The sequence below is a fragment of the Leptodactylus fuscus genome, chromosome 2, assembly GCF_031893055.1.
Source record: "Leptodactylus fuscus isolate aLepFus1 chromosome 2, aLepFus1.hap2, whole genome shotgun sequence".
Classification (NCBI taxonomy): Eukaryota; Metazoa; Chordata; class Amphibia; order Anura; family Leptodactylidae; genus Leptodactylus; species Leptodactylus fuscus.
The window spans coordinates 284,631,714-284,703,802 of NC_134266.1; the positions used below are offsets into that span (position 1 = coordinate 284,631,714).

Genomic DNA, 72,089 nt, shown 5'->3' on the forward strand with positions numbered 1-72,089 from the left:
GCGCCGGTCAGGGGGTCTCCTGAAGATCTGCCTCCGGCGCCAAGGTCACGAGGCCACACGCCGGCCATCCATCTTCCTTGAAAATAAGCACAGAAACCACAACCGCCAGACGCATCCGTGGATAAAGAAAGATCAGGGCTATCTCTCCAAGCCTCCTGCCAAACAGACTTACCGTTATACCGGGAGAGGAAGGAGGCTCAAACCTGCAAGTCCGATTTATGATCCACTGAAAGGCGAATGAAATGGGCAGGGTCGCTGTTCCCCACAGTGGCCCGAGCCAAACGGCGGCATAAAATTCTCCCCATAGGGATGATCCTACAGGCAACATTTATTTTGCCCAGGACAGACTGCAGTCACCTTCCGGTAAAGCAGAAGCTGACCAATTTCCTTCTCCAAATCACGCATTTTGTGAACAGGCAACCTGCATTCCATAGCCACAGAATCAATTTCAATGCCTTCAAATTTTAAGGTCGTGGTCGGACCCTCCGTCTTATCTGCAGCAAGCGGGATACCGAAACGTTCAGCGACCTGCTGCAAAGTAGCCAAAAAGACCGAACACACCTGTGACCCCGCCGGGCCAATACACAAGAAGTCGTCAATGAGTGCAATATCGTCCTCAAACCAGAATCGTCCTTGACAACCCATTCCACAAAAGTCGCAAAACAATCAAAAAACGCACAAGAGACGGCACAGCCCATGGGAAGGCATCTGTCAATGTAATAGCTATCATTCCAACAAAACCCAACAGGTGCAAACTATCAGGGTGGATAGGAAGCTAACGAAAGGCCGCCTCCACGTCCGCTATGGCCATAAGGGCACCAGAACCGCAGAGGCGAATCATATCCACAGCACGATCAAAGCACACATAGGAAACAGAACATAACTCGGTATCAGTGCCATCATTGACAGACAGCCCCTTAGGGTACGAGAGGTGGTGTATAAGGCAAAATGTATTGGGCACTACCCCCAACAGAGAAATGTGCAAATTGGGCAACGGAGGGTGCCGAAAAAGGACCAGCGATACGGCTCAAGGCCAATTCTTCCGAGAGTTTATCAGACACCTCCTCTGGACGCAAGCGGGCTGACTTCAAATTTTGACGACACAAAGAAAACCCCCTAAGCACAGAAGGGATTATGAAACCATCTCTAAAGCCGGACAACAAAAATTGAGCAGCCCGCTGATCCGTATACCTACTTAGATACAGCAGCATTGGCTCTAACAGAACTGGAGTCCTCCCTTGTTGCAGCGGACTCACCCTGCTTAGCTGGCTGTTTCTTAAAGCAGTGAGATGCAGCATGTGCGCCCCCACAGCAGGAACACTCATGCTTGAAGCAACAGGTGCCAGCAAATCGGCACTGTCCTTCATTGTACTGCCAGCAACAACCGGGACGGACCACAGAGGAGGATGCTTGTCCCGAAGAGGCAGCCCCAGCACCGCCACGAAAAGGAGGCAGATGAGCCGCCACCATAAGGCGCATCCAAAGACTGATGTCCTTATGATCCCACCGGATTGATGGCCGGACCGCCCTCCTCTGATGAAACTGCTCGTCATAACGAAGCCAAGCGATCCCGCCATAAACCCAGTGAGCCTTGCTGATACAATCCTGATAACCAAATAAACCCGTGGGGGTCATCTCGTAGGTGCCCCACCAGATACCGGACCCAATCCTTCTCTGGGACTTCCATCAGGTGGCACTGGTGTTCGAAGTCCTGAAAATATCCATCAACATCCCCAGCCGCTTCATCAAAGGTCTTGAAGTGTTTATGGGAGACATATGGTGGTTCTCTCACTGTTGGGCTGGGGGCCGACGTTTGATTATAATTCCGCGTAGTTATCTCAGCCATTCGCATTTCATGCGCCATTCTTTCCTTTTCATGCGCCATTCTCTGTTCCTCCTTCTCCGTTTCCTGAGCCCTCTGTAATGCTCTACTCCTTTGCTCTGCAGTTGCTCCTAGCCCCAGCACTGCCAACTCCTCCTCATACAAAACAACCCATCTGCTCTTTTGGGTCTGTACCTGCCACTCCCATATCTCTACTGTCTCCTGGGGGCAGCCCTCCTCATGGTCGCTTTGCAGGGTCATCTCCTCCAGTGCCTCGATCAGTTGCTCTTTCGTTCTTCCCTGGTAACTCAGGTTTAGTTCCCGGGCCCTTACTTGTAGACTTGCCATAGTCCAGTTCCTGTATTCTGAGGTTGTGGCTCCATTAATCGCTGAGCTGCTGTAGTCCATCTCGCTGTCCGCTGTTGATCCCACCGCTGCCAACCAGTTGTCACGGTGCAAAGGTATACGTCTTCCTCCGGATGGTCTTTTGAATCAACACGGACGCAAGAGGTCGGGAGACAACAGAATTTATTGTAATCCACAAAGTTAGTAGCCGGCGGCGGTCACATCAACCGTAATAACAATAAGTCCACAGAAGTCACAATCCAATGATAACTTTGGTTCCTTGGTCCTGTAACTAAATCCTGGCTCTCTGCAGAGCTGTGCACAGGCCGGCTAACACATACTAACTCCAGCTACAACTATATACTAAGACTGTTACACCAATATCTGTGGGTGGGAAGGGCTGAGTCACAGATCCTTCCCCCCTCACCTATACCAAGGAGAGCAGACTCCCTGTCTACTATGGACAATGCACCATCCAACATCTTCTTGGAGACACTGATCAGATTATCTTCACCCATTGTCCTCACTGGTCCTCACTAGTTAGAGGTATTTGCATACAATGTGCTAACACACTAGACCCTAATCAGCCAACTACACATTGATGTATATAACAGGTTAGAGAATACATTCCACATGAAATATATATTACACATTGCCTATAGTATAGACTCTAACCATCCCGTGACAGCCCACAACAGCCAATTTATTTTGATAATTAATAAAAGGGTAAATAAACAATTATACAAAATGGGAGGTCTGGCGGGGCCCTCCGAAGGAAAGCAGTAGGATAAACACCTCTCAGCCGCAGCGCGCCGACTCGGGAGCGGACAATAAGTCAATGATACCGCTTGTGAACAACAACCCATTATTAATAATTTAATATAAATTTTCCATAAAACATAACCGAAAAAGGGGGGTACCCTACACCTTGGGTCCCCAAGATTTTCACCAAATGACCATTAAGCGTGCCCTGGCAGACCTTCCAACCGCCGACACTCTATTGTATGACCCCTTGTGCAATATAGTCCTCCCACACCCACAGGGCTCTCTCTATGCCACCTTGCAACGCTAAGGACCACAAGTCATAACGCACATCATTGAGGTGCACCCCATCCCTGCTCATGTGGCCATCCTGAGGAACCTCCAGGTCATGGTGGCGGACCACCACACTGCCATTACGTGCTACGAAAGCGGAGACAGCTCTGTTAATCTTCCTCCTAGCTTTGTTCAGCTTAACAACAGAACGAGCACCACGCCAGGTCAACCTGACCACAATATCAGACCAGACAATAACCAAGCCTGGATACAAGGAACAGAAGCGAAGCATATTATACTTAATATCGAAGATGAGTTCTCAAGAAGTACGCATGGTTAGATCATTACCTCCGGCATGAATCATCAGCACATCAAGGGGTCGGTCCAGCTGCGAATGAAAATGCAGCGCCGGTAACAGACCACTCCAAACCATACCCCGGACCCCAATCCATCTAAGCGCAACCTCCTCTCGAGGGAAACTCAATTGCCTACCATTGGGCCATTGACTGAACGTCTGCCATCAGGGGGAGGAGCAGTGCGAGTAAACCCCCGGAGAGCCCTACGAACTAAAAAATTCTGAATAACATAAGGTAAATCAAACAACTTAAACCAAAAGGACAATGCGGCCAAACTCCGGGCAGCGACTGATTTAGAGACACCAGCAGAGAACAGAGACCCCAACCAAGAAAGTATTAAAGACGCCGAGGCACCTGCATAAGCATCTTGTCCTTCCTGACGACAGTACACGGACCACTCTCGACAAGACCGGATACACGCCTTCCACGTAGAATCACCCAGTGATCGTCCCACCAACATCAATGCTGTCCCAACACCAGGTCCCAGAAGTGCGCCGGTCAGGGGGTCTCCTGAAGATCTGCCTCCGGCGCCAAGGTCACGAGGCCACACGCCGGCCATCCATCTTCCTTGAAAATAAGCACAGAAACCACAACCGCCAGACGCATCCGTGGATAAAGAAAGATCAGGGCTATCTCTCCAAGCCTCCTGCCAAACAGACTTACCGTTATACCGGGAGAGGAAGGAGGCTCAAACCTGCAAGTCCGATTTATGATCCACTGAAAGGCGAATGAAATGGGCAGGGTCGCTGTTCCCCACAGTGGCCCGAGCCAAACGGCGGCATAAAATTCTCCCCATAGGGATGATCCTACAGGCAACATTTATTTTGCCCAGGACAGACTGCAGTCACCTTCCGGTAAAGCAGAAGCTGACCAATTTCCTTCTCCAAATCACGCATTTTGTGAACAGGCAACCTGCATTCCATAGCCACAGAATCAATTTCAATGCCTTCAAATTTTAAGGTCGTGGTCGGACCCTCCGTCTTATCTGCAGCAAGCGGGATACCGAAACGTTCAGCGACCTGCTGCAAAGTAGCCAAAAAGACCGAACACACCTGTGACCCCGCCGGGCCAATACACAAGAAGTCGTCAATGAGTGCAATATCGTCCTCAAACCAGAATCGTCCTTGACAACCCATTCCACAAAAGTCGCAAAACAATCAAAAAACGCACAAGAGACGGCACAGCCCATGGGAAGGCATCTGTCAATGTAATAGCTATCATTCCAACAAAACCCAACAGGTGCAAACTATCAGGGTGGATAGGAAGCTAACGAAAGGCCGCCTCCACGTCCGCTATGGCCATAAGGGCACCAGAACCGCAGAGGCGAATCATATCCACAGCACGATCAAAGCACACATAGGAAACAGAACATAACTCGGTATCAGTGCCATCATTGACAGACAGCCCCTTAGGGTACGAGAGGTGGTGTATAAGGCAAAATGTATTGGGCACTACCCCCAACAGAGAAATGTGCAAATTGGGCAACGGAGGTGCCGAAAAAGGACCAGCGATACGGCTCAAGGCCAATTCTTCCGAGAGTTTATCAGACACCTCCTCTGGACGCAAGCGGGCTGACTTCAAATTTTGACGACACAAAGAAAACCCCCTAAGCACAGAAGGGATTATGAAACCATCTCTAAAGCCGGACAACAAAAATTGAGCAGCCCGCTGATCCGTATACCTACTTAGATACAGCAGCATTGGCTCTAACAGAACTGGAGTCCTCCCTTGTTGCAGCGGACTCACCCTGCTTAGCTGGCTGTTTCTTAAAGCAGTGAGATGCAGCATGTGCGCCCCCACAGCAGGAACACTCATGCTTGAAGCAACAGGTGCCAGCAAATCGGCACTGTCCTTCATTGTACTGCCAGCAACAACCGGGACGGACCACAGAGGAGGATGCTTGTCCCGAAGAGGCAGCCCCAGCACCGCCACGAAAAGGAGGCAGATGAGCCGCCACCATAAGGCGCATCCAAAGACTGATGTCCTTATGATCCCACCGGATTGATGGCCGGACCGCCCTCCTCTGATGAAACTGCTCGTCATAACGAAGCCAAGCGATCCCGCCATAAACCCAGTGAGCCTTGCTGATACAATCCTGATAACCAAATAAACCCGTGGGGGTCATCTCGTAGGTGCCCCACCAGATACCGGACCCAATCCTTCTCTGGGACTTCCATCAGGTGGCACTGGTGTTCGAAGTCCTGAAAATATCCATCAACATCCCCAGCCGCTTCATCAAAGGTCTTGAAGTGTTTATGGGAGACATATGGTGGTTCTCTCACTGTTGGGCTGGGGGCCGACGTTTGATTATAATTCCGCGTAGTTATCTCAGCCATTCGCATTTCATGCGCCATTCTTTCCTTTTCATGCGCCATTCTCTGTTCCTCCTTCTCCGTTTCCTGAGCCCTCTGTAATGCTCTACTCCTTTGCTCTGCAGTTGCTCCTAGCCCCAGCACTGCCAACTCCTCCTCATACAAAACAACCCATCTGCTCTTTTGGGTCTGTACCTGCCACTCCCATATCTCTACTGTCTCCTGGGGGCAGCCCTCCTCATGGTCGCTTTGCAGGGTCATCTCCTCCAGTGCCTCGATCAGTTGCTCTTTCGTTCTTCCCTGGTAACTCAGGTTTAGTTCCCGGGCCCTTACTTGTAGACTTGCCATAGTCCAGTTCCTGTATTCTGAGGTTGTGGCTCCATTAATCGCTGAGCTGCTGTAGTCCATCTCGCTGTCCGCTGTTGATCCCACCGCTGCCAACCAGTTGTCACGGTGCAAAGGTATACGTCTTCCTCCGGATGGTCTTTTGAATCAACACGGACGCAAGAGGTCGGGAGACAACAGAATTTATTGTAATCCACAAAGTTAGTAGCCGGCGGCGGTCACATCAACCGTAATAACAATAAGTCCACAGAAGTCACAATCCAATGATAACTTTGGTTCCTTGGTCCTGTAACTAAATCCTGGCTCTCTGCAGAGCTGTGCACAGGCCGGCTAACACATACTAACTCCAGCTACAACTATATACTAAGACTGTTACACCAATATCTGTGGGTGGGAAGGGCTGAGTCACAGATCCTTCCCCCCTCACCTATACCAAGGAGAGCAGACTCCCTGTCTACTATGGACAATGCACCATCCAACATCTTCTTGGAGACACTGATCAGATTATCTTCACCCATTGTCCTCACTGGTCCTCACTAGTTAGAGGTATTTGCATACAATGTGCTAACACACTAGACCCTAATCAGCCAACTACACATTGATGTATATAACAGGTTAGAGAATACATTCCACATGAAATATATATTACACATTGCCTATAGTATAGACTCTAACCATCCCGTGACAGCCCACAACAGCCAATTTATTTTGATAATTAATAAAAGGGTAAATAAACAATTATACAAAATGGGAGGTCTGGCGGGGCCCTCCGAAGGAAAGCAGTAGGATAAACACCTCTCAGCCGCAGCGCGCCGACTCGGGAGCGGACAATAAGTCAATGATACCGCTTGTGAACAACAACCCATTATTAATAATTTAATATAAATTTTCCATAAAACATAACCGAAAAAGGGGGGTACCCTACACCTTGGGTCCCCAAGATTTTCACCAAATGACCATTAAGCGTGCCCTGGCAGACCTTCCAACCGCCGACACTCTATTGTATGACCCCTTGTGCAATATAGTCCTCCCACACCCACAGGGCTCTCTCTATGCCACCTTGCAACGCTAAGGACCACAAGTCATAACGCACATCATTGAGGTGCACCCCATCCCTGCTCATGTGGCCATCCTGAGGAACCTCCAGGTCATGGTGGCGGACCACCACACTGCCATTACGTGCTACGAAAGCGGAGACAGCTCTGTTAATCTTCCTCCTAGCTTTGTTCAGCTTAACAACAGAACGAGCACCACGCCAGGTCAACCTGACCACAATATCAGACCAGACAATAACCAAGCCTGGATACAAGGAACAGAAGCGAAGCATATTATACTTAATATCGAAGATGAGTTCTCAAGAAGTACGCATGGTTAGATCATTACCTCCGGCATGAATCATCAGCACATCAAGGGGTCGGTCCAGCTGCGAATGAAAATGCAGCGCCGGTAACAGACCACTCCAAACCATACCCCGGACCCCAATCCATCTAAGCGCAACCTCCTCTCGAGGGAAACTCAATTGCCTACCATTGGGCCATTGACTGAACGTCTGCCATCAGGGGGAGGAGCAGTGCGAGTAAACCCCCGGAGAGCCCTACGAACTAAAAAATTCTGAATAACATAAGGTAAATCAAACAACTTAAACCAAAAGGACAATGCGGCCAAACTCCGGGCAGCGACTGATTTAGAGACACCAGCAGAGAACAGAGACCCCAACCAAGAAAGTATTAAAGACGCCGAGGCACCTGCATAAGCATCTTGTCCTTCCTGACGACAGTACACGGACCACTCTCGACAAGACCGGATACACGCCTTCCACGTAGAATCACCCAGTGATCGTCCCACCAACATCAATGCTGTCCCAACACCAGGTCCCAGAAGTGCGCCGGTCAGGGGGTCTCCTGAAGATCTGCCTCCGGCGCCAAGGTCACGAGGCCACACGCCGGCCATCCATCTTCCTTGAAAATAAGCACAGAAACCACAACCGCCAGACGCATCCGTGGATAAAGAAAGATCAGGGCTATCTCTCCAAGCCTCCTGCCAAACAGACTTACCGTTATACCGGGAGAGGAAGGAGGCTCAAACCTGCAAGTCCGATTTATGATCCACTGAAAGGCGAATGAAATGGGCAGGGTCGCTGTTCCCCACAGTGGCCCGAGCCAAACGGCGGCATAAAATTCTCCCCATAGGGATGATCCTACAGGCAACATTTATTTTGCCCAGGACAGACTGCAGTCACCTTCCGGTAAAGCAGAAGCTGACCAATTTCCTTCTCCAAATCACGCATTTTGTGAACAGGCAACCTGCATTCCATAGCCACAGAATCAATTTCAATGCCTTCAAATTTTAAGGTCGTGGTCGGACCCTCCGTCTTATCTGCAGCAAGCGGGATACCGAAACGTTCAGCGACCTGCTGCAAAGTAGCCAAAAAGACCGAACACACCTGTGACCCCGCCGGGCCAATACACAAGAAGTCGTCAATGAGTGCAATATCGTTCTCAAACCAGAATCGTCCTTGACAACCCATTCCACAAAAGTCGCAAAACAATCAAAAAACGCACAAGAGACGGCACAGCCCATGGGAAGGCATCTGTCAATGTAATAGCTATCATTCCAACAAAACCCAACAGGTGCAAACTATCAGGGTGGATAGGAAGCTAACGAAAGGCCGCCTCCACGTCCGCTATGGCCATAAGGGCACCAGAACCGCAGAGGCGAATCATATCCACAGCACGATCAAAGCACACATAGGAAACAGAACATAACTCGGTATCAGTGCCATCATTGACAGACAGCCCCTTAGGGTACGAGAGGTGGTGTATAAGGCAAAATGTATTGGGCACTACCCCCAACAGAGAAATGTGCAAATTGGGCAACGGAGGTGCCGAAAAAGGACCAGCGATACGGCTCAAGGCCAATTCTTCCGAGAGTTTATCAGACACCTCCTCTGGACGCAAGCGGGCTGACTTCAAATTTTGACGACACAAAGAAAACCCCCTAAGCACAGAAGGGATTATGAAACCATCTCTAAAGCCGGACAACAAAAATTGAGCAGCCCGCTGATCCGTATACCTACTTAGATACAGCAGCATTGGCTCTAACAGAACTGGAGTCCTCCCTTGTTGCAGCGGACTCACCCTGCTTAGCTGGCTGTTTCTTAAAGCAGTGAGATGCAGCATGTGCGCCCCCACAGCAGGAACACTCATGCTTGAAGCAACAGGTGCCAGCAAATCGGCACTGTCCTTCATTGTACTGCCAGCAACAACCGGGACGGACCACAGAGGAGGATGCTTGTCCCGAAGAGGCAGCCCCAGCACCGCCACGAAAAGGAGGCAGATGAGCCGCCACCATAAGGCGCATCCAAAGACTGATGTCCTTATGATCCCACCGGATTGATGGCCGGACCGCCCTCCTCTGATGAAACTGCTCGTCATAACGAAGCCAAGCGATCCCGCCATAAACCCAGTGAGCCTTGCTGATACAATCCTGATAACCAAATAAACCCGTGGGGGTCTTCTCACAAATGGTACAAGCCAAAATGTTAAAAGCCTGATGCCAATTTGCAAAGGTGCGAGGTATCAAACGATACCTGCGCCCCTCCTCCTCTTCCATCTTAGGGAGAGTTCACACGGAGTAACGTGATGTGACACATAGACGCCGCGTGAGCTTTTGCGGGATCGTATGCGCCGCGCTATTTTGCGGCCGTGATTTTGAGGCCGCAAAATCACGGCCGCAAAATAGCGCCGCGTATATGATCCTGGCTCCCATTGAAATCAATGGGAGCGTATACGGCCCGCAAAAGCATCACGCGGCATGTTACTCCGTGTGAACTCTCCCTTAGATTCTGTGAGTTTAACCCCTTCCCGACATGCGCCGTAATAGTACGCATGTCGGGTCTGTAACTATGGCGACCGCCCGGGAGCCGAGCGGCCGCCATAGCCGCCGGGTGTCTACTGCTTTAAGCAGTAGACAACGACTCTAATGCCTCCGATCGGTCCCTGGACCGATTGGAGGTATTAACCCCTCCGGCGCCGCGGTCAAAGGCGCCGGAGGCGCCATTTTCCCGGCGGCTCATGGGCGCCGCCATTTTGCCCGGGATCGTCGGCTCCTGGAGCATGCTCCAGGGCCGACGTCACGTTGCCATGACAGCCAGGAGCCTTTACAAGGCTCCCAGGCTTGTCTGCAAATTCTCTCTTTTGCAGGCTGGTCTATGCAGCCTGCAAAAGAAAGGATGATTTTTTGCAATGCAATGCAATGCATTAACATTGTGATGCATTGCATTAGTGATCAGACCCCCTGGGGTTCAACACCCCTAGGGGGTCTTATAAATGCAAAAAAAAATATATATATATATATATATATATATACTCACCGGCCACTTTATTAGGTACACCATGCTAGTAACGGGTTGGACCCCCTTTTGCCTTCAGAACTGCCTCAATTCTTCGTGGCATAGATACAACAAGGTGCTGGAAGCATTCCTCAGAGATTTTGGTCCATATTGACATGATGGCATCACACAGTTGCAGTCGCAGATTTGTCGGCTGCACATCCATGATGCGAATCTCCCGTTCCACCACATCCCAAAGATGCTCCTCTATTGGATTGAGATCTGGTGACTGTGGAGGCCATTGGAGTACAGTGAACTCATTGTCATGTTCAAGAAACCAGTCTGAGATGATTCCAGCTTTATGACATGGCATTGCATTATCCTGCTGAAAGTAGCCATCAGATGTTGGGTACATTGTGGTCATAAAGGGATGGACATGGTCAGCAACAATACTCAGGTAGGCTTTGGCGTTGCAACGATGCTCAATTGGTACCAAGGGGCCCAAAGAGTGCCAAGAAAATATTCCCCACACCATGACACCACCACCACCAGCCTGAACCGTTACCGATACAAGGCAGGATGGATCCATGCTTTCATGTTGTTGACGCCAAATTCTGACCCTACCATCCGAATGTCGCAGCAGAAATCGAGACTCATCAGACCAGGCAACGTTTTTCCAATCTTCAATTGTCCAATTTCGATGAGCTTGTGCAAATTGTAGCCTCAGTTTCCGGTTCTTAGCTGAAAGGAGTGGCACCCGGTGTGGTCTTCTGCTGCTGTAGCCCATCTGTAGCCTCAAAGTTGGACGTACTGTGCGTTCAGAGATGCTCTTCTGGCTACCTTGGTTGTAACGGGTGGCTATTTGAGTCACTGTTACCTTTCTATCAGCTCGAACCAGTCTGGCCATTCTCCTCTGACCTCTGGCATCAACAACGCATTTCCGCCCACAGAACTGCCGCTCACTGGATGTTTTTTCTTTTTCGGACCATTCTCTGTAAACCCTAGAGATGGTTGTGCGTGAAAATCCCAGTAGATCAGCAGTTTCTGAAATACTCAGACCAGCCCTTCTGGCACCAACAACCATGCCACGTTCAAAGGCACTCAAATCACCTTTCTTCCCCATACTGATGCTCGGTTTGAACTGCAGGAGATTGTCTTGACCATGTCTACATGCCGAAATGCACTGAGTTTCTACCATGTGATTGGCTGATTAGAAATTAAGTGTTAACGAGCAGTTGGACAGGTGTACCTAATAAAGTGGCCGGTGAGTGTATATAACTATAAAAAGTATTAAAAATTCAAATCACCCCCCTTTCCCTAGAACACATATAAAAGTAGTTAAATACAGTGAAACACATACATGTTAGGTATCACCGCGTCCGAAATCGCCCGCTCTACAAATCTATAAAAATATTTTTCCTGTTCGGTAAACGCCGCAGCGGGAAAAATAGTCAAAAGTGCCAAACCGCCGTTTTTTCACTGTTTTGATTCTGATAAAAATTTGAACAAAAAGTGATCACAGCAATAACATTTCCCGAAAATGGAAGAACTAAAAAGTACACCAGGCCCCGCAAAAAAAGACGCCCTTTACATCCCCGTACACTTACGTATAAAAAAAACGGCTGTCAGAAGATGGCGACTTTTAGAAAAAAAAAAAATTTAACACAGTTTTGGATTTTTTTTAAGGGATCAAAATGTAAATAAAACCATATAAATTTGGTATCCCTGGAACCGTACCGAAACACAGAATACAGGGGACATGTCATTTTGGTTGCACAGTGAACGCCGTAAAACCAAAGCCCCTAAGAAAGTCGCAGAAATGCATTTTTTCTTCAAATCCACCCCATTCTGATTTTTATTCCAGCTTCCCAGTACATTATATAGAATAATGAATGGCGGCATCAGGAAGAAAAATTTGTCCCGCAAAAATTAAGACCTCATATGGCTCTGGGAGCAGAGAAATAAAAAAGTTATGGGGTTTAGAAGGAGGGGAGTCAAAAACGAAAAATGAAAATCAAAAAATGCCATCGGCGGGAAGGGGTTAACCCTATCTAAGTTACATTTTTCTAAAGGCAACAATGAAAACCTTCCCACATGCTCATCCTTCCATATTTTTTCACGAACCTCCTTCTCTTTTTGTCATTAAGTGTCATACTTAGCTTTTGTGTGTGTGCTGTACTACAAGGCAGTATAGTATACTATAGGGGAAGTGGTGTAACTACCGGGGTAGCAGCAGAGGCAGCTGCCACAGGGCCCGGGACATCAGGGGCCCGGCGACAGCCGTTACCGCTGTGTTTTTTTTGTTTTTTTTAATAGGCCGTTACCAGCTGGAGTTACTCCATCCGGTAATGGGCCCTATATACTTACTGATGGCCCTATATACTTACTGATGGCCCTATATACTTACTGATGGCCCTATATACTTACTGATCCTGGCAGGGGCCGGGATCGGTAAGTGACGGCGCGGGCCCCACAAGTACTATTATACTCGGGGGTCTTTTCGGACCCCCAAGTATAATGATTGGAGGCCAAGCAGAGGTAAGATGACATAAAAAACTGTGTTACTTACCTCTCCAGGCTTCGGCCTACTTGCGTGACGTCATATGATCTGCGACACAGGGCCCCGGTCACATGATGTCCTGGAAGATGGCCGACAGCTACAGAGAATGTAAAGCCCCATGGAGTTTAATACGAATAGGGGGCTCATGGTGTCACTGTCCCTGGGAAGTTATTTTCTGGTTTATATTCATTTGATTAAACTGAGTATTGATACGGTCTTTTCTTATACTCCTATATCTTTGAGGTAATTTCTATGAATGGTACTTGCCGGTGGAGGTCAAATCCAGGTCAGCTATGCCGGTGCAGGAGTAGGTTCTAGAAAGTTTTCTGCTTCAAGTTCTGCCCAGTTCTGCCCGGCAAGTTCTGCCGTCGGACGCCGATGAGCTGAATACACAGGCGATTAAAGCAGGAGCTCAGCTCAGCTCCTGCTTTAATGCTGCGCCCGGCTTCGGCATGTGTATGTGATGACGTGACATCGCGCTTACACCTGTCAGTGGAGTGAGAGGAGCATCAGAGAGGGGAGCAGCGATGGAAGGAAGGGTGAGTGTAAATAAGTGTTTGTTTTGTGTTTAACATAATGAAGGGGGGCCCATGAAACTGAGGGCAAATGAAGGGGAGGGGGGGAACGGCATGACACAGTGGAAGATGAAGGGGGTGGGGAGAGAATGGCATGACACTGGGGCAGATGAAGGGGGGGAGAATGACATTACACTGGGGCAGATGAGGGGGGGAGAATGGCATTACACTGGGGCAGATGAAGGGGGGAGAATGACATTACACTGGGGCAGATGAGGGGGGAGAATGGCATGACACTGGGGCAGATGAAGGGGGGAGAATGGCATTACACTGGGGCAGATGAAGTGGGAGAATGGCATGACACTGGGGCAGATGAAGGGGGGAATGACATGACACTGGGGCAGATGAAGGGGGGAATGACATGACACTGGGGCAGAGATGGGGGGACATGAAACTGTGGGCAGTTGAAAGGGGGAGAACAGCATGAAACTGGGGACAGAGATGGAGGGGGGACATGAAACTGGGGGCAGAGGAAGGGTGTATATGAAACTGGGGGAGAGATGGAGGGGAGGCATATAATTTACAGGTGACTGTAGGAGGATTATACTGTGTGGGAGCACATGAAAATGAATGAGAATGGGTGGAGTCAACAGAAAAGTGGGCGGAGCTAAATTTGTTACTCTTCAAAAGTTGGGAGGTAATACATAATTGGTATGTCACAAAATAAAGTAGTGTTAAAATGGCGGGGCAGGGGGGGGGGAAGAAACTTAGGGTGTATGGGGCCCCAAAATTCCTGGTGGCGGCCCTGGCTGTAGGGGATCACACTCACCTTACAGGATAAGATGGAAGAACTTCTGAAGAAACTTATTGAAAGAGCTGAATCAGCTGGAGGTGAAGAATGGCTGCAGAGATGCCTCTCTCAGCCATTAGTGACAGGAGCTGTGGCCAGTCAGAGTGCCTTAACTTACCTGAGTCCAGGAGCATAGGAGGGAGCCAGCCGGCGCGTTCGGAGGGTGACGCCGTTATGCCAGCAAAGAGGATCCGCCGCAGCCGCTCTGTGTACACCCCGCCCCAGGACATCGGAAGAAGGCGGGGCTCTGCGAGTGTAGCCGTGCGCAAGCGCGGCGAAGATGACATGGAGCCGGGAGTACGGGAGTGCAGCGTTCAGGCAGCAGCAGCCAGAAGGATGAAGATTTGGGGACCCGTGCAGCAGGCAGTGGAGGAGGTCAGAGGAGCCATGCGGGGGGAAAGGGGGCGGGGGGGGGGAAGGGGGGGTCGCGGAGCACACGCCGACAGCATCGCAGCCCATGCCCCTCTGGGGGCCATTATCATGGTTCTGCAGCAGGTTGTCATGGGCTGAGCTTTAATCAAGGGGCACAACAGTATATTGTCCCACCTCAGGTTAATAATTTTACTAGTGCTTCAGAAGCGCCTTCTGTGTCAGAGGATTGGTGAAAGCCTCCTAGTATGTTTAACACTGCATTGAGTGATGTTAGGGTTACAGTTTATAGATTTACTGTCATTGCTTCCTTCTACAAAGGAATTTTTAGTAAAATCAGAGAAAAAAGATGATAAAGATGAAGAGAGGAAGAGGGCTGCAGCGCGGTCATTTAATAATTGGCTGCAAGCCTTCTGCATATATGCTGCGGTTTTAGGAGAAAAACATCCTAATTTATGCTCTGGGTTATTCCAGCATTTAGACATAATTTTGCAAGCTTATAAAAATTTCGGTGGTATCAGTGGTGAGCCTAGCCTCTCTGCTGCCTGAGGCGGACGATCAAAAGACGCCCCCCCCACACACACACACACACACCCCGTATTGAGTTCGGGGGGGAGGGGGGCTTGTTCATCTTTTGATCGTCCGCCTCAGACAGCAGGAGGATTGGGGGTGCTAGCAGTACCATTATAATGAATTACAACATTACAATAAATACAATGCAATATGATATTTTGTGCAGTAATACTCGCAGGAGACGTCTTCCCACATTTCCCGTCTCTTCCCCTTGGACCGCCATCACCACTTCTTCCAGCTGTGACTTGACTCTGTAAAGTTTGAAACACAGACATGTCTGACTCCTCACTTCTCCACACATCCAACCCCCTATATACGCTGATACGTAGATGTCTGAACCAGCGCAAGGAGAGAGGCAGCTCTCCTTGCACTGGTTGTGAGGGGGAAAAAAAAAAACGCCCGGGTTGTGGCGGCAAACAGCAATTCTGAATCAGGTTTGGATTTTAAGGACGTCCCGTTAGGTAATAATATTGTGACAATCTGCCTGCGCAGGGTCAAAAACTGATCAGATGGCTAGAGGGTGTTTTATACATTTATACGCTTTAAGAGATATGAATATTTGTCCGCTTACTAATGTTGCAGATTGGCTAGCTATTAGACCTCTGGTCCCAGGCAATTTTTTGGTGCATGTTAATACTAAACCTCTGACCAAGTATCAGTTTAATTCTGTGCTAAAAAAAAATGTCTATGTCACTTGGGTTTACAGCATTACAAAATATCATCCCATTCTTTCCGAATCGGTGCTGCAACTGAGGCAGCCAGGTTAGGATTGGATGATGCTATAATACAGAGAATAGGCAGATGGGAATCACATTGTTTCAAATTATATGTCAGACCTGAATTACTGCCATCTTAATATATTATTTTTGTATTTTAGGTAACCCTTTGGTTGTACGGGTAATTGGTCATGTCTTGTTTACACTGGGCCCAGAGGAGAGCACAAAACCGCAGTGATGGTGACAACTTATCCTTTGAAGAGAATTACGGTGAACATTTTTTTGGAGGGGAATTAGAGGCATGGGTTGGAAATCTTTAATTTATGGAGTTAGATCACTAAGTTTTGTTTGGCCTAGCCCTCAAGTTATAGTCATACATTTGGGTGAAAGTGATATTGGAAGAATTAAGACACTTGACTTCATTGCTGAAGTTAGAAAGGACTTGTCTTTTATTAAGTGTCTTTTCCCGGACACAGTAATTACTTTTTTGGAAGTGATTCCTAGATTAGTCTGGAACACGAGTAGAACAGCTTTCTTAAACAGAATTAGAAAACGCTTTAACAGAGCAGTTGCAAATTTTTACCTTGTTTGGGCGGTTTTGCCTATCGACCTATTGATCTTGAAGGTTTTCTTCCAGGTTTTTACAGGAGCGATGGTGACCACCTTTCAGAGGTGGGTAATGATATTTTTAACCTGGGCCTTCAAAATATCATTGAAAAGGCTGTTGGTGTTGGTGTGGGGGGGCCTTGCCTTAATAAGTCAAGGCCGTATGGGGGTTTTAGTCGCCCAGCTAGCGCTGGGAGGACTGTAATGTTCCAGTTATGGTTATTTGTGGTTATAAAGTTATTTATTGAATTATTTATTATTTTATTTATGGAAAGTAATTTTGAATGAATTATTTATTTGATTTTGGTAACCCCATAATAAAACACCACGGCCAATTTATTCCCACTAAGAAGTTGTTGTGTCTTTATTTTTATTATTGATGATTTAAGTGAGTGTTATATAATGTTGTTTATGTTGTTCTTTATGATATTCCCTATGGGGCATGTGACACCATGCAGGGGAGGTGGGAGGTAGGTGAGTAACAGTAGTTTGTTGTTTGCATCTCTCTGGGTCTCCGATTATTATACTGTGGGGGCCAATATAGGGATATTACAGTGTGTGCAGAAATGTGTGCAGGGGGGAGGGGTGTTAGGGGTCAGATGGTCAAGGTCTTCAGCGTCGGTCGGGGGGGGGGGAGGGGGTCATGTCAAAAGTTCGCCATGGGGCCCCGCCATTCCTAGTTACGCCACTGACTATAGTATAGTATAGTGCAGGTGTATAGGGTTGTATAGAGTTATATAGAACTATATAGTGTTGTATAGGGTTATATAGAGTTATATAGGGTTGTATAGAATTATATAGTGTTGTATAGGATTACATAGGGTTGTATAGAATTATATAGGGTTGTATAGGATTATATAGGGTTGTATTGGGTTATATAGGGTTGTGTAGAATTATATAGTGTTGTATAGATTTATATAGGGTTGTATAGAGTTATATAGGGTTGTATAGGATTATATAGGGTTGTATGGGGTTGTATAGAGATATATAGGGATGTATAGAATTATATAGGGTTGTATAGAATTATATAGTGTTGTATAGAGTTATATAGGGTTGTATAGGGTTGTATAGGATTATATAGGGTTGTATTGGGTTATATAGGGTTGTATAGAATTATATAGTGTTGTATAGATTTATATAGGGTTGTATAGAGTTATATAGGATTATATAGGGTTGTATGGGGTTGTATAGAGATATATAGGGTTGTATAGAATTATATAGTGTTCTATAGAGTTATATAGGGTTGTATAGGGTTATATAGGGTTGTATAGGGTTATATAGGGTTGTATAGAGTTATATAGGGTTGTATAGGATTATATAGAGATATATGGTTTTGTATAGGGTTGTATAGAATTATATAATGTTGTATAGAGTTATATAGGGTTGTATAGGGTTGTATAGGGTTGTATAGGGATATATGGTGTTGTATAGGGTTGTATAGAGATATATAGGGTTGTATAGAATTATATAGGGTTGTATAGAATTATATAGTGTTGTATAGATTTATATAGGGTTGTATAGAGTTATATAGGGTTGTATAGGATTATATAGGGTTGTATGGGGTTGTATAGAGATATATAGGGATGTATAGAATTATATAGGGTTGTATAGAATTATATAGTGTTGTATAGAGTTATATAGGGTTGTATAGGGTTATATAGGATTATATAGGGTTGTATTGGGTTATATAGGGTTGTATAGAATTATATAGTGTTGTATAGATTTATATAGGGTTGTATAGAGTTATATAGGATTATATAGGGTTGTATGGGGTTGTATAGAGATATATAGGGTTGTATAGAATTATATAGTGTTGTATAGAGTTATATAGGGTTGTATAGGGTTATATAGGATTATATAGGGTTGTATTGGGTTATATAGGGTTGTATAGAATTATATAGTGTTGTATAGATTTATATAGGGTTGTATAGAGTTATATAGGATTATATAGGGTTGTATGGGGTTGTATAGAGATATATAGGGTTGTATAGAATTATATAGTGTTCTATAGAGTTATATAGGGTTGTATAGGGTTATATAGGGTTGTATAGGGTTATATAGGATTATATAGGGTTGTATAGAGTTATATAGGGTTGTATAGGATTATATAGAGATATATGGTGTTGTATAGGGTTGTATAGAATTATATAATGTTGTATAGAGCTATATAGGGTTGTATAGGGTTGTATAGGGTTGTATAGGGATATATGGTGTTGTATAGGGTTGCATAGAGATATATAGGGTTGTATAGAATTATATAGGGTTGTATAGAATTATATAGTGTTGTATACAGTTATATAGGGTTGTATAGGGTTATATAGGATTATATAGGGTTGTATTGGGTTATATAGAGTTGTATAGAATTATATAGTATTGTATAGATTTATATACGGTTGTATAGAGTTATATAGGGTTGTATAGGATTATATAGGGTTGTATATGATTATATAGGGTTGTATGGGGTTGTATAGGGATATATGGTGTTTTATAGGGTTGTATAGAATTATATAGTGTTCTATAGAGTTATATAGGGTTGTGTAGGGTTATATAGGATTATATAGGGTTGTATAGAGTTATATAGGGTTGTATAGGATTATATAGAGATATATGGTGTTGTATAGGGGTTGTATAGAATTATATAATGTTGTATAGAGTTATATAGGGTTGTATAGGGTTGTATAGGGTTGTATAGGGATATATGGTGTTGTATAGGGTTGTATAGAGATATATAGGGTTGTATAGAATTATATAGTGTTGTATAGAGTTATATAGGGTTGTATAGGTTTATATAGGATTATATAGGGTTGTATAGGATTATATAGAGATATATGGTGTTGTATAGGGTTGTATAGAATTATATAATGTTGTATAGAGTTATATAGGGTTGTATAGGGTTGTATAGGATTATATAGGGTTGTATAGGATCATATAGGGTTGTATATGATTATATAGGGTTGTATATGATTATATAGGGTTGTATAGGGTTGTATAGGGATATATGGTGTTGTATAGGGTTGTATAGAGATATATAGGGTTGGATAGAATTATATAGGGTTGTATAGAATTATATAGTGTTGTATAGATTTATATAGGTTGTATAGGGTTATATAGGATTATATAGGATTGTATTGGGTTATATAGGGTTGTATAGAATTATATAGTGTTGTATAGAGTTATATAGGGTTGTATAGAATTATATAGGGTTGTATGGGGTTGTATAGAGATATTTAGGGTTGTATAGAATTATATAGTGTTGTATAGAGTTATATAGGGTTGTACAGGGTTGTATAGGGTTATATAGGATTATATAGGGTTGTATAGAGTTATATAGGGTTGTATAGGATTATATAGAGATATATGGTGTTGCATAGGGTTGTATAGAATTATATAATGTTGTATAGAGTTATATAGGGTTGTATAGAGTTATATAGGGTTGTATAGGGTTGTATAGGATCATATAGGGTTGTATATGATTATATAGGGTTGTATAGGGATATATGGTGTTGTATAGGGTTGTATAGAAATATATAGTGTTGTATAGCATTATATAGGGTTGTACAGGGTTATATAGAGTTATATAGGGGTGTATAGCATTATATAGCATTATATAGAGCTCCGTGGAGACAAATTAGATGGTCCCTGCTACTACTAGCTGTCCCTATGTACGTTTCTCTGGGTATCCATACGTTGTACTGTCTATAGCGCCACCCAAAGGAGACCATCAATGTCTCAATCCAAGGAAGTCACTGGTGTATTAGCCAACCGGAACTCATGTATGGAGAGATCTGCTGGATCTGATCGGGTGACCCTTTATGTCCTCACTTCCAGACTGCAGGTACGTTGTCACAATTTAGTATTCTTTGCTGTGTCTCCTTGAGCTGGACGGAGATCCCGGAGAGTGAGATACAGCGACATCTTATAGGTCTCCATACACATGAGGGAACTTACTGAGCCTGAACTTACTCCAATCTCTATACTGAAAACAGTATACGGCTGACAGCTGCTGGGTGTATACAGGGGCCTGAGGATATATAACTGCCCTGTACACAGCTCCACATGCCCCATGGCGGTATCAGTGACAGGCGGTGACTGCAGGTCTATGAGATCACTACAGAGAATAGCAGGCAGGAGGTGAAAGGGTTAAGAGGAACCAGAGGAACTCTCGCCAAAACTCCTCCGAGCTGTAAAACCGGAAGAGACAGAAACTTCTCTACAAGGAAACAACTGCAGAGCGAACCCCAAACCAACCGCACCCAGGAGGGCAGAGAGAGGGGAGTGCTCAGTGTACCCGAATATAAACCCCCCCATCACATGACACCGAGGAGCCCCCGCACAGCGAAACATACATGTACAAAACCCAGAGGAGGAATACACCATGAGAATAACTAATAATACCGGAGACCAGGGGAGGAACATAACCAGGCGGTGACACATCATACCGTATGTACTAAAGAACTACAGACACACCCTGTAATGTATGTACATGTATATAGGGGGCAGTATTATAGTAGTTATATTCTTGTATATAGGAGTAGTATTATAGTAGTTATATTCTTGTATATAGGAGTAGTATTATAGTAGTTATATTCTTGTACATAGGAGGTAGTATTATAGTAGTTATATTCTTATACATAGGAGGTAGTATTATAGTAGTTATATTCTTGTACATAGGAGGTAGTATTATAGTGGTAATATTCTTGTACATAGGAGTAGTATTATAGTAGTTATATTCTTGTACATAGGAGGTAGTATTATAGTAGTTATATTCTTATACATAGGAGGTAGTATTATAGTAGTTATATTCTTGTACATAGGAGGTAGTATTATAGTAGTTATATTCTTGTACATAGGAGTAGTATTATAGTAGTTATATTCTTGTACATAGGAGGTAGTATTATAGTAGTTATATTCTTATACATAGGAGGTAGTATTATAGTAGTTATATTCTTGTACATAGGAGGTAGTATTATAGTAGTTATATTCTTGTACATAGGAGTAGTATTATAGTAGTTATATTCTTGTACATAGGAGTAGTATTATAGTAGTTATATTCTTGTACATAGGAGCAGTATTATAGTAGTTATATTCTTGTATATAGGAGTAGTATTATAGTATTTATATTCTTGTACATAGGAGTAGTATTATAGTAGTTATATTCTTGTATATAGGAGGTAGTAGTATAGTAGTTATATTCTTGTATATAGGAGGTAGTATTATAGTAGTTATATTCTTGTACATAGGAGTAGTATTATAGTAGTTATATTCTTGTACATAGGAGGTAGTATTATAGTAGTTATATTCTTGTACATAGGAGTAGTATTATAGTAGTTATATTCTTGTACATAGTAGGTAGTATTATAGTAGTTATATTCTTGTACATAGGAGTAGTATTATAGTAGTTATATTCTTGTACATAGTAGGTAGTATTATAGTAGTTATATTCTTGTATATAGGAGCAGTATTATAGTAGTTATATTCTTGTACATAGGGGCAGTATTATAGTAGTTATATTCTTGTACATAGGGGCAGTATTATAGTAGTTATATTCTTGTACATAGGAGTAGTATTATAGTAGTTATATTCTTGTACATAGGGGCAGTATTATAGTAGTTATATTCTTGTACATAGGAGTAGTATTATAGTAGTTATATTCTTGTACATAGGAGTAGTATTATAGTAGTTATATTCTTGTATATAGGAGTAGTATTATAGTAGTTATATTCTTGTATATAGGAGTAGTATTATAGTAGTTATATTCTTGTACATAGGAGGTAGTATTATAGTAGTTATATTCTTGTACATAGGAATACTATTATAGTAGTTATATTCTTGTACATAGGAGCAGTATTATAGTAGTTATATTCTTGTACATAGCATGTAGTATTATAGTAGTTATATTCTTGTACATAGGAGCAGTATTATAGTAGTTATATTCTTGTACATAGGAGGTAGTATTATAGTAGTTATATTCTTGTACATAGGAGCTGTATTATAGTAGTTATATTCTTGTACATAGGAGTAGTATTATAGTAGTTATATTCTTGTACATAGGAGGTAGTATTATAGTAGTTATATTCTTATACATAGGAGGTAGTATTATAGTAGTTATATTCTTGTACATAGGAGTAGTATTATAGTAGTTATATTCTTATACATAGGAGGTAGTATAATAGTAGTTATATTCTTGTACATAGGAGCAGTATTATAGTAGTTATATTCTTGTACATAGGAGTAGTATTATAGTAGTTATATTCTTGTACATAGGAGCAGTATTATAGTAGTTATATTCTTGTACATAGGAGGTAGTATTATAGTAGTTATATTCTTGTACATAGGAGCAGTATTATAGTAGTTATATTCTTGTACATAGGAGCAGTATTATAGTAGTTATATTCTTGTACATAGGAGCAGTATTATAGTAGTTATATTCTTGTACATAGGAGTAGTATTATAGTAGTTATATTCTTGTACATAGGAGGTAGTATTATAGTAGTTATATTCTTGTACATAGGAGTAGTATTATAGTAGTTATATTCTTGTACATAGGAGTAGTATTATAGTAGTTATATTCTTGTACATAGGAGCAGTATTATAGTAGTTATATTCTTGTACATAGGAGTAGTATTATAGTAGTTATATTCTTGTACATAGGAGTAGTATTATAGTAGTTATATTCTTGTACATAGGAGGTAGTATTATAGTAGTTATATTCTTGTACATAGGAGCAGTATTATAGTAGTTATATTCTTGTACATAGGAGCAGTATTATAGTAGTTATATTCTTGTACATAGGAGGTAGTATTATAGTAGTTATATTCTTGTACATAGGAGGAGTATTATAGTAGTTATATTCTTGTACATAGGAGCAGTATTATAGTAGTTATATTCTTGTACATAGGAGCAGTATTATAGTAGTTATATTCTTGTACATAGGAGCAGTATTATAGTAGTTATATTCTTGTACATAGGAGCAGTATTATAGTAGTTATATTCTTGTACATAGGAGTAGTATTATAGTAGTTATATTCTTGTAAATAGGAGGTAGTATTATAGTAGTTATATTCTTTTACATAGGAGCAGTATTATAGTAGTTATATTCTTGTACATAGGAATACTATTATAGTAGTTATATTCTTGTACATAGGAATACTATTATAGTAGTTATATTCTTGTACATAGGAGGTAGTATTATAGTAGTTATATTCTTGTACATAGCAGTAGTATTATAGTAGTTATATTCTTGTACATAGGAGGTAGTATTATAGAAGTTATATTCTTGTACATAGGAGGTAGTATTATAGAAGTTATATTCTTGTACATAGGAATAGTATTATAGTAGTTATATTCTTGTACATAGGAGTAGTATTATAGTAGTTATATTCTTGTACATAGTAGTATTATAGTAGTTATATTCTTGTACATAGGAGTAGTATTATAGTAGTTATATTCTTGTAAATAGGAGGTAGTATTATAGTAGTTATATTCTTTTACATAGGAGCAGTATTATAGTAGTTATATTCTTGTACATAGGAATACTATTATAGTAGTTATATTATTGTACATAGGAGGTAGTATTATAGTAGTTATATTCTTGTACATAGGAATACTATTATAGTAGTTATTAGAGATGAGCGAACACTAAAATGTTCGAGGTTCGAAATTCGATTCGAACAGCCGCTCAATGTTCGTGTGTTCGAACGGGTTTCGAACCCCATTATAGTCTATGGGGAACAGATACTCGTTAAGGGGGAAACCCAAATCAGTGTCTGGAGGGTCACCAAGTCCACTATGACACCCCAGGAAATGATGCCAACACCTCTGGAATGACACTGGGACAGCAGGGGAAGCATGTCTGGGGGCATCTAACACACCAAAGACCCTCTATTACCCCAACATCACAGCCTAACAACTACACACTTTACACACTCAATACCACCTCTCTGACAGTAGGAAAACACCTTGAAACATGTGTATTTGGCACTTGCAGTGAGGAGAGCTTGTCACCAGCAGTGAATTTGGCCCTTGTAGTAAGTTGAGGTTGGCACCAACATTTGTTTTGAAAATCAGGGTGGATTGAGCCTCTAACCAGCAGAGTTTGGGCAAATTCATGGTGGAGGGAGCCTCTAAAAACCCCAGTTTGGACCAATTCATGGTGGAGGGAGCCTCTAACCAGCCCAGTTTGGGCAAATTCATGGTGGAGGGAGCCTCTAAAAAACCCAGTTTGGACCAATTCATGGTGGAGGGAGCCTCTAAACAGCCAAGTTTGGACCAATTCATGGTGAAGGGAGCCTCTAAAAACCCGTTTGGACCAATTCATGGTGGAGGGAGCCTCTAACCAGCCCAGTTTGGGCAAATTCATGGTGGAGGGAGCCTCTAAACAGCCCAGTTTGGGCAAATTCATGGTGGAGGGAGCCTCTAACCAGCCCAGTTTGGACCAATTAATGGTGGAGGGAGCCTCTAACCAGCCCAGTTTGGACCAATTAATGGTGGAGGGAGCCTCTAACCACCCCAGTTTGGACCAATTCATGGTGGAGGGAGCCTCTAAACAGCCAAGTTTGGACCAATTCATGGTGGAGGGAGCCTCTAAAAACCCCAGTTTGGACCAATTCATGGTGGAGGGAGCCTCTAACCAGCCCAGTTTGGACCAATTAATGGTGGAGGGAGCCTCTAAACAGCCAAGTTTTGGGAAATTCATGGTGGAGGGAGCCTCTAACCAGCCCAGTTTGGACCAATTCATGGTGGAGGGAGCCTCTAAACAGCCCAGTTTGGGCAAATTCATGGTGGAGGGAGCCTCTAAAAAACCCAGTTTGGACCAATTCATGGTGGAGGGAGCCTCTAACCAGCCCAGTTTGGACCAATTAATGGTGGAGGGAGCCTCTAACCAGCCCAGTTTGGACCAATTAATGGTGGAGGGAGCCTCTAACCACCCCAGTTTGGACCAATTCATGGTGGAGGGAGCCTCTAAAAACCCCAGTTTGGACCAATTCATGGTGGAGGGAGCCTCTAACCAGCCCAGTTTGGGCAAATTCATGGTGGAGGGAGCCTCTAAACAGCCCAGTTTGGGCAAATTCATGGTGGAGGGAGCCTCTAAAAAACCCAGTTTGGACCAATTCATGGTGGAGGGAGCCTCTAACCAGCCCAGTTTGGACCAATTAATGGTGGAGGGAGCCTCTAAACAGCCAAGTTTGGACCAATTCATGGTGGAGGGAGCCTCTAAAAACCCCAGTTTGGACCAATTCATGGTGGAGGGAGCCTCTAACCAGCCCAGTTTGGGCAAATTCATGGTGGAGGGAGCCTCTAAACAGCCCAGTTTGGGCAAATTCATGGTGGAGGGAGCCTCTAACCAGCCCAGTTTGGACCAATTAATGGTGGAGGGAGCCTCTAACCAGCCCAGTTTGGACCAATTAATGGTGGAGGGAGCCTCTAACCAGCCCAGTTTGGACCAATTAATGGTGGAGGGAGCCTCTAACCACCCCAGTTTGGATCAATTCATGGTGGAGGGAGCCTCTAACCAGCCCAGTTTGGACCAATTCATGGTGGAGGGAGCCTCTAAAAAACCCAGTTTGGACCAATTCATGGTGGAGGGAGCCTCTAAACAGCCCAGTTTGGGCAAATTCATGGTGGAGGGAGCCTCTAACCAGCCCAGTTTGGACCAATTCATGGTGGAGGGAGCCTCTAAACAGCCCAGTTTGGGCAAATTCATGGTGGAGGGAGCCTCTAACCAGCCCAGTTTGGACCAATTAATGGTGGAGGGAGCCTCTAACCAGCCCAGTTTGGACCAATTCATGGTGGAGGGAGCCTCTAAACAGCCCAGTTTTGGCAAATTCATGGTGGAAGGAGCCTCTAACCAGCAGAGTTGTGGGAAAGCAGGGTGGAGGGAGCCTCTAACCAGCAGAGTTGGTGGAAATCAGGGTGGAGGGAGCCTCTAACCAGCAGAGTTGGGGGAAATCATGTTGGAGGGAGCCTAGTATTAGCAGAATTGTGCAACGCTTATGGTGGATGAGTATGAGGATGCGGAGGAATTGGAGAGGTTGAGTACAGACATGGAGTTTCATGTTGGGGTGCTTTACACAGGTGGGCACAAAAATGAAGGCTCTATCCAGTGGTGGTTCATTTTTATCAAAGTGAGCCGGTCGGCACTCTCAGCTGACAGACGGGTGCGCTTGTCAGTGATGATGCCACCGGCTGCACTGAACACCCTCTCAGATAGGACGCTGGCGGCAGGACAGGACAGCACCTCCAAGGCATATAGGGCAAGTTCAAGCCACAGGTCCAACTTCGACACCCAATACGTGTAGGGCGCAGAGGGGTCGGAGAGGACAGGGCTGTGGTCGGAAAGGTATTCCCGCAACATGCGCCTATACTTCTCACGCCTGGTGACACTAGGACCCTCCGTGGCGGCACTTTGGCGAGGGGGTGCCATCAAGGTGTCCCAGACCTTAGACAGTGTGCCCCTCGTTTGTGTGGACCGGTGAGAACTTGGTTGCCTACTGGAGGAACTGCCCTCCCTGCCGCCAACGTCACATGCTGGAAACATCTCCATCATATTCTGCACCAATTGCCTGTGGCAAGCATTGATGCGATTGGCCCTCCCCTCTACCGGAATAAAAGACGAGATGTTGTTTTTATACCGGGGGTCAAGGATAGCAAAGATCCAGTACTGGTTGTCCTCCATGATTTTGACAATACGCTTGTCGGTTGTAAAGCACCCCAACATGAACTCAGCCATGTCTGCCACAGTGTTAGTTGGCATGACTCCTCTGGCCCCACCGGAAAGTTCAATCTCCATTTCCTCCTCATCCTCCATGTCTACCCATCCGCGCTGCAACAATGGGACGATTCGAAGTTGCCCGGAAGCCTCCTGTATCACCATCACATCATCGGACAACTCTTCTTCCTCCTCCTCCTCCTCCTCCTCCTCCTCCATTAAACGCAGTGAAGCGGACAGATGTGTGGACCTACTCTCCAGCTGTGACGGATCGGATGCTATCCCTAACTCCTCTGTGTGATCTGAGTTATCCCTGATGTCAATCAGGGATTCTCTCAGAACACACAAGAGCGGGATTGTAAGGCTCACCATCGCATCCTCAGAGCTCACCCTCCTTGTGGACTCCTCAAAGACCCGTAGGATGTCACAAAGGTCTCTCATCCATGGCCACTCATGGATGTGAAACTGAGGCAGCTGACTTTGTGGCACCCTAGGGTTTTGTAGCTGGTATTCCATCAAAGGTCTCTGCTGCTCAACCACTCTATTCAACATCTGAAACGTTGAGTTCCAGCGTGTGGGGACGTCGCACAAAAGCCGGTGTTGTGGCACATGCAGGCGTTGCTGGAGAGATTTTAAGCTAGCAGCGGCTACTGTCGACTTGCGAAAGTGGGCGCACATGCGCCGCACTTTCACCAGTAGCTCTGGAACATTGGGGTAGCTCTTTAGGAAACGTTGCACCACTAGGTTGAAGACGTGGGCCAGGCATGGAACATGTTGGAGTCCGGCAAGCTCCAGAGCTGCTACCAGGTTCCGGCCGTTATCACAAACGACCATGCCTGGGCCCAGGTGCAGCGGCTCAAACCATATTGCCGTCTCATCGAGGAGGGCATCCCTCACCTCGGAGGCAGTGTGCTGTCTGTCCCCCAAGCTGATCAGCTTCAGCACAGCCTGCTGACGTCTACCAACGCCAGTGCTGCAACGTTTCCAACTCGTAGCTGGGGTCAATCTAACAGCGGAGGAGGAGGCGGTGGCGGAGGAGGAGGCGGTGGCGGAGGAGGAGGCGGTAGAGGAGGAGGAGGAGGGGGGTGTTCTTCTCGTGTCCCTGCCAGGAATGTTAGGCGGGGAGACGAGGTACACCGGGCCAGTTTGGGAAGCAGTCCCAGCCTCAACTACATTCACCCAGTGTGCCGTCAGTGAAATGTAGCGTCCCTGTCCGCATGCACTTGTCCACGCGTCGGTGGTCAAGTGGACCTTTGTGCAAAGCGCGGAACTAAGGGCCCGCCTGATGTTGAGTGACACGTGCTGGTGCAAGGCGGGGACGGCACACCGGGAGAAGTAGTGACGGCTAGGGACGGCATAGCGAGGTGCCGCAGTTGCCATCAGGTCCAGGAAGGCGGGAGTTTCAACAAGCCGGAACGCCAACATCTCCTGGGCCAGCAGTTTAGCGATGTTGGCGTTCAAGGCTTGCGCGTGTGGGTGGTTAGCAGTGTATTTCTGCCGCCGCTCCAATGTCTGAGAGATGGTGGGTTGTTGTAAAGAAACGCCTGATGGTGCCTTTGATGGTGCAGGAGAAGGAGATAAGACAGGACCAGGGGAGGATGAGGTAGAAGTCAACAAAGTGGCGGAGGCAGATGAAGTGGTGTCCTGGCTCGTCCTCTGGAGTGCATCGCCAGCACAGTCAGCAGTGGCAGTGGCAGAGGCAGAGGCAGTGGCAGAGGCAGTGGCAGTGGCGTGAACGGCAGGCGGCCTTTGTCCTGCCGTTGCTGCCTGCCACTGATTCCAGTGCTTGGATTCCAAATGACGGCGCATTGAAGTGGTGGACAGGTTGCTCTTCTCAGAGCCCCTAATCAATTTCGAGAGGCAAATTGTGCAGACAACACTATATCTGTCCTCGGCGCATTCCTTGAAAAAACTCCACACCTTCGAGAAACGTGCCCTCGAGGTGGGAGTTTTTCGGGGCTGGGTACGAACTGGAACATCTTGGGAGATTCCGGGTGTGGCCTGGCTTCGCCTAAGCTGCTGACCTCTGCCTCTGCCTCTAGCTACCCTTTTTGGTGCTGCACCTGCCTCAACATCCACACTACTTTCCCCGCTTGACATCCCCCCTGTCCAGGTCGGGTCAGTGTCCTCATCATCCACCACTTCCTCTTCCAACTCCTGTCTCATCTCCTCCTCCCGCACAATGCGCCGGTCAACTGGATGCCCTGACGGCAACTGCGTCACATCATCGTCGATGAGGGTGGGTTGCTGGTCATCCACCACCAAATCGAACGGAGATGGAGGAGACTCTAGTGTTTGAGCATCTGGACACAGATGCTCCTCTGTTAGGTTCGTGGAATCGTGACGTGGAGAGGCAGGTTGAGGGACAATGAAAGGAGCGGAGAACAGCTCTGGGGAGCAGGGACAGTTTGGGTTATTGTTCTGTAAAGCTTCGGAATTTTGGGAGGAAGGAAGACAAGACTGTTGGGTAATAGGAGGAGAGGAGGCAGAGTCTGACTGGCTGCTGGACAATGTGCTGTAAGCGTTCTCTGACAGCCATTGCAAGACCTGTTCCTGGTTCTCGGGCCTACTAAGGTTTGTACCCTGCAGTTTAGTTAATGTGGCAAGCAACCCTGGCACTGTGGAGTGGCGCAATGCTTGCTGCCCCACAGGAGTAGGCACGGGACGCCCTGTGGCTTCACTGCTACCTTGCTCCCCAGAACCATTCCCCCGACCTCGCCCACGGCCTCGTCCACGTCCCTTTCCGGGAGCCTTGCGCATTTTGAATTCCTAGTTAGAAATTGGCACTGTATACCAGTAGTAAAAATTGTGGGTGCACGTAACCCCAATATATTCTTTGAATTCCCAGTCAGACACTGGCACTATATGGCAGTAGCAAGAAATGAGGGTATTTGTATTCCCAATATACTCTTTAAATTCCCAGTCAGACAATGGCACTGTATACCAGTAGTAAAAATTGTGGGTGCACGTAACCCCAATATATTCTTTGAATTCCCAGTCAGAAACTGGCACTATATGGCAGTAGCAAGAAATGAGGGTATTTGTATTCCCAATATACTCTTTGAATTCCCAGTCAGACAATGGCACTGTATACCAGTAGTAAAAATTGTGGGTGCACGTAACCCCAATATATTCTTTGAATTACCAGTCAGAAACTGGCACTATATGGCAGTAGCAAGAAATGAGGGTATTTGTATTCCCAATATACTCTTTGAATTCCCAGTCAGACAATGGCACTGTATACCAGTAGTAAAAATTGTGGGTGCACGTAACCCCAATATATTCTTTGAATTCCCAGTCAGACACTGGCACTATATGGCAGTAGCAAGAAATGAGGGTATTTGTATTCCCAATATATTCTTTGAATTCCCAGTCAGACAATGGCACTGTATACCAGTAGTAAAAATTGTGGGTGTATATAGCCCCAATTCTATTGCTAGGGGACTTGCAGGGTATTTCTGGGGTGAAGGTGGGGGGGCACACCGTTGGAACGGGTATCGGGGTATATATCGGGTATACGGGAATACACTGACAGTGTATTCCATTCAGGATCCTGGGAAAGCTGGGTTGCGGCGATTGAGCCCGTCAGTGCCACGTTACACTGACAAGCTTCTCCCTGGAATTTAGCTCTTACAAGAGCTGTTGGTTGTCTTCTCCTTCCTATCCTAGCCTGTCCCTGCCTACCCAGAATCTAAGCCCTAGCTAGCTGGACGGAAACCTCCGTCCTCGGTGAATTGCAAGCTCAGAATGACGCGAACCTGGGCGGCGCTGTTCTTTTAAATTAGAGGTCACATGTATTCGGCAGCCAATGGGTTTTGCCTACTTTTTTCAACGTCACCGGTGTCGTAGTTCCTGTCCCACCTCCCCTGCGCTGTTATTGGAGCAAAAAAGGCGCCAGGGAAGGTGGGAGGGGAATCGAGTAATGGCGCACTTTACCACGCGGTGTTCGATTCGATTCGAACATGCCGAACAGTCTAATATCCGATCGAACATGAGTTCGATAGAACACTGTTCGCTCATCTCTAGTAGTTATATTCTTGTACATAGGAATACTATTATAGTAGTTATATTCTTGTACATAGCAGTAGTATTATAGAAGTTATATTCTTGTACATAGGAGTAGTATTATAGTAGTTATATTCTTGTACATAGGAGTAGTATTATAGAAGTTATATTCTTGTACATAGGAATAGTATTATAGTAGTTATATTCTTGTACATAGGAGTAGTATTATAGAAGTTATATTCTTGTACATAGGAGTAGTATTATAGAAGTTATATTCTTGTACATAGGAATAGTATTATAGTAGTTATATTCTTGTACATAGGAGTAGTATTATAGAAGTTATATTCTTGTACATAGGAATAGTATTATAGTAGTTATATTCTTGTACATAGCAGTAGTATTATAGTAGTTATATTCTTGTACATAGGAATACTATTATAGTAGTTATATTCTTGTACATAGGAGTAGTATTATAGTAGTTATATTCTTGTACATAGCAGTAGTATTATAGTAGTTATATTCTTGTACATAGGAGTAGTATTATAGAAGTTATATTCTTGTACATAGGAGTAGTATTATAGTAGTTATATTCTTGTACATAGGAGTAGTATTATAGAAGTTATATTCTTGTACATAGGAATAGTATTATAGTAGTTATATTCTTGTACATAGGAGGTAGTATTATAGTAGTTATATTCTTGTACATAGGAGCAGTATTATAGTAGTTATATTCTTGTACATAGAAGTAGTATTATAGTAGTTATATTCTTGTACATAGGAGTAGTAATATAGTAGTTATATTCTTGTACATAGGAGCAGTATTATAGTAGTTATATTCTTGTACATAGGAGTAGTATTATAATAGTTATATTCTTGTACATAGGAGTAGTAATATAGTAGTTATATTCTTGTACATAGGAGCAGTATTATAGTAGTTATATTCTTGTACATAGGAGCAGTATTATAGTAGTTATATTCTTGTACATAGGAGGTAGTATTATAGTATTTATATTCTTGTACATAGGAGTAGTATTATAGTAGTTATATTCTTGTACATAGGAACAGTATTATAGTAGTTATATTCTTGTACATAGGAGTAGTATTATAGTAGTTATATTCTTGTACATAGGAGTAGTATTATAGTAGTTATATTCTTGTACATAGGAGTAGTATTATAGTAGTTATATTCTTGTACATAGGAGGTAGTATTATAGTAGTTATATTCTTGTACATAGGAGCAGTATTATAGTAGTTATATTCTTGTACATAGGAGTAGTATTATAGTAGTTATATTCTTGTACATAAGAGTAGTATTATAGTAGTTATATTCTTGTACATAGGAGCAGTATTATAGTAGTTATATTCTTGTACATAGGAGTAGTATTATAGTAGTTATATTCTTGTACATAGGAGCAGTATTATAGTAGTTATATTCTTGTACATAGGAGGTAATTTTTATTAGTAAAAACAAAACAAAAATACATTACATTCCAGCAGAATTAATAACTAATTAATAATAATAATAATAATATAACATAAATCAGACATGTCTGTCAGATAACAAAAATGAGAATCACTTTAACTTAAGAGTCCATTGCTGGCAGGATAAAGAGGGGGAAAAAAAAAATAAATCCATAAATAAATGAACAGACTTATTTGCAGTGTTATCAGAATATTCAGCAATCGATATATACATTTCTCCACAATTTTACATTATCAGACTTTTTTCTGACCTCCAGAGACTTTATCCACCTCAGTTCAGACATGATATATGTGACAGCGGTCATATGACGGAAGGGCTCTCTGTGTAGGGACACCTGGGTCCTCGTATGCCAGTGATAATATTTGATGACAGTAATAATAATATACAGGGTCTCCCGGTTAATGTCACCTATATTAGTTGGGATGCCATATATGATTTCGGGGTATTTGAGTGATTGTAATCGGGGAATTTTCAGCCTCCGGGATATTTCCTGCCAGATCTTTCGCCCTCCCCCGCACTCTGATATAAAATGTGCCATGGTCTCCTCCTGCTGACAACCTAATGGACATGCCCGATCTGTCACACTGAGATGCTTTAAGTTGCCTCTTACAAAAAGTTTCCCATGCAGAGATAGCCAGGCAATGTCAAAGAACTTTGCAGGGAGCCTCAGACCAGTGAGGAGCCTCAGACTATCCTGCAGGGTTGCAGATGTGCAGTCCCTCAATGCCGGCTGGAGACAATAGAAGGTCTTACATACCCTGGTGTATAGATCTCTCCTGGTCTTACTCACCAGATAGGTCTTTTCAATACCCCATTTTTTTAGGCACCTTATGCCATAGTCCAGATACTGGGGGAGGTAGTCACGAGTCGATCGACCCCTCTTAAGGCTGCCGCCTCGCACCCAGGATTCTGCAAAAGGCAATATCCAGTCCCTGATACTATTTACCCACAGGGAGCTGTTATCTGAGTCCAGGCAACCAAAATTTACTTTTAGAAACATGGAGTCAAAAAACACCCTTGGATTTAACATATCCAGCCCACCCTCTCTCCTCTGTAGGTAGGTTATCCCTCTTTTTACTGGGTTCAACCTGTTCCCCCACAAAAGTTGGAAGAACAGGCTAAAGAGCCTAGCGGAGAAAGATTCTGGCAAAGGAAAGACAACAGAGACGTACAAGAAGACAGGGACCAGGTAAGTCTTCAACATTTTAACCCTTTCTCTATAGGTCAGCCTCCAGTTCTTCCATCGCTGAACCTTTGCATTTCCGGATTCCAACTTTTCTTCCCAATTTAGTCTGCAATTATCATCCCTCCCGAATTTCACCCCAAGGATCTTAATATAGGAGGAGGCCTGGGCAAACTGCGGCAGATCAAATGTAGGACCAGTATGACCCGTCCAGAGAGCTTGACTCTTCTCAAGGTTGACAAGAGACCCGGAGGCCTCTGAGTAACTTCTGATGGCTGCAGACAACATCTCCACCTCACGAGGCTCAGATATCACCACAGTCACATCATCCGCGTAGGCAACAACTCTCAGGGGCAAGCAGTGGGGGACCGGCGCCCCCTGAAAATCACACTCCTGCAGTGACCTAAGAAACGGGTCTATGGCAAACACATACAGTAATGGACTCAGTGGGCAACCTTGTCTCACCCCTGCCTCAACCCTGAAAGCATCACCCTGCCAACCATTAATCAGAGGAAAGCTCTCCGCCTCACGGTACAAAGTTCTCAGCCAATCCACAAATTGTCCCGGAATACCGTACTTTGTCAAAGTCGCCCATAGATACTCATGGTCTACTCTGTCAAAGGCCTTAGCCTGGTCAAGACTCACAACATATCTCCCACACCTCAGAGCTTTACATCTCTCAAACATCTCCCTTATCGAGATAACTGCTCCAGAGATGTTCCGCCCTTTAACTGTGCCAAACTGTGAGCCTGCCAACAGTGCCGGGGACAAACAAACTAATCTAGAGAACAGAATTTTTGCAAGAATCTTCCTATCGACATTCAAGAGGGCAATCGGCCTCCAGTTCTTGATGTCACTAGGCTCTTTACCTTTAGACAGCAGGATCAGGGAGGACACTCTCATGGATGGAGGCATCAGGTGGTTTTCTAGACTAGTTTTGTATACATCCACGAGAATTGGTGCCAAGAGGTCTCGGAATTTCTTATAGAACTCAGCTGTAATCCCATCTGGACCTGGTGCCTTCTTCAGATGTAACTTATCTATGGCCTCTTTCACCTCCTCCACTGTTAACTCTGCTGTCAAAGGAGAAAAGTCCAAATCATTAGTATCAGGACCTGGAGTTGCCTCCAAGAATTGAGCCACCTTCTCTCTATCCAAAACCTTCTTCTGAAACAAGTCAGCATAGTAAGTTCTCACCACCCCCAGGATACCCTCCCGAGACTCCTGTAACACACCCTGGGAGTCAGTGAGACCTGTGACCGATTTATTTGCCACCCGCTCCCTGCAATTCTCAAAAGGATCCGGAGCCCCTAAGGACCCATAATCCCGTTCAAGAACCAGGGATGTATACCTGCGGTACTGATACTGACTGATCTCAGATTTCAGCCGGTCAATCTTCTGTTGGTTATCCCCGCCCGCCGAATAGAGTGACTCTAATTCTTTCCGCAGCCTGAGATACTGGCTATACTTACTCTTCCCCTTCTTAACTGACAGTCTCCTTAAGAGGGATCTGATCTCCTCCTTGACATCCTCCCACCAGTCAGCCATGTTATCATAAAACACCACTCTCTCAAGCTGGTTCTGAAATAGAGAGTGGACACAACTCCGGACACAGTCATCGTCCAAGAGGCTGGAATTGAGCTTCCATAGGCCTCTCCCAATATCAGGGCGTTTTGTGGAGCCCAAGCAAAAATACAAAGCCAGATGGTCAGAATAAGGGACTGTCTTTTCACTTTTCTCACTAACATGCTCAGCGGGACTGACCAGAGCTAAGTCTATCCGACTGCATCTACCAGCGCAGGAGTAAGTGAATTTTGGTTTCCTACCACCCTCAGTAAACACATCAGACAGACCAGCCTGTGAAATAATTCTGCTTAAGACCTTGCAGTCCCTGGTGAGAGGCCGACCAGTAGGTCTGTCACTGGATGACATGGTGGCATTGAAGTCCCCTGCCATGACTACCGGAACAGATGTAAACAAGTACGGCTTGACTTCATCAAACAGACGTGCCCTTTCCATCACCGACTGCGGTGGACCATAGATATTAATGAGTCGGAGCCTTCTGCCTCGGATGGTAACTTCTAAAACCAGGCACCTCCCCATCAAAACCTCAGTGAATCTGTGTATGGTGACATCAGGGGTGTTAAACAGTATAGAAACCCCGGCATAAGGTTCCACAGCCAGAGACCAGAAGGACGGGCCAGATTTCCATTCTCTCTCTGCTTCTCGTATTAGTCCTAAAGTATTTAAACGGGTTTCTTGTAAGAAATAGACATCGGCATCAAGATATCTCAGATGTTCATACACTGCGTGTCTTGTCCTCCTTGCTCGGATGCTATTCACATTACTAGAGATAACTTTAAGATAGAAACCTGCCATCAGAACAACTAGGAATATGAGAAACAGAGAGATGGGCCCCATTGTCATAGATCAGAGTCAGAGGTGTCCTGGTGACCAGCTGTTTCCATGTCTGATTCGGACTGCCCCTCATCTCGGTGGGGTCTCCTCTTATTGGGAGGATCGCCCTCTGGTTCATCCTCATACTCCGCCATCATTCGTGAGAGTTCTCTGTCTAGTTCTGCTTCTCCGTCTGACTCTGATAGGACACTAAATCTATTCCCCGTTGCAGTGACCTCGCCTGCACTACTTACTCTCATCTTTGTAGGCTTTTCTACCGTGGTCCACTCACCCTCAGGCTTACGGCTGGCTTTATCCTTCTTCCTCCTTTTATTATTGTTGGATGATCGGGCAGGAGAAGAGACGACCACTGAGGGTTGTACAACCTGCTCGACAACCTCCATGGTCGTCTCAATGGGACCTGACTCGGCCTGGTCTTGGGTGGTATCACCTGTATGTGGTTGAGGCTCCGCCTCCGTGACTACTGACCCTGACAATAGCGCCTCCTCCTCCTCCTGTATGTCATCAGCCGCTGCCAGCAAGTCCTCATCAGGGCTATCCTTACAGATGTTATGCCAGGCATCAGGACAATCTCTGTGGGGGTGACCGATCCGACCGCACAGGTTACACCTAATGCTTTGGCATGTGGCACTCACGTGGCCCATTTCATTACATAGGCTACACTTTACCATGGAGCATACACTGGCCACATGGCCGGCCTTCCCACACTTGAAGCACCGGCGAGGCTGACCCGCATAGAAGCAGATCCCTTTTTCTCGGCCTATAAAGAACGAATTGGGCAGATGTTGGGTTATGTTGTTCTGCTGACGCAACTTCACCAGGACCCTCCACCCACCGGTCCAGACCCCGTCTTCATCCCTGTTCTTACTAAGATCGGACATGAGGTCACAATGCCTCCTGAGCCAGATGACAATATCCTGAGGGGGAACGGCTTCATTCCAAAATACAATTGTGACAGAGGCTGTATCTGGCCTAGAGATGGGGATGAAACTGAACTTATCCCAACCTTCCGTATCTCTCAACCTGGTGAGATTGGCCCAGAACCGGTCCAGATCAGACATCAGCTTAAAACTAACATCATACCCCTGGCGGTCAGGAAGGTTTATGACGGCCAGGATATCAGTCGGCACAAAGCCCATCTGGGTACATAGGAGCTCTCGGACCACAAACCTCCTATCCGGCAGATCCTCCTTGGCACCTCCGTGCCTAAACCTGACTACATTCCTCCTCCTGAAAGCCTGGCCTGTATAACTGGAGTTTGATGCAAAAGATGGAGCACCGCGGCTCCAGGCATTCCCTGAGGAGGTACGGCCGGATCCGCCATCTTGGCGTGTTTGTGGGCGCTGTGTGGGCTGCTGAGCACCTGTACCATGTGGTTCTGCTACTGTGCGAGTATCCAGAGGGGGAAAGTCCTGCACACTGGACTGTCCTGTGTCCGCCCCACCATCAACCTCTATGTCTGCAATATCACCAGACTCCAGAGACTGGACTGCAGAGGGGTCTGACGCCATAGATCGTGAAGGATCCCCCCCAGAAACACCTTCCCCTGCTGGGCCGTTATCACATACAGGAATATCCATAATATCAGGCACATTAGTCAGACAATCAGCGGCAGCAGAGTCCTGCATAGCAGAGTCCACATTAGTATTATAGTCAGCGGCAGCAGAGTCCTGCATAGCAGAGTCCATATTACCACTACAGTCAGCGGCAGCAGAGTCCTGCACAACAGAGTCCACAACCTGTAACCCCAAATATGTTACTCCCCCAGTACCTTCAGGTAAGAGTCCATAGTCCTGCTGCAATGACTTGTCTCCTGGGACTTGTGGTGTCTGCACAGCTGCTACTTCATTACCATTAGGCAGGGGTCCATGACCTGGTTGCAAAGTGCTGGTTGCTGGGACTTGTGGTGCCTTGCTGAGAACTGCTGCAGGTTTTTGCTGTTGCTGAACACTGGTCGCTTTCCCGTACAAATTCCCTTCCTTAAAAGGGAAACTTGCTGGCTGCAGAACTGGTTTTACATGGGACTGCTGGCTGCCACCTTGAGAGGGTTCAGACCCAGCTTTAGCACAAGGTGATGGTGACTTCTGGTATTCCTGGAACCGCTGCTGGTTTCTGTATGATTCTCCCACCGGTCCCATTTGCTCCAGTACAGTCTCGGTCTCCCGTACGTTCTCGGCGAGCTCTTTCGCCAGTGCGCTCAGCTTCCTGTCCAGTAACACCAGTTTCTCAGGGCATGCAGACTTTTTTAGATTATACGCACATTCAATCTGTCTCTGCAGATATATTTTACTGGCCTTCAATGTCTCCAGTCGCTTGACCAGTGCTGGTATCTCATCTGCCAGGCGCAGTTCTGGTGCTCGCTCAGTAGCTGTGACAGTCTGTGCATTGTTGGAAAGCTTTGCAGGTTGGTTACCCCCAGTATGGCTTCTGGTTGGTGTAGCCTGTGATTTCTGACATGCTACGGCTGTTGTCACTGCCATGGGCCCACAATGTCCAGACTGGGGACTATGCCCCAGTTTATTTCCAGTGACTGTACTGCTGGTACCTTGAAGCTTCCCCGCTGGTCTCCCTTTGATCTCCTCCACTGCCTTCACTACATTTTTGTAGTTACCGCTTCCAGATCTTGTCCGCTCAGACCGTACCAATACAGACTGCTGCATGTTCTCCTGCATGGTCTGCTTCTCCAGGGATGTTCTCCTCTGTCTGCAGGAGGGTGGGGTGGACTGGACACCTGCAACCTGCAATGGAGTCTGCACAGGCTGCAAAGTTTGCTCCTTACATTCAACCATTTTGCTTGGTTGTTGCACCGTACTACTGCTTGCTTCCGTTACTTCTTCCTTTACAACTTTCTTCCCATCTTGGCTTGCTGCACTAGGACTGCTGACACACTGGACACGATTCCCATTACTGGAGACTTTAGGATTTCCATCCATTTTTTTAGTTGTCTGGGAATTGCTTCCCAGAGAAGGCCTTGGAGCCTGGGCCTTGGCAGGGGAACTTCCCCACCCAGGGCGGCCCCGCCCTGGGCTATCTCCAGACATCAGGAGCCTCAGGAGAGCTACAAAAACACGTCCTCACAGCTAGGAGGTAGTATTATAGTAGTTATATTCTTGTACATAGGAGGTAGTATTATAGTAGTTATATTCTTGTACATAGGGGTAGTATTATAGTAGTTATATTCTTGTACATAGGAGTAGTAATATAGTAGTTATATTCTTGTACATAGGAGGTAGTATTATAGTAGTTATATTCTTGTACATAGGAGTGGTATTATAGTAGTTATATTCTTGTACATAGGAGCAGTATTATAGTAGTTATATTCTTGTACATAGGAGGTAGTATTATAGTAGTTATATTCTTGTACATAGGAGATAGTATTATAGTAGTTATATTCTTGTACATAGGAGATAGTATTATAGTAGTTATATTCTTGTACATAGGAGATAGTATTATAGTAGTTATATTCTTGTACATAGGAGTAGTATTATAGTAGTTATATTCTTGTACATAGGAGCAGTATTATAGTAGTTATATTCTTGTACATAGGAGTAGTATTATAGTAGTTATATTCTTGTACATAGGAGTAGTATTATAGTAGTTATATTCTTGTACATAGGAGATAGTATTATAGTAGTTATATTCTTGTACATAGGAGTAGTATTATAGTAGTTATATTCTTGTACATAGGAGATAGTATTATAGTAGTTATATTCTTGTAAATAGGAGGTAGTATTATAGTAGTTATATTCTTGTACATAGGAGTAGTATTATAGTAGTTATATTCTTGTAAATAGGAGGTAGTATTATAGTAGTTATATTCTTGTACATAGGAGGTAGTATTATAGTAGTTATATTCTTGTACATAGGAGTAGTATTATAGTAGTTATATTCTTGTACATAGGAGTAGTATTATAGTAGTTATATTCTTGTACATAGGAGTAGTATTATAGTAGTTATATTCTTGTACATAGGAGTAGTATTATAGTAGTTATATTCTTGTACATAGGAGATAGTATTATAGTAGTTATATTCTTGTAAATAGGAGGTAGTATTATAGTAGTTATATTCTTGTACATAGGAGGTAGTATTATAGTAGTTATATTCTTGTACATAGGAGTAGTATTATAGTAGTTAAATTCTTGTACATAGGAGCAGTATTATAGTAGTTATATTCTTGTACATAGGAGCAGTATTATAGTAGTTATATTCTTGTATATAGGAGTAGTAATATAGTAGTTATATTCTTGTACATAGGGGTAGTATTATAGTAGTTATATTCTTGTACATAGGGGCAGTATTATAGTAGTTATATTCTTGTACATAGGAGTAGTATTATAGTAGTTATATTCTTGTACATAGGAGGCAGTATTATAGTAGTTATATTCCTGTACATAGGAGTAGTATTATAGTAGTTATATTCTTGTACATAGGAGGCAGTATTATAGTAGTTATATTCTTGTACATAGGAGCAGTATTATAGTAATTATATTCTTGTACATAGGAGTAGTATTATAGTAGTTATATTCTTGTACATAGGAGTAGTATTATTATAATTATATTCTTGTACATAGGAGTAGTATTATAGCAGTTATATTCTTGTACATAGGAGTAGTATTATAGTAGTTATATTCTTGTACATAGGAGTAGTATTATAGTAGTTATATTCTTGTACATAGGAGTAGTATTATAGTAGTTATATTCTTGTACATACGAGTAGTATTATAGTAGTTATATTCTTGTACATAGGAGGTAGTATTATAGTAGTTATATTCTTGTACATAGGAGCATTATTATAGTAGTTATATTCTTGTACATTGGAGTAGTATTATAGTAGTTATATTCTTGTACATAGGAGTAGTATTATAGTAGTTATATTCTTGTACATAGGAGTAGTATTATAGTAGTTATATTCTTGTACATAGGAGGTAGTATTATAGTAGTTATATTCTTGTACATAGGAGCAGTATTATAGTAGTTATATTCTTGTACATAGGAGTAGTATTATAGTAGTTATATTCTTGTACATAGGAGTAGTATTATAGTAGTTATATTCTTGTACATAGGGAGTAGTATTATAGTAGTTATATTCTTGTACATAGGAGTAGTATTATAGTAGTTATATTCCTGTACATAGGAGTAGTATTATAGTAGTTATATTCTTGTACATAGGAGTAGTATTATAGTAGTTATATTCTTGTACATAGGGAGTAGTATTATAGTAGTTATATTCTTGTACATAGGAGTAGTATTATAGTAGTTATATTCCTGTACATAGGAGTAGTATTATAGTACTTATATTCTTGTACATAGTAGTATTATAGTAGTTATATTCTTGTACATAGGAGTAGTATTATAGTAGTTATATTCTTGTACATAGGAGTAGTATTATAGTAGTTATATTCTTGTACATAGGAGCAGTATTATAGTAGTTATATTCCTGTACATAGGAGTAGTATTATAGTAGTTATATTCTTGTACATAGGAGTAGTATTATAGTAGTTATATTCTTGTACATAGGAGCAGTATTATAGTAGTTATATTCCTGTACATAGGAGTAGTATTATAGTAGTTATATTCTTGTACATAGGAGGCAGTATTATAGTAGTTATATTCTTGTACATAGGAGCAGTATTATAGTAGTTATATTCTTGTACATAGGGAGCAGTATTATAGTAGTTATATTCTTGTACATAGGAGTAGTATTATAGTAGTTATATTCTTGTACATAGGGAGCAGTATTATAGTAGCTATATTCTTGTACATAGGAGGCAGTATTATAGTAGTTATATTCCTGTACATAGGAGTAGTATTATAGTAGTTATATTCTTGTACATAGGAGGCAGTATTATAGTAGTTATATTCCTGTACATAGGAGTAGTATTATAGTAGTTATATTCTTGTACATAGGAGGTAGTATTATAGTAGTTATATTCTTGTACATAGGAGCAGTATTATAGTAGTTATATTCTTGTACATAGGAGTAGTATTATAGTAGCTATATTCTTGTACATAGGGGCAGTATTATATTAGTTATATTCTTGTACATATGACTTATCATTGACATTTTTATCTTTATTTCCGCAGATATTTCCTTATTACAATGAATCTTCTGTTTCTCTCTTCTTTCTCCTTTTGCCTGGACTTAGCCGGTATTATTACAGGTGAGTCGGTGCTCGGTATTTGGTGAGATTTGTAGCGTTGTTACTATGTGCAGGTGGTTTTTGTATGTTGGATGTTGTGGCTTAGGTTCCTTATATCAGTTCTCTCTGCCTCTGTATGTTCTGTCTGTGTTAGATATCAGAGCTCGTCTGTGCAGGGTGAGACATTTCTAGACATACAGTATAACTTACAGTAGTTGTTTAGTCTGAAGAAAGTGCTGGAAGTGACGGGACGGTGAGTGCAGTACAGTGCGGGGCTACAGGGAAATGGAGGGATTGGAGTGTCGCTCTGCACTGTATATGGTGTATATATATACTGTATATATCTGGGTTATCGCTTTATATGATGATGATGATGATGATGATGATGATGATGAACCTTCTACTACCAAGTAAAGTTTTGGGCCAAGCAGTTTAAATGTTGCAGGGAATCCATTGAAGACGATCTCTATTCAGGGCAACCTGTCAAGGCAAAGAGGAAATGATCCATAAAGTGGAGGTCCTGATTTTGGGGGATCTCCAGGTCACAGCCGGTAGCTCGTGAATTAGACATCTCGCTTGGCTCAGTTTCTAGCACCATTCCTGATGTTTTTGGTCAGTTCCTGGTGGGTGTCGTGAATATTGATGTCTGAGAAAAGAAACGGGGGTCACATCATGAAACTGACAAGATGCAATGGAAGAAAAAGGAGATAACGTGAGGTGATCAAAGAGAAATGCAGAAGAAAGTTGTCAGCAGGGGTGTCCTGTCAGCAGGAAGTTGTCAGCAGGGGTGTCCTGTTAGTAGGAAGTTGTCAGCAGGGGTGTCCTGTTAGTAGGAAGTTGTCAGCAGGGGTGTCCTGTTAGTAGGAAGTTGTCAGCAGGGGTGTCCTGTCAGCAGGAAGTTGTCAGCAGGGGTCTCCTGTCAGCAGGAAGTTGTCAGTAGGGGTGTCCTGTCAGCAGGAAGTTGTCGGCAGGGGTGTCCTGTCAGCAGGAAGTTGTCAGTAGGGGTCTCCTGTCAGCAGGAGGTTGTCAGCAGGGGTCTCCTGTCAGCAGGAAGTTGTCAGCAGGGGTGTCCTGTTAGTAGGAAGTTGTCAGCAGGGGTGTCCTGTCAGCAGGAAGTTGTCAGCAGGGGTGTCCTGTCAGCAGGAAGTTGTCAGCAGGGGTGTCCTGTCAGTAGGAAGTTGTCAGCAGGGGTCTCCTGTCAGCAGGAAGTTGTCAGTAGGGGTGTCCTGTCAGCAGGAAGTTGTCGGCAGGGGTGTCCTGTCAGCAGGAAGTTGTCAGCAGGGGTGTCCTGTCAGCAGGAAGTTGTCAGCAGGGGTGTCCTGTCAGGAGGAAGTTGTCAGCAGGGGTGTCCTGTTAGTAGGAAGTTGTCAGCAGGGGTATTCTGTTAGCAGGAGGTTGTCAGCAGGGGTGTCCTGTCAGCAGGAAGTTGTCAGTAGGGGTCTCCTGTCAGCAGGAAGTTGTCAGCAGGGGTGTCCTGTTAGTAGGAAGTTGTCAGCAGGGGTGTCCTGTCAGCAGGAAGTTGTCAGTAGGGGTGTCCTGTCAGCAGGAAGTTGTCGGCAGGGGTGTCCTGTCAGCAGGAAGTTGTCAGTAGGGGTCTCCTGTCAGCAGGAAGTTGTCAGTAGGGGTGTCCTGTCAGCAGGAAGTTGTCGGCAGGGGTGTCCTGTCAGCAGGAAGTTGTCAGTAGGGGTGTCCTGTCAGCAGGAAGTTGTCGGCAGGGGTGTCCTGTCAGCAGGAAGTTGTCCGCAGGGGTGTCCTGTCAGCAGGAAGTTGTCCGCAGGGGTGTCCTGTCAGCAGGAAGTTGTCAGTAGGGGTGTCCTGTCAGCAGGAAGTTGTCGGCAGGGGTGTCCTGTCAGCAGGAAGTTGTCAGTAGGGGTCTCCTGTCAGCAGGAAGTTGTCAGTAGGGGTGTCCTGTCAGCAGGAAGTTGTCGGCAGGGGTGTCCTGTCAGCAGGAAGTTGTCAGTAGGGGTGTCCTGTCAGCAGGAAGTTGTCGGCAGGGGTGTCCTGTCAGCAGGAAGTTGTCCGCAGGGGTGTCCTGTCAGCAGGAAGTTGTCAGCAGGGGTGTCCTGTCAGCAGGAAGTTGTCAGCAGGGGTGTCCTGTCAGGAGGAAGTTGTCAGCAGGGGTGTCCTGTTAGTAGGAAGTTGTCAGCAGGGGTCTCCTGTCAGCAGGAAGTTGTCAGCAGGGGTGTCCTGTCAGCAGGAAGTTGTCAGTAGGGGTCTCCTGTCAGCAGGAAGTTGTCAGCAGGGGTGTCCTGTTAGTAGGAAGTTGTCAGCAGGGGTGTCCTGTCAGCAGGAAGTTGTCAGCAGGGGTGTCCTGTCAGCAGGAAGTTGTCAGCAGGGGTGTCCTGTCAGCAGGAAGTTGTCAGCAGGGGTGTCCTGTCAGTAGGAAGTTGTCAGCAGGGGTCTCCTGTCAGCAGGAAGTTGTCAGTAGGGGTGTCCTGTCAGCAGGAAGTTGTCGGCAGGGGTGTCCTGTCAGCAGGAAGTTGTCAGTAGGGGTCTCCTGTCAGCAGGAAGTTGTCAGTAGGGGTGTCCTGTCAGCAGGAAGTTGTCGGCAGGGGTGTCCTGTCAGCAGGAAGTTGTCAGTAGGGGTGTCCTGTCAGCAGGAAGTTGTCAGTAGGGGTGTCCTGTCAGCAGGAAGTTGTCGGCAGGTTTGTTGCTGCTTACAAGTCTCACACGTCACAAGATGCGGCTTCATTGAGCGGAGCCAACCACCTTACAGTCTAGTCAGCACTTACTTTATGGAAACCTGAAGAAAATTCTCTTGCGCGGGCAACAATTTCCTGATGAAAATGAGACATAGAGGCGGTGACAGGGGTCCTAGAGATGGCGAGAAGTCTCAGTCACCGGAGCGGAGGGGATGGAGTGTCTGGAGGTCAATGGGGGAGGACACCGAAATGTAGGAAGTTCAGTTTCCTTAGATGTTTGACATTCAGGTGACTTATTGCTCAGCCTCCTATAGAGATGTTATGATCTTATAGATGGTCTTGTCTTATAGATCCCTATAGAAAAGATGGATTCCGGATCTCCAGTCTATTAAGTTGGAAGAAAACCAAGAAAAATGCAGGAAAACAAAGCACATCTGAAGATCTCGGCTTCCTGCCCTCGGTAAGGGCTCGTCTGTGTCCGGGGGGGTTGTCCATGAGATTTGTCCAATGGAACAAGCAGAAGGTGGGCGGAGCCGGGATGGGAGGAAAACGATACAATAGAAATGTATCAAAATGTATCAAAGTGCAGATACAATGTGTCATTTCTCATTCCTGCCATTTGCCTGTGATTTTGCATTTTGGCAGAGCACAGACATCCCATAATATTGGCAGAGCACAGATATCCCATAATATCGTTAGGTGTCACATATTTTCAGTATTGATGTCGTACAGATATGTCATATAACGCACAACCCTATAATACCGCTCCTATAATGTATCCTGCTGTATAGACTGACACAGATACAAGGACGAGCCATAGGTGTAATAGGGCAAACCCCACTAACATGCACAATGTGGCAGACCAGGGATTGTGGTGCTATATGTGCCCTCAATACCATCCCTCTACCCAGAATAATGGCTGCTGTGTGAATATGGCCGTAGTTGGTTAAGGCGGACCCGTCAGATCTCAGATCATAGACACATTTATCGTAAACTTATTGCTTTTAAGGCAAAATACAGAGATACATTGATGAAGCATATGGCAAAGCTCATCAAACTGAATCATAAGGACTATGTGTGCCCATATACAGGACCATATACAGGGACTATATACAGGGCCATATACAGGGACTATATACAGGGCCATATACAGGGCCATATACAGGGACTATATACAGGACCATATACAGGGCCATATACAGGGACATATACAGGACCATATGCAGGACCATATACAGAACCATATACAGGGACATATACAGGGACCATATACAGGACCATATACAGGATCATATACATGACTATATACAGGATCATATACATGACTATATACAGGGACGTATACAGGACCATATACAGGGACATGTTCCATGCACAAGGCCAATGGCTGCATTCAGATCAACCTGTTGTGATTACAGATGAGCACAGGATCCGCTCCCATCATGCACAAGGCTCCAATATATACCATGTCTATAAGTTACAAGGAGGGTATTTAGGCAGCCTCAGCTCTATATAATACCCCCACTCACCCAGACCTCCACCATAGTATTAGAAAAGGTACAAAAGATTCTTCAGATACAGGGAGGATGGAGGTTGGGGTAGTGCAGGAATAGGCCGGGTTCACACGATATCTTTTGGCACGTAATGTGCCACGTAGACGCCGCGGGAGCTTTTGCGGACCGTATATGCGGCACTATTTTGCAGCTGCCGCAAAATCACGGCCGCAAAATAGTGCGGTGTCTACGTGGCACATTATGTGCCAAAAGACATCATGTGAATGCACCCTTACACTGCTCATAGAAAAGGTGGAGAGTATCAAATCTGACTATGAGCTTCACTCCTTATACTATGGTCTCCACTAGAGATGAGTGAGTAGTGAAATATTCGATATTCGTTTCGAGTAGCCCCTCAATATTCGACTACTCGAATCGAATATCGAACCCTATTATACTCTATGGGGGGAAAATGCTTGTTTCAGGGGTAGGCAACGTTCAATCAAATTATACTTACCAAGTCCATGAGTGAGGGTCGGGCTGGATTCTCCGAGAAGTCTTCTCCGTGCAGCGTCCCCGCAGTATCTTCCGGCTCTGATTTCACTCTGCCAGGCATCGGGCCTGGGCAGAGCCAACTGCGCATGCCCGCACTACAAGAAAATGGCTGCTCACAGTCAAAGCGGGGACGGTGCACGGAGAAGACTTCTAAAGGTAGGAGAAGAACCAGCGTTGATTGGCTGACTGTATAGCATTCGGCCAATCAATGCTGGTTCTGCATCAAATTTTTCCATTCAAATAGCGAGTGGTACTCGATCGAGTACGAGTATTTTGAATACCATAGTATTCGATCGAATACCTACTCGATCAAATACTACTCGCTCATCTCTAGTCTCCACTCTTCATACTATGGTCTCCACTCCTCATGCTATGGTCTATGTCACTCCTCATGCCATGGTCTCCACTCTTCATACTATGGTCTCCACTCCTCATGCCATGGTCTCCAATCCTCATGCCATGGTCTCCACTCCTCATACTATGGTCTCCACTCCTCATGCCATGGTCTCCACTCCTCATGCCATGGTCTCCACTCCTCATACTATGGTCTCCACTCTTCATACTATGGTCTCCACTCCTCATGCTATGGTCTATGTCACTCCTCATGCCATGGTCTCCACTCTTCATACTATGGTCTCCACTCCTCATGCCATGGTCTCCACTCTTCATACTATGTTCTCCACTCCTCATGCCATGTTCTCCACTCCTCATACTATGGTCTCCACTCCTCATGCTTTGTTCTCCACTCTTCATACTATGGTCTATGTCACTCTTCATACTATGGTCTCCACTCCTCATGCTATGGTCTATGTCACTCCTCATGCCATGGTCTCCACTCTTCATACTATGGTCTCCACTCCTCATGCCATGGTCTCCACTCCTCATACTATGGTCTCCACTCCTCATACTATGGTCTCCACTCTTCATACTATGGTCTCCACTCCTCATGCTATGGTCTATGTCACTCCTCATGCCATGGTCTCCACTCTTCATACTATGGTCTCCACTCCTCATGCCATGGTCTCCACTCTTCATACTATGGTCTCCACTCCTCATGCCATGGTCTCCACTCCTCATACTATGGTCTCCCCTCCTCATGCTTTGTTCTCCACTCTTCATACTATGGTCTATGTCACTCTTCATACTATGGTCTATGTCACTCTTCATACTATGGTCTCCACTCTTCATACTATGGTCTCCACTCTTCATACTATGGTCTCCACTCCTCATGCTATGACGTCCACTCTTCACATCATGGCCTCCATCCCTAAGCTTATGATACATTTCAGCTCCGTGTTATTCCTTATAGATGAAGTGTAAGCATCAGATACTGGACTTTAATCCCAGTTCCTTTGACGACCAGTACGATGGATGCTCCAGTCAATATGAGGTGGATCTTATGCCAAAAGTTTTAATTTGGGAAAAATCCTTCAACTCTGCCTTTGGATTGGCTTGGGACCTGGCTGCAGTGCAGTGGAAAAAGGTCAAGACGAAATTACGTCTTCCCAGTGACTTTAGGGATGAGTTTGGTATAGCGATCATCGTCTACACCACAGACTGGCCGGAGGGCAGCCCAATCTATAAAGAACTCAATGGGAACGTGACCATGGCTGGAAGGTCCAGAGGACACTACATGAAGGACTTCCACTACAAGGCTCTTCACTTCTACTTGACTCGCGCCTTGCAGGTGCTGCGGAAGAACTCAAAGAGGCAAACAAAGACTTACAAGGTCTTCAGAGGTACAGACAAGTCTCTGCAGGTGTCGGAGGATGTGGACCTGAGGTTTGGGAGATTCACATCGTCCTCTAGGAATATAGAAGTAGCCAAGGAATATTCTGGGGGATTGTTCTTTGAGATAACAACCTGCTTCGGAGTTGACATCCACAGAATCTCCTTCTTCCCTAAAGAGCAGGAAGTATTAATCCCGGTGGCTGAGACCTTCCGATTCGTGGAGAAAAGAGGGAACATTTATGTTTTGGACAGTACCTGTGAGGTGTGCAGTCACTTCAACTGCACCTACTTAGGAGGTAAGTGTCCATCAAGAGAAGATTCAGGTGGTCAACTAAAGAGGAAGTAAGTAACCTTATATAGGAGAAGGCCAACTAGAGAAGATTAGTGGCCACCAAGAGAAGATTCAAGTGGTCAACTAAAGAGGAAGTAAGTAACCTTATATAGGAGACGGCCAACTAGAGAAGATTAGTGGCCACCAAGAGAAGATTCAAGTGGTCAACTAAAGAGGAAGTAAGTAACCTTATATAGGAGACGGCCAACTAGAGAAGGTTAGTGGCCACCAAGAGAAGATTCAGGTGGTCAACTAAAGAGGAAGTAAGTAACCTTATATAGGAGATGGCCAACTAGAGAAGATTGGTGGCCACCAAGAGAAGATTCAAGTGGTCAACTAAAGAGGAAGTAAGTAACCTTATATAGGAGACGGCCAACTAGAGAAGGTTAGTGGCCACCAAGAGAAGATTCAGGTGGTCAACTAAAGAGGAAGTAAGTAACCTTATATAGGAGATGGCCAACTAGAGAAGATTAGTGGCCACCAAGAGAAGATTAAGGTGGTCAACTAAAGAGGAAGTAAGTAACCTTATATAGGAGACGGCCAACTAGAGAAGGTTAGTGGCCACCAAGAGAAGATTCAGGTGGTCAACTAAAGAGGAAGTAAGTAACCTTATATAGGAGATGGCCAACTAGAGAAGGTTAGTGGCCACCAAGAGAAGATTCAGGTGGTCAACTAAAGAGGAAGTAAGTAACCTTATATAGGAGATGGCCAACTAGAGAAGATTAGTGGCCACCAAGAGAAGATTAAGGTGGTCAACTAAAGAGGAAGTAAGTAACCTTATATAGGAGACGGCCAACTAGAGAAGGTTAGTGGCCACCAAGAGAAGATTCAGGTGGTCAACTAAAGAGGAAGTAAGTAACCTTATACAGGAGATGGCCAACTAGAGAAGGTTAGTGGCCACCAAGAGAAGATTAAGGTGGTCAACTAAAGAGGAAGTAAGTAACCTTATATAGGAGACAGCCAACTAGAGAAGGTTAGTGGCCACCAAGAGAAAAGTCAGGTGGTCAACTAAAGAGGAAGTAAGTAACCTTATATAGGAGACGGCCAACTAGAGAAGATTAGTGGCCACCAAGAGAAGATTCAAGTGGTCAACTAAAGAGGAAGTAAGTAACCTTATATAGGAGATGGCCAACTAGAGAAGGTTAGTGGCCACCAAGAGAAGATTCAGGTGGTCAACGAAAGAGGAAGTAAGTAACCTTATATAGGAGAAGGCCAACTAGAGAAGATTAGTGGCCACCAAGAGAAGATTCAAGTGGTCAACTAAAGAGGAAGTAAGTAACCTTATATAGGAGACGGCCAACTAGAGAAGGTTAGTGGCCACCAAGAGAAGATTCAGGTGGTCAACGAAAGAGGAAGTAAGTAACCTTATATAGGAGATGGCCAACTAGAGAAGGTTAGTGGCCACCAAGAGAAGATTAAGGTGGTCAACGAAAGAGGAAGTAAGTAACCTTATATAGGAGACGGCCAACTAGAGAAGGTTAGTGGCCACCAAGAGAAGAGTCAGGCAAGGTCTCAAAATATACAAAAATGCCTTATAACCTCCTATAACAATGGTCATTTACTGCTATGGCAGCGACATGAGAAGGCTGTTCCCATGAGCACGACCATCTGAGGACGCCCCGCTCATATATACTGTATATATAGTAATGATCCCGCTTATAATCAGAGCTCACTGTGTATTTTGTCTTGTAGAGGAGAAGCGAGATCTCCCCGTGTGCAGCCCTGGTAAGAATCTGAGCATTGTCTGTATTGTTATACCTGGAGTAGTGAACACCAGGGGGCGACAAACTGGGTAATGGTCACCAATGTGGGGGGAGAGGGGTGGTCAGGGGGAGAAAGCAGAAGTACAGGAGCATACAGTATCTGGGACATCCCATATAGTCTGTCATATGGAGGGGCCATAGTCATATGTATATAATGAATGTACAGTATATAGACCTGTATACAGGGGAGTGGGAGGTAATGCAGGGGTGGAATTGAACAGCATTTATGTGGACGTTACATATGTGTGGTACACCGTGTTATTACTAATATATATGTGTGTGTACAATATACAATGCTCAGCTCTATATACAATGCTCAGCTCTATATACAATGCTCAGCTCTATATACTGTATATTATATTCTTTTCCCTTTCCAGTCCCTTGATGTCTTGGCTCTGTATATAATTGTCAGGTATATATATATATATCTCTGTACAGTATATATACGGTCCGGTCCGTTTCCTACAGATCTCTTCTTTCCCTTTCCAGTCCTTTGATGTTTCGTCTCCTCTGAATGGCGAGAAGAAAGGGAAATGGAGGAAACTGAGAACGCCGAGCAAGCAGAAGACGTCCGGACCTTAAAGACACAGTGTCCCTATAAGTGACCTGCCTATAGTAGGGGCCCCTCACTGTGGTCAGAGGCCGGAGCCCCCACGTCACAGCCCCCTGATAATATACACCGTGTAACACCAGGACGGCTCAGTCAGTGACCAGTGCCAGAGATTTCCTAAGATCTGACCATATAATACCAGTATATTCAGACTATTAGAATAGCGAACAAACTACCTGGTGTAATGGAGCGAAGGATCCCGAGGAGATACAAGAAGGCGACTGTATCCTGATATGGGGATAGGACCGCACCGCACTGTGTAGTGTGACTGTTACAAAGTGTCATCCAGTATTATGTGCTACTCCAGCAGCTGATGGCGGTGTAATAATAATAGACAGGGGCGGCGGATAGCAGAGACACGTGATGTGAATGTCTATGCACCGGATACATAGTATGTGATATAAAGTCGTGGTCGTGGTGGGCTCGGGTACACTTGGGGGGGGATTAGGCTTAAGTTTAGGTTCATTCTATCTCCAGATTAACGTGGTTGATAACAGAGAGAATTACGGTTTATTCCTCAGTCCTACTCTGAGCCTGTGCCGCGGCCTGACCTGGCTGATAACAGAGAGCAGTAGATGTTACTGACCTGGCTGATAACAGAGAGCAGTATATGTTACTGACCTGCGCTAGTGGTGGAGGTTTTGTCTAGAACAACAGCCCAGTGTGCAGAGATGAGCCCAGAGCGGAGGCGGTTCCTTATACATCTTCAGGATAGGTTATGGCGGCACCGCCATGGGGGCATCATCCACCCCGGGTTACAGGTATTGCTTTCTAAGTTGCTGACAATAGACCGCAGCTCAAGTCCTATAGATGGAGGGCAGTAGTGCTGAGTTCACATCTGCATTGCCGTATTTCTGGACGTCACAGGAGCAGGACAGACAACGGTCCCACTTTTACAGTCCACATGGGATCCCGAGGCCCGCACTTCCTATAATGGAGTCTGATGGCGGCCATTATGTTCTTAGAGACATTGCCGGATGATAAAGCGAAGCTTGTGGGAGTTTTTCATCCAACGCTTCTGCCGGACTCTGCGCTGGAGACTCTGACACTGATGTGGTCGCAACATCCGAGATGAACTTGTAACTAACGAATTCAATGAGCTCATGAAATAAAAAGTAACAAAAAAAAAAATCATCTGATAAAGAAAAGATTGTTCTTGATACTTAATGATTATTATTCTGTGTCCTGATATTGTGCGACATTTACCTTCTGTGTGGTCAGTGGGTACAATGGGGCCGGACAGTGTGTGGTCTAGTCTGCAGCTCATCTCACCATACTAGAGGTCCCGGCTGTTGCTCATTCCCCTCTGCTTTACACTGCAGCCCTGCTTGTTCGAATACAAATAGTGATATCTATCCAAGTCTTCTCTATACCCTACCACTGCTCCATCTCATCTCCACTGGTGACAGGACAGAGGTCTAGGCGTAGTTTCAGTGACGCATTGTCTCAGGTTGTTCAGATCCCGTGGTCAGGGGGATTGGGGGAGGGGGGCCAGATACTCAGAGTCCTTGATGTCTCAGGGTGTTAGGTCTGCTGATCGGGGAGGTCGGCGCACCAATGGGGAATCGTCTCTGCTGCAGCCAATCCAACATTCTGGTAGAGTGTCATTCAGTTACTGGTGAACATCCAGATGCCATGTATAGATGACCGCCCTGTATGTGGGGTATAACATGTCCAGATAGGAGGGGTCAGTGACAGGATCCTCCGCCAAAAAGAAGGGACCGTAGACTTTACACTCGCTCAGAACACTATTATTCTGACTCCCTCGTGCTGAGGACTTTCCTGCCGGAGGAATTTTCCGATTTTATTTTATTATTATAAAGAGATCCCGGATATAATAAAAGCGCTTCTGGTTTTGGACCAAACATGTCTTGTCTATTACGACAGCCCAGTGTACGGACATGAGCCCAGGGTGGAGGAGGCTCCTTATACATCTTCAGGATGAGTTATGGTGGCACCGCGATGGGTCCGTCATCCACCCCGGGTTACCTTTATTACTTTCTAAGATGCCATGACGTGATTTCTATGTTACAAGTTCGTGATATTGATTATCTGCTCATTTATTGTGATGTCAGACACAAGGAAGTGCAGAAGTGCTTAAGAGCCCAGTAAGGGGTTAATGGTGTGCACATGGTGTTGTATTCTCTGGTGACAGCCGTAGGTGGTGCGCTATCCCAGGCCGTGCTGTTACTTGCAGGTTTCTCTTGCTTTGGTCTGTTGCCCTCATTTTCACCCTAAATATCTTCTTCCGTAAACCAGTCAGTAACCGCGGGTGTATTTCCGGCTGTGGTCAGTGACGCTGTGAACTTTACTAACAAGATCTTTGTCAGTGGCTCCGTTTTTTTGCAGGTTGCTTTTTTTAGACCGCTTACTTTCTATCTCTTCTGAGAACGCTGACTTCAGAGCTTTCCCATGGGGCTGAATAGTGATGCGCTTATTACCCCCAAACCTTAGAGGTTGACCACTCGTGGATCATTGTTACACTCCTGAGACTCTTCAGACCCAGGGATATGACAATCAGAGGTCATGGGGAGATGCCGAAACATAATAACCTTGTATACTCGCCATCCAGTGTCTCTCCCTCGCACGCCATCCATTTCTCCCACTAGGTCCTCCAGCGCCCAACTCTCCACTGAGGTCCTAGGCGATGTTTCGAGCCCTAAACGACCACTGAGGCTTGTGATTGGGCACCAGCAGCAGGTTGGACACACCAACGTCATCCAGAAAGGACCTCGGTGTAGAGTTGGGTGCTGCGGGGGAGAGGTGAGTTTTGGTGTTTGTACCCCGCCCCCCGTGGTCCTCCGATTGTTACTCTCATGGACTAAACAAGTTTGGTCTGAAATAAAGCTGTTGGGCGAATGGCGTAACTATTCACGAAAGGAATCTCAGAAGACTCAACTATCCTTGGTGGTATTATTGGGTAGGTTGGTGCTTAACCAAAGGTGCAATCATGGACTTGTTCTTGGACTGAGAATTGGCTCCAAAATAGAAGGAGCAGTGACATCTATCCAGAAAACTGTCATGGTGGTCGGGGTGAGGTGGAGAAGAAGATATCTACAGTCAGAAGAGACCGGAGAAGTCACTGGATGTAATAGTAATGTATCCTGTCTGATCAGTGCTCTCCGGGGGTGTAGACCTGGTATCTGACCACTATGTGGTCACTGTATGGCGGTATTACTAGTTATGTTGATGCTTGTACAGTGGTAGTGAAGCCCCTGCTCAGTAAGGGAGTGTATGCCTGGTCCTGGCTGTGAGGTTACATGTTCCCGTTCCTTCACGTGTTGATGTTGTATGTAATATACGTACGGAGCGATGAGACATTGCACCTCTGGATTCATTTATTCTACCGCCTCATCTGCACTCAGTGCTGGAGAAAATACAGAAAGCCACAGATATTATAGAAACATCACAGATATTTAGGAGATCTTCATCCCATGGTGGGTCTTGGAGGACCCCATTCTAGATGCAGGAGCCCAGAGTAGGGGGTAGTGATGATTCTGGAGCCAGATGGCGGGTGTAGAAGAAGCCTTCAATGTACAGTCAAGTTATAAACAGATAGAAAAGATAGAACAAAAGTATCAAAAATGTAACGAAGAGATAGAACCAGTGAGGTGACCCCTGACCCACACCCACAGGAGACAAGCAGTGGGGATACGAGCCCTGACAGCTGCCATGTAACGAAGAGATGGAACCAGCGAGGTGACCCCGGGGTCCTGATACGGGGTGGTGATACGAGCCCCGACAGCTGCCAGTGATGTCATCGCGAGGGCATCTTTTGATTTTACCCCACCCGAGGTTTTCACCATCAGTTCTGGCTCTTTGCTCCTTCAGTAGGCGGATTCTGGCACAATTGGATTTTTTTTTCTCTAGCCCCCACCATGCCCAAGCAATCAATGCTGTTAGTATCTGAACAATTATACTCTGTTGTCAGGTGGGCGGTGCTTGTTTCTCTGCTCCAGCCTAGGACCGCCCATCTGACAGTAGAGAGTATAATTGGGCTGAATCTAACAGCAATGATTGGTCGGGAACGGTGGGGGCTAGAGAAGAAAATCCAACTGTGCTGGAATCAGAGGATCAGGGGCTATTGGACTTGATGGAAGCGGTGAGAGATCTCCTTTAAAGAGGACCTTTCACCACTTTTGGGCACATGCAGTGTTATATACTGCCAGAAAGCTGACAGTGCGCTGAATTCAGCGCACTGTCGCCTTTCCAGATCCGTGCCCGGTGTAAAGCGCTATTGGTCCCGGTACCGTAGCGCTTTACAGTCAGAAGGGCGTTTCTGACCATTAGCCAGAGACGTCCTTCTGCCTCGCGGCGCCAATCGCGCTGTGCTGTGGAGCGGGGAGGAACGCCCCCTCCCTCTCCTGATAACGCTAGTCTACGGACAAGCTGTGTGAGCAGAGGGAGGGGGCGTTCCTCCCGGCTCCACAGCACAGCGCGATTGGCGCCGCGAGGCAGAAGGACGTCTCTGGCTAATGGTCAGAAACGCCCTTCTGACCATAGAGCACTACGGTACCGGCACCGTAAGCTCTTTACAGCGGGCACGGATCGGGAAAGCCAACAGTGCGCTGAATTCAGCGCACTGTCAGCTTTCTGGCAGTATATAGAACTGCCTGTGCCCGGATATGGTGAAAGGTCCTCTTTAAGGGTCTCTTAAAGGGAATGTCCAATTTTGTCAAGTTCTTTGTCGGTCATGGTGACTTGCTCGATACCGCTCTTCATACATAACTCATCACCGTCCTCAGGTCTTCTGTCTGTCATGGCGGCCTACGATGGCGCTGTGTCTATGGGAGAGACAGCGCGAGGAAACCCAGAAGAAGTGAAAACATCATCACTGAAGACGAGATCCTCATCCCTAAGAGTGAAGAGTTCATGGCATTAGTGCGAGATCTGAGTGCAGACAACCAACCGCCCTCACTGTGACAACACCCAACTGTCCCACAATACTGAAAGGCAAGTTTCCAAACCCCTCCACTATTGTGTGCACAGTAACTTGTTATCCATTAGTGAGACGTCTCACTCGGCTGCTCTAAGGAAGCGCAGAGCGGCGGAACGGAAAGATTAACCCCTTAAGAACTGCACAAAAATGAGGCACAAAGATCGGAACTCACCTCCACTGTCCACACAGGAGCTGGACCTGCCCCCTGTAAGAGCAAATAACAGGTAAGACACACAGAGTGACTGAACCAGCAGAATAGAGAGCGCAGCTCTGGAGTATAATACAGGATAAGTAATGTATGTACACAGTGACTGCACCAGCAGAATAGTGAGCGCAGCTCTGGAGTATAATACAGGATGAGTAATATAATGTATGTACACAGTGACTGCACCAGCAGAATAGTGAGCGCAGCTCTGGAGTATAATACAGGATAAGTAATGTAATGTATGTACACAGTGACTGTACCAGCAGAATAGTGAGCGCAGCTCTGGAGTATAATACAGGATAAGTAATGTAATGTATGTACACAGTGACTGCACCAGCAGAATAGTGAGCACAGCTCTGGAGTATAATACAGGATAAGTAATGTAATGTATGTACACAGTGACTGCACCAGCAGAATAGTGAGCGCAGCTCTGGAGTATAATACAGGATAAGTAATGTAATGTATGTACACAGTGACTGTACCAGCAGAATAGTGAGCGCAGCTCTGGAGTATAATACAGGATAAGTAATGTAATGTATGTACACAGTGACTGTACCAGCAGAATAGTGAGCGCAGCTCTGGAGTATAATACAGGAGAAGTAATGTAATGTATGTACACAGTGACTGCACCAGCAGAATAGTGAGCGCAGCTCTGGAGTATAATACAGGATAAGTAATGTAATGTATGTACACAGTGATTGCACCAGCAGAATAGTGAGCGCAGCTCTGGAGTATAATACAGGAGAAGTAATGTAATGTATGTACACAGTGACTGCACCAGCAGAATAGTGAGCGCAGCTCTGGAGTATAATACAGGATAAGTAATGTAATGTATGTACACAGTGGCTGTACCAGCAGAATAGTGAGCGCAGCTCTGGAGTATAATACAGGATAAGTAATGTAATGTATGTACACAGTGATTGCACCAGCAGAATAGTGAGCGCAGCTCTGGGGTATAATACAGGATAAGTAATGTAATGTATTTACACAGTGACTGCACCAGCAGGATAATGAGTGCAGCTCTGGAGTATAATACAGGATAAGTAATGTAATGTATGTACACAGTGACCGTACCAGCAGAATAGTGAGCGGAGCTCTGGAGTATAATACAGTATACTATTGTGAGGAGCCAAGAGACTAGTTTTGGAACAATGGGTGCGATGGATGGTTAGACCAAGTGTGTAGAAAACCATGATGTCCTTATTGTGGTCGGGTTATCTTCTCATACATGTAGTGTCCTCCTGATAATCAGCCATGATGTCCTTATTGTGGTCAGGTTATCTTCTCATACATGTAGTGTCCTCCTGATAACCAGCCATGATGTCCTTATTGTGCTCAGGTTATCTTCTCATACATGTAGTGTCTTCCTGATAACCAGCCATGACGTCCTTATTGTGCTCAGGTTATCTTCTCAAACATGTAGTGTCCACCTGATAACCAGCCATGATGTCCTTATTGTGGTCAGGTTATCTTCTCAAACATGTAGTGTCGTCCTGATAACCAGCCATGATCTCCTTATTGTGGTCAGGTTATCTTCTCATACATGTAGTGTCCTCCTGATAACCAGCCATGATGTCCTTATTGTGGTCAGGTTATCTTCTCATACATGTAGTGTCCTCCTGATATCCAGCCATGATGTCCTTATTGTGGTCAGGTTATCTTCTAATACATGTAGTGTCCTCCTGATAACCAGCCATGATGTCCTTATTGTGGTCAGGTTATCTTCTCATACATGTAGTGTCCTCCTGATAACCAGCCATGATGTCCTTATTGTGATCAGGTTATCTTCTCATACATGTAGTGTCCTCCTGATAACCAGCCATGACGTCCTTATTGTGCTCAGGTTATCTTCTCAAACATGTAGTGTCCTCCTGATAACCAGCCATGATCTCCTTATTGTGGTCAGGTTATCTTCTCATACATGTAATGTCCTCCTGATAACCAGCCATGATTCCTTATTGTGGTCAGGTTATCTTCTCAAACATGTAGTGTCCTCCTGATAACCAGCCATGATCTCCTTATTGTGGTCAGGTTATCTTCTCATACATGTAGTGTCCTCCTGATATCCAGCCATGATGTCCTTATTGTGGTCAGGTTATCTTCTCATACATGTAGTGTCCTCCTGATAACCAGCCATGATGTCCTTATTGTGGTCAGGTTATCTTCTCATACATGTAGTGTCCTCCTGATAACCAGCCATGATGTCCTTATTGTGGTCAGGTTATCTTCTCATACATGTAGTGTCCTCCTGATAACCAGCCATGATGTCCTTATTGTGGTCAGGTTATCTTCTCATACATGTAGTGTCCTCCTGATAACCAGCCATGATTCCTTATTGTGGTCAGGTTATCTTCTCAAACATGTAGTGTCCTCCTGATAACCAGCCATGATTCCTTATTGTGGTCAGGTTATCTTCTCAAACATGTAGTGTCCTCCTAAAAACCAGCCATTATCTCCTTATTGTGGTCAGGTTATCTTCTCATACATGTAGTGTCCTTCTGATAACCAGCCATGATTCCTTATTGTGGTCAGGTTATCTTCTCATACATTTAGTGTCCTCCTGATAACCAGCCATGATGTCCTTATTGTGGTCAGGTTATCTTCTCATACATGTAGTGTCCTCCTGATATCCAGCCATGATGTCCTTATTGTGGTCAGGTTATCTTCTCATACATTTAGTGTCCTCCTAATAACCAGCCATGATCTCCTTATTGTGGTCAGGTTATCTTCTCATACATGTAGTGTCCCCCTGATAACAAGCCATAATGTCCTTATTGTGGTCAGGTTATCTTCTCATACATGTAGTGTCCTCCTGATAACCAGCCATGATCTCCTTATTGTGGTCAGGTTATCTTCTCATACATGTAGTGTCCTCCTGATAACCAGCCATGATGTCCTTATTGTGGTCAGGTTATCTTCTCATACATGTAGTGTCCTCCTGATAACCAGCCATGATGTCCTTATTGTGGTCAGGTTATCTTCTCATACATGTAGTGCCCTCCTGATAACCAGCCATGATGTCCTTATTGTGGTCAGGTTATCTTCTCATACATGTAGTGTCCTCCTGATAACCAGCCATGATGTCCTTATTGTGCTCAGGTTATCTTCTCATACATGTAGTGTCCTCCTGATAACCAGCCATGATGTCCTTATTGTGCTCAGGTTATCTTCTCATACATGTAGTGTCTTCCTGATAACCAGCCATGACGTCCTTATTGTGCTCAGGTTATCTTCTCAAACATGTAGTGTCCTCCTGATAACCAGCCATGATCTCCTTTTTGTGGTCAGGTTATCTTCTCCTACATGTAGTGTCCTCCTGATATCCAGCCATGATGTCCTTATTGTGGTCAGGTTATCTTCTCATACATGTAGTGTCCTCCTGATAACCAGCCATGATGTCCTTATTGTGGTCAGGTTATCTTCTCATACATGTAGTGTCCTCCTGATAACCAGCCATGATGTCCTTATTGTGGTCAGGTTATCTTCTCATACATGTAGTGTCCTCCTGATAACCAGCCATGATTCCTTATTGTGGTCAGGTTATCTTCTCAAACATGTAGTGTCCTCCTGATAACCAGCCATGATTCCTTATTGTGGTCAGGTTATCTTCTCAAACATGTAGTGTCCTCCTGATAACCAGCCATTATCTCCTTATTGTGGTCAGGTTATCTTCTCATACATGTAGTGTCCTTCTGATAACCAGCCATGATTCCTTATTGTGGTCAGGTTATCTTCTCAATCATGTAGTGTCCTTCTGATAACCAGCCATGATCTCCTTATTGTGGTCAGGTTATCTTCTCATACATGTAGTGTCCTCCTGATAACCAGCCATGATGTCCTTATTGTGGTCAGGTTATCTTCTCATACATGTAGTGTCCCCCTGATAACCAGCCATGATGTCCTTACTGTGGTCAGGTTATCTTCTCATACATGTAGTGTCCTCCTGATAACCAGCCATGATGTCCTTATTGTGGTCAGGTTATCTTCTCATACATGTAGTGTCCTCCTGATAACCAGCCATGATGTCCTTATTGTGCTCAGTTATCTTCTCATACATGTAGTGTCTTCCTGATAACCAGCCATGACGTCCTTATTGTGCTCAGGTTATCTTCTCAAACATGTAGTGTCCACCTGATAACCAGCCATGATGTCCTTATTGTGGTCAGGTTATCTTCTCAAACATGTAGTGTCCTCCTGATAACCAGCCATGATCTCCTTATTGTGGTCAGGTTATCTTCTCATACATGTAGTGTCCTCCTGATAACCAGCCATGATGTCCTTATTGTGGTCAGGTTATCTTCTCATACATGTAGTGTCCTCCTGATATCCAGCCATGATGTCCTTATTGTGGTCAGGTTATCTTCTAATACATGTAGTGTCCTCCTGATAACCAGCCATGATGTCCTTATTGTGGTCAGGTTATCTTCTCATACATGTAGTGTCCTCCTGATAACCAGCCATGATGTCCTTATTGTGCTCAGGTTATCTTCTCATACATGTAGTGTCCTCCTGATAACCAGCCATGATGTCCTTATTGTGCTCAGGTTATCTTCTCATACATGTAAATGTCTTCCTGATAACCAGCCATGACGTCCTTATTATGCTCAGGTTATCTTCTCAAACATGTAGTGTCCTCCTGATAACCAGCCATGATCTCCTTATTGTGGTCAGGTTATCTTCTCATACATGTAATGTCCTCCTGATAACCAGCCATGATTCCTTATTGTGGTCAGGTTATCTTCTCATACATGTAGTGTCCTCCTGATAACCAGCCATGATGTCCTTATTGTGCTCAGGTTATCTTCTCATACATGTAGTGTCCTCCTGATAACCAGCCATGATGTCCTTATTGTGCTCAGGTTATCTTCTCATACATGTAAATGTCTTCCTGATAACCAGCCATGACGTCCTTATTGTGCTCAGGTTATCTTCTCAAACATGTAGTGTCCTCCTGATAACCAGCCATGATGTCCTTATTGTGCTCAGGTTATCTTCTCATACATGTAAATGTCTTCCTGATAACCAGCCATGATTCCTTATTGTGGTCAGGTTATCTTCTCAAACATGTAGTGTCCTCCTGATAACCAGCCATGATCTCCTTATTGTGGTCAGGTTATCTTCTCCTACATGTAGTGTCCTCCTGATATCCAGCCATGATGTCCTTATTGTGGTCAGGTTATCTTCTCATACATGTAGTGTCCTCCTGATAACCAGCCATGATGTCCTTATTGTGGTCAGGTTATCTTCTCATACATGTAGTGTCCTCCTGATATCCAGCCATGATGTCCTTATTGTGGTCAGGTTATCTTCTCATACATGTAGTGTCCTCCTGATAACCAGCCATGATGTCCTTATTGTGGTCAGGTTATCTTCTCATACATGTAGTGTCCTCCTGATAACCAGTCAGGATGTCCTTATTGTGGTCAGGTTATCTTCTCATACATGTAGCGTCCTCCTGATAACCAGCCATGATTCCTTATTGTGTTCAGGTTATCTTCTCAAACATGTAGTGTCCTCCTGATAACCAGCCATGATGTCCTTATTGTGGTCAGGTTATCTTCTCATACATGTAGTTTCCTCTGATAACCAGCCATGATGTCCTTATTGTGGTCAGGTTATCTTCTCATACATGTAGTGTCCTCCTGATAACCAGCCATGATCTCCTTATTGTGGTCAGGTTATCTTCTCATACATGTAGTGTCCTCCTGATAACCAGCCATGATGTCCTTATTGTGGTCAGGTTATCTTCTCATACATGTAGTGTCCTCCTGATAACCAGCCATGATGTCCTTATTGTGCTCAGGTTATCTTCTCATACATGTAGTGTCCTCCTGATAACCAGCCATGATGTCCTTATTGTGCTCAGGTTATCTTCTCATACATGTAAATGTCTTCCTGATAACCAGCCATGACTTCCTTATTGTGCTCAGGTTATCTTCTCAAACATGTAGTGTCCTCCTGATAACCAGCCATGATCTCCTTATTGTGGTCAGGTTATCTTCTCATACATGTAGTGTCCTCCTGATAACCAGCCATGATTCCTTATTGTGGTCAGGTTATCTTCTCATACATGTAGTGTCCTCCTGATAACCAGCCATGATTCCTTATTGTGGTCAGGTTATCTTCTCAAACATGTAGTGTCCTCCTGATAACCAGCCATGATCTCCTTATTGTGGTCAGGTTATCTTCTCCTACATGTAGTGTCCTCCTGATATCCAGCCATGATGTCCTTATTGTGGTCAGGTTATCTTCTCATACATGTAGTGTCCTCCTGATAACCAGCCATGATGTCCTTATTGTGGTCAGGTTATCTTCTCATACATGTAGTGTCCTCCTGATATCCAGCCATGATGTCCTTATTGTGGTCAGGTTATCTTCTCATACATGTAGTGTCCTCCTGATAACCAGCCATGATGTCCTTATTGTGGTCAGGTTATCTTCTCATACATGTAGCGTCCTCCTGATAACCAGCCATGATGTCCTTATTGTGGTCAGGTTATCTTCTCATACATGTAGTTTCCTCTGATAACCAGCCATGATGTCCTTATTGTGGTCAGGTTATCTTCTCATACATGTAGTGTCCTCCTGATAACCAGCCATGATGTCCTTATTGTGTTCAGGTTATCTTCTCATACATGTAGTGTCCTCCTGATAACCAGCCATTATCTCCTTATTGTGGTCAGGTTATCTTCTCATACATGTAGTGTCCTTCTGATAACCAGCCATGATTCCTTATTGTTGTCAGGTTATCTTCTCAATCATGTAGTGTCCTCCTGATAACCAGCCATGATCTCCTTATTGTGGTCAGGTTATCTTCTCATACATGTAGTGTCCTCCTGATAACCAGCCATGATGTCCTTATTGTGGTCAGGTTATCTTCTCATACATGTAGTGTCCTCCTGATATCCAGCCATGATGTCCTTATTGTGGTCAGGTTATCTTCTCATACATTTAGTGTCCTCCTGATAACCAGCCATGATGTCCTTATTGTGGTCAGGTTATCTTCTCATACATGTAGTGTCCTCCTGATATCCAGCCATGATGTCCTTATTGTGGTCAGGATATCTTCTCATACATTTAGTGTCCTCCTGATAACCAGTCATGATCTCCTTATTGTGGTCAGGTTATCTTCTCATACATGTAGTGTCCCCCTGATAACCAGCCATGATGTCCTTATTGTGGTCAGGTTATCTTCTCATACATGTAGTGTCCTCCTGATAACCAGCCATGATCTCCTTATTGTGGTCAGGTTATCTTCTCATACATGTAGTGTCCTCCTGATAACCAGCCATGATGTCCTTATTGTGGTCAGGTTATCTTCTCATACATGTAGTGTCCTCCTGATATCCAGCCATGATGTCCTTATTGTGGTCAGGTTATCTTCTCATACATGTAGTGTCCCCTCCTGATAACCAGCCATGATGTCCTTATTGTGGTCGGGTTATCTTCTCATACATGTAGTTTCCTCCTGAAAACCAGCCATGACGTCCTTATTGTGCTCAGGTTATCTTCTCATACATGTAGTGTCCTCCTGATAACCAGCCATGATGTCCTTATTGTAGTCAGGTTATCTTCTCATACATGTAGTGTCCTCCTGATAACCAGCCATGATGTCCTTATTGTAGTCAGGTTATCTTCTCATACATGTAGTGTCCTCCTGATATCCAGCCATGATGTCCTTATTGTGGTCAGGTTATCTTCTCATACATGTAGTGTCCCCTCCTGATAACCAGCCATGATGTCCTTATTGTGGTCGGGTTATCTTCTCATACATGTAGTTTCCTCCTGAAAACCAGCCATGACGTCCTTATTGTGCTCAGGTTATCTTCTCATACATGTAGTGTCCTCCTGATAACCAGCCATGATGTCCTTATTGTAGTCAGGTTATCTTCTCATACATGTAGTGTCCTCCTGATAACCAGCCATGATGTCCTTATTGTAGTCAGGTTATCTTCTCATACATGTAGTGTCCTCCTGATATCCAGCCATGATGTCCTTATTGTGGTCAGGTTATCTTCTCATACATTTAGTGTCCTCCTGATAACCAGCCATGATGTCCTTATTGTGGTCAGGTTATCTTCTCATACATGTAGTGTCCTCCTGATATCCAGCCATGATGTCCTTATTGTGGTCAGGTTATCTTCTCATACATTTAGTGTCCTCCTGATAACCAGTCATGATCTCCTTATTGTGGTCAGGTTATCTTCTCATACATTTAGTGTCCTCCTGATAACCAGTCATGATCTCCTTATTATGGTCAGGTTATCTTCTCATACATGTAGTGTCCCCCTGATAACCAGCCATGATGTCCTTATTGTGGTCAGGTTATCCTCTCATACATGTAGTGTCCTCCTGATAACCAGCCATGATCTCCTTATTGTGGTCAGGTTATCTTCTCATACATGTAGTGTCCTCCTGATAACCAGCCATGATGTCCTTATTGTAGTCAGGTTATCTTCTCATACATGTAGTGTCCTCCTGATATCCAGCCATGATGTCCTTATTGTGGTCAGGTTATCTTCTCATACATGTAGTGTCCCCTCCTGATAACCAGCCATGATGTCCTTATTGTGGTCGGGTTATCTTCTCATACATGTAGTTTCCTCCTGAAAACCAGCCATGACGTCCTTATTGTGCTCAGGTTATCTTCTCATACATGTAGTGTCCTCCTGATAACCAGCCATGATGTCCTTATTGTAGTCAGGTTATCTTCTCATACATGTAGTGTCCTCCTGATAACCAGCCATGATGTCCTTATTGTAGTCAGGTTATCTTCTCATACATGTAGTGTCCTCCTGATATCCAGCCATGATGTCCTTATTGTGGTCAGGTTATCTTCTCATACATTTAGTGTCCTCCTGATAACCAGCCATGATGTCCTTATTGTGGTCAGGTTATCTTCTCATACATGTAGTGTCCTCCTGATATCCAGCCATGATGTCCTTATTGTGGTCAGGTTATCTTCTCATACATTTAGTGTCCTCCTGATATCCAGCCATGATGTCCTTATTGTGGTCAGGTTATCTTCTCATACATGTAGTGTCCCCCTGATAACCAGCCATGATGTCCTTATTGTGGTCAGGTTATCTTCTCATACATGTAGTGTCCTCCTGATAACCAGCCATGATCTCCTTATTGTGGTCAGGTTATCTTCTCATACATGTAGTGTCCTCCTGATAACCAGCCATGATGTCCTTATTGTGGTCAGGTTATCTTCTCATACATGTAGTGTCCTCCTGATATCCAGCCATGATGTCCTTATTGTGGTCAGGTTATCTTCTCATACATGTAGTGTCCCCTCCTGATAACCAGCCATGATGTCCTTATTGTGGTCGGGTTATCTTCTCATACATGTAGTTTCCTCCTGATAACCAGCCATGACGTCCTTATTGTGCTCAGGTTATCTTCTCATACATGTAGTATCCCCTCCTGATAACCAGCCATGATGTCCTTATTGTGGTCGGGTTGTCTTCTCATACATGTAGTGTCCACCTGATAACCAGCCATGATCTCTTTATTGTGGTCAGGTTATCTTCTCATACATGTAGTGTCCTCCTGATAACCAGCCATGATCTCTTTATTGTGGTCAGGTTATCTTCTCATACATGTAGTGTCCTCCTGATAACCAGCCATGATGTCCTTATTTTAGTCAGGTTATCTTCTCATACATGTAGTGTCCTCCTGATAACCAGCCATGATGTCCTTATTGTGGTCAGGTTATCTTCTCAAACATGTAGTGTCCTCCTGATAACCAGCCATGATCTCCTAAGGCCGGGTTCACACGGAGTTACGTGCCGCGAGATTTGGCACGTAGACGCCGCGTGACCCTTTGCGTGCCGTACACGCTCCCATTCATTTCAATGGGAGCGGGGAGCATATGCGCCGCGCTAGTTTGCGGCCGTGCATAAATGCACGGCCGCAAACTAGCGCGGCGCATACGCTCCCCGCTCCCATTGAAATAAATGGGAGCGTGTACGGCACGCAAGGGGTAACGTGGCGTCTACGTGCCAAATCTCGCGGCACGTAACTCCGTGTGAACCCGGCCTTATTGTGGTCAGGTTATCTTCTCATACATGTAGTGTCCTCCTGATAACCAGCCATGATATCCTTATTGTGGTCAGGTTATCTTCTCATACCTGTAGTGTCTTCCTGATAACCAGCCATGATCTTCTTATTGTGGTCAGGTTATCTTCTCACACATGTAGTGTCCTCCTGATAACCAGCCATGATGTCCTTATTGTGGTCAGGTTATCTTCTCATACATGTAGTGTCCTCCTGATAACCAGCCATGATGTCCTTATTGTGCTCAGGTTATCTTCTCATACATGTAGTGTCCTCCTGATAACCAGCCATGATGTCCTTTTTGTGCTCAGGTTATCTTCTCATACATGTAGTGTCTTCCTGATAACCAGCCATGACGTCCTTATTGTGGTCAGGTTATCTTCTCATATATGTAGTGTCCTCCTGATAACCAGCCATGATTCCTTATTGTGGTCAGGTTATCTTCTCAAACATGTAGTGTCCTCCTGATAACCAGCCATGATCTCCTTATTGTGGTCAGGTTATCTTCTCATACATGTAGTGTCCTCCTGATATCCAGCCATGATGTCCTTATTGTGCTCAGGTTATCTTCTCATACATGTAATGTCCTCCTGATAACCAGCCATGATGTCCTTATTGTGCTCAGGTTATCTTCTCATACATGTAGTGTCCACCTGACAACCAGCCATGATGTCCTTATTGTGGTCAGGTTATCTTCTCAAACATGTAATGTGCTAATGATAACCAGCCATGATTCCTTATTGTTGTCAGGTTATCTTCTCATACATGTAGTGTCCTCCTGATAACCAGCCATGATGTCCTTATTGTGCTCAGGTTATCTTCTCAAACATGTAGTGTCCTCCTGATAACCAGCCATGATCTCCTTATTGTGGTCAGGTTATCTTCTCATACATGTAGTGTCCTCCTGATAACCAGCCATGATGTCCTTATTGTGGTCAGGTTATCTTCTCATACATGTAGTGTCCTCCTGATAACCAGCCATGATGTCCTTATTGTGCTCAGGTTATCATCTCATACATATAGTGTCCTCCTGATAACCAGCCATGATCTCCTTATTGTGGTCAGGTTATCTTCTCATACATGTAGCGTTCTCCTGATAACCAGCCATGATGTCCTTATTGTGGTCAGGTTATCTTCTCATACATGTAGTGTCCTCCTGATAACCAGCCATGATTTCCTTATTGTGGTCAGGTTATCTTCTCATACATGTAGTGTCTTCCTGATAACCAGCCATGATGTCCTTATTGTGCTCAGGTTATCTTCTCATACATATAGTGTCCTCCTGATAACCAGCCATGATGTCCTTATTGTGCTCAGGTTATCTTCTCATACATGTAGTGTCCACCTGACAACCAGCCATGATGTCCTTATTGTGGTCAGGTTATTTTCTCAAACATGTAGTGTCCTCTCCTGATAACCAGCCATGATGTCCTTATTGTGGTCGGGTTATCTTCTCATACATGTAGTGTCCTAATGATAACCAGCCATGATTCCTTATTGTTGTCAGGTTATCTTCTCATACATGTAGTGTCCTCCTGATAACCAGCCATGATGTCCTTATTGTGCTCAGGTTATCTTCTCAAACATGTAGTGTCCTCCTGATAACCAGCCATGATCTCCTTATTGTGGTCAGGTTATCTTCTCATACATGTAGTGTCCTCCTGATAACCAGCCATGATGTCCTTATTGTGGTCAGGTTATCTTCTCATACATGTAGTGTCCTCCTGATAACCAGCCATGATGTCCTTATTGTGGTCAGGTTATCTTCTCATACATGTAGTGTCCTCCTGATAACCAGCCATGATGTCCTTATTGTGCTCAGGTTATCATCTCATACATATAGTGTCCTCCTGATAACCAGCCATGATCTCCTTATTGTGGTCAGGTTATCTTCTCATACATGTAGCATCCTCCTGATAACCAGCCATGATGTCCTTATTGTGGTCAGGTTATCTTCTCATACATGTAGTGTCCTCCTGATAACCAGCCATGATGTCCTTATTGTGGTCAGGTTATCTTCTCATACATGTAGTGTCCCCTCCTGATAACCAGCCATGGTGTCCTTATTGTGGTCAGGTTATCTTCTCATACATATAGTGTCCTCCTGATAACCAGCCATGATGTCCTTATTGTGCTCTGGTTATCTTCTCATACATGTAATGTCCTCCTAATAACCAGCCATGATTCCTTATTGAGGTCAGGTTATCTTCTCAATCATGTAGTGTCCTCCTGATAACCAGCCATGATCTCCTTATTGTGGTCAGGTTATCTTCTCATACATGTAGTGTCCTCCTGATAACCAGCCATGATGTCCTTATTGTGGTCAGGTTATCTTCTCATACATATAGTGTCCTCCTGATATCCAGCCATGATGTCCTTATTGTGGTCAGGTTATCTTCTCATACATTTAGTGTCCTCCCGATAACCAGCCATGATGTCCTTATTGTGGTCAGGTTATCTTCTCATACGTGTAGTGTCCTCCTGATATCCAGCCATGATTTCCTTATTGTGGTCATGTTATCTTCTCCTACATTTAGTGTCCTCCTGATAACCAGCCATGATGTCCTTATTGTGGTCAGGTTATCTTCTCATACATGTAGTGTCCTCCTGATATCCAGCCATGATGTCCTTATTGTGGTCAGGTTATCTTCTCAAACATGTAGTGTCCTCCTGATAACCAACCATGATCTCCTTATTGTGGTCAGGTTATCTTCTCATACATGTAGTGTCCTCCTGATAACCAGCCATGATGTCCTTATTGTGGTCGGGTTATCTTCTCATACATGTAGTGTCCACTCCTGATTACAAGCCATGATGTCCTTATTGTGGTCGGGTTATCTTCCCATACATGTAGTGTCCTCCTGATAACCAGCCATGATGTCCTTATTGTGGTCAGGTTATCTTCTCATACATGTAGTGTCCTCCTGATATCCAGCCATGATTCCTTATTGTGGTCAGGTTATCTTCTCATACATGTAGTGTCCTCCTGATAACCAGCCATGATCTCCTTATGGCTGGATATTAGTAGGACACTACATGTATGAGAAGATAACCCGACCACAATAAGGACATCATGGCTGGTTATCAGGAGGACACTACATGTATGAGAAGATAACCTGACCACAATAAGGACATCATGGCTGGTTATCAGGAGAGGACACTACATGTATTAGAAGATAACCTGAGCACAATAAGGACATCATGGCTGGTTATCAGGAGGACACTACATGTATGAGAAGATAACCTGACCACAATAAGGACATCATGGCTGGATATCAGGAGGACACTACATGTATGAGAAGATAACCTGACCACAATAAGGACATCATGGCTGGTTATCAGGAGGACACTACATGTATGAGAAGATAACCTGACCACAATAAGGACATCGTGGCTGGTTATCAGGAGGACACTACATGTATGAGAAGATAACCTGACCACAATAAGGAATCATGGCTGGTTATCAGGAGGACACTACATGTATGAGAAGATAACCTGACCACAATAAGGAATAATGGCTGGTTATCAGGAGGACACTACATGTATGAGAAGATAACCTGACCACAATAAGGAATCATGGCTGGTTATCAGGAGGACACTACATGTATGAGAAGATAACCTGAGCACAGTAAGGACATCATGGCTGGATATCAGGAAGACACTACATGTATGAGAAGATAACCTGACCACAATAAGGACATCATGGCTGGTTATCAGGAGGGGACACTACATGTATGAGAAGATAACCTGACCACAATAAGGACATCGTGGCTGGTTATCAGGAGGACACTACATGTATGAGAAGATAACCCAACCACAATAAGGACATCATGGCTGGATATCAGGAGGGGACACTACATGTATGAGAAGATAACCTGAGCACAATAAGGACATCATGGCTGGTTATCAGGAGGACATTACATGTATGAGAAGATAACCTGACCACAATAAGGACATCATGGCTGTATATCAGGAGGACACTACATGTATGAGAAGATAACCTGACCACAATAAGGACATCATGGCTGTTTATCAGGAGGACACTACATGTATGAGAAGATAACCTGACCACAATAAGGACATCGTGGCTGGTTATCAGGAGGACACTACATGTATGAGAAGATAACCTGACCACAATAAGGAATCATGGCTGGTTATCAGGAGGACACTACATGTATGAGAAGATAACCTGACCACAATAAGGACATCATGGCTGGTTATCAGGAGGACACTACATGTATGAGAAGATAACCCGACCACAATAAGGACATCATGGCTGGTTATCAGGAAGACACTACATGTATGAGAAGATAACCTGACCACAATAAGGACATCATGGCTGGTTATCAGGAGGACACTACATGTATGAGAAGATAACCCCACCACAATAAGGACATCATGGCTGGTTATCAGGAGGACACTAAATGTATGAGAAGATAACCTGACCACAATAAGGACATCATGGCTGGATATCAGGAGGACACTACATGTATGAGAAGATAACCTGACCACAATAAGGACATCATGGCTGGTTATCAGGAGGACACTACATGTATGAGAAGATAACCTGACCACAATATGGAATCATGGCTGGTTATCAGGAGGACACTACATGTATGAGAAGATAACCTGAGCACAATAAGGACATCATGGCTGGATATCAGGAAGACACTACATGTATGAGAAGATAACCTGACCACAATAAGGACATCATGGCTGGTTATCAGGAGGGGACACTACATGTATGAGAAGATAACCTGACCACAATAAGGACATCATGGCTGGTTATCAGGAGGGGACACTACATGTATGAGAAGATAACCTGACCACAATAAGGACATCGTGGCTGGTTATCAGGAGGACACTACATGTATGAGAAGATAACCCGACCACAATAAGGACATCATGGCTGGTTATCAGGAGGACACTACATGTATGAGAAGATAACCTGACCACAATAAGGACATCATGGCTGGGTTTCTGAAAAGTCCAGAAGTTCCTACATTTATGGTCTAATCCATTATCATCTGATGTCATCACTAACATAATTTGGGGAAATCTTTTAAACTCAGAAAAATGTTAAACTA

General features: G+C 44.5%; 1 protein-coding gene across 2 annotated transcripts; it reads left to right on the forward strand.

The window, feature by feature from the left end:
- Positions 1 to 20,919: 20,919 nt before the first annotated feature.
- On the forward strand, positions 20,920 to 52,891 carry LOC142196138 (ecto-ADP-ribosyltransferase 5-like). Of its 2 annotated transcripts, XM_075266366.1 has the most exons (6): positions 20,920 to 21,174; positions 42,616 to 42,692; positions 45,664 to 45,773; positions 48,671 to 49,388; positions 51,116 to 51,148; positions 51,676 to 52,891. In XM_075266366.1, exons 2-6 carry the CDS (start codon positions 42,632 to 42,634, stop codon positions 51,681 to 51,683), a joined length of 930 nt encoding a protein of 309 aa, XP_075122467.1. In that variant the 5' UTR covers positions 20,920 to 21,174; positions 42,616 to 42,631; the 3' UTR covers positions 51,684 to 52,891. The 2 variants fall into 2 exon arrangements, 1 of the variants encoding a protein (XP_075122467.1); XR_012715130.1 differs by having other exon boundaries at positions 48,671 to 51,148.
- The last annotated feature ends 19,198 nt before the right edge of the window (positions 52,892 to 72,089 follow it).

Excerpts from the sequence above, each read along its gene's own strand:
- LOC142196138 (XM_075266366.1), top strand. The coding sequence starts at position 42,632 with ATGAATCTTCTGTTTCTCTCTTCTTTCTCCTTTTGCCTGGACTTAGCC. Across the intron at positions 42,693-45,663 it reads CTTAGCCGGTATTATTACAG|ATCCCTATAGAAAAGATGGA; the intron begins GTGAGTCGGTGC and ends CTTGTCTTATAG. Across the intron at positions 49,389-51,115 it reads CAACTGCACCTACTTAGGAG|AGGAGAAGCGAGATCTCCCC; the intron begins GTAAGTGTCCAT and ends TTTGTCTTGTAG.